General features: G+C 35.7%; 2 protein-coding genes, 2 non-coding genes and 1 pseudogene across 4 annotated transcripts; 4 read left to right on the plus strand and 1 right to left on the minus strand.

The window, feature by feature from the left end:
• The first annotated feature begins 17,400 nt into the window (after window positions 1-17,400).
• Window positions 17,401-26,405, plus strand: LOC115971623 (mitochondrial carnitine/acylcarnitine carrier-like protein). Its single transcript, XM_031091623.1, has 5 exons — window positions 17,401-17,509; window positions 17,629-17,712; window positions 17,814-17,920; window positions 24,949-25,340; window positions 25,632-26,405. The coding sequence occupies exons 4-5, from the start codon at window positions 24,949-24,951 to the stop codon at window positions 26,131-26,133; spliced, it is 894 nt and encodes a 297-aa protein (XP_030947483.1). The 5' UTR covers window positions 17,401-17,509; window positions 17,629-17,712; window positions 17,814-17,920; the 3' UTR covers window positions 26,134-26,405.
• A 1,999-nt stretch (window positions 26,406-28,404) lies between these two features.
• On the plus strand, window positions 28,405-28,788 carry LOC115970127. Its single transcript, XM_031089798.1, has one exon. It carries the CDS (start codon window positions 28,405-28,407, stop codon window positions 28,786-28,788), a length of 384 nt encoding a protein of 127 aa, XP_030945658.1.
• Window positions 28,789-40,468: 11,680 nt separating this feature from the next.
• LOC115972666 lies at window positions 40,469-40,549 on the plus strand. The gene has a single exon (XR_004087527.1). It is a non-coding gene; the product is annotated as a small nucleolar RNA snoR118 (small nucleolar RNA).
• A 3,477-nt stretch (window positions 40,550-44,026) lies between these two features.
• On the plus strand, window positions 44,027-44,118 carry LOC115972664. Its single transcript, XR_004087525.1, has one exon. It is a non-coding gene; the product is annotated as a small nucleolar RNA snoR118 (small nucleolar RNA).
• A 14,507-nt stretch (window positions 44,119-58,625) lies between these two features.
• LOC115970128 overlaps window positions 58,626-72,089 on the minus strand; it is a 14,967-nt pseudogene continuing 1,503 nt past the window's right edge.

Raw genomic sequence — 72,089 nt, forward strand, 5'->3', positions numbered from 1 at the left:
AAATTAAAAAAAAAACTGTTATTAAAAAAAATGAATAAATAAAGTTGAAGAAAGGAAAACTCTGTCTAAGAGACTATCAGGTTCAGGGATCTGCAAGCAAAGAGGGTGGTGGTAGACGCAAGGCACCACATGCTTGGTAGACTATCATCGATTATAGTGAAAGAGCTTCTGAACGGTTAGAAAGTGGTGGTGGTGGTTAGATGTGAAGAGATCTGCATCTCAGGAGGACTTGTTCACCAGAAAATGAAATACATGCGTGAGATTCCTCCGTAAGCCTTCTCACGGTCCCATCAACTTCCGTGCTCCTGCTAAGAATCGATGGCGCACTATTCATTTGTATGCAACTCAATCTCATTCTTTCTTTCTTTAATATATAATATGGGTTTTGATTATTATTACATGAAAAGGTAAGGTTTGAGTTTTCCTTTCTTCAACTTTATTTATTCATTTTTTTTAATAACAGTTTTTTTAATTTCTTTTAATTAAGAAAATTAAATAAAAAAAGAGAGCCAAAATGGTGTTGTTTTGCTCATTTAATGGAGACACTTAATAGATAGTTAACAGAATACCGAATTGACAACAATTGAAAGTTAGAGGACTGAAATGACAAAACTGAAAGTTAGAGGGTCAATTTTAGATTTTTGCCAAATTTTTATCATAAAAATATAAATAATTAGTCAAATTATTTTTTTTAAAAGTAAATGTAATTAGTCATATATTAAAATTCTTACCTAAATTTAATACTACTTATAATATATATTTTTTTAAAATTTTTAATAAGATAGAACGTGTGGTGATTTTTATTGAGTATATGTGATTGATTTTTTTTTTTATTTGTTTATAATTTTGTAGTTCATTAATATTAAATTCTTAGTATTTTGCACTCATTAATTCACTTGACACAAAAATTAAAAAACTTAAGTGGACACATAACACAAACTTAAATGGATAATTATGGTGTGGTTCCTACATAAATTTAGACACATGACACAAAATTGGATTCTAATTTCAAATTCTAATTGAATTTTCTCTATGTTTTACCTATTAATATATATTGTAGGGACACAGTTTTGGAGCCCAAACCCCTATCGTGTGAAGTCTTGATCCAAAAAAGCCCAACACAATGAATTTTGTAGAGTATGGGTTAAAGAACTAAGTTTAGATAAGTTAGATAGAGGCTTGCATGGGATAAAGGTACACATAGACAAGAACAAAAGTCATTATGTTGAAAAATCTCACAGTCCGAGGAGATTCAAAACCTAATTTATGTATACAGACCAGTACATTAGGGTTTCTTTGCATGCCCCAGTCTTCTGCCTTCCTTTTCTCCCTCCCTTCCTTATCTGGGCTTTACACTTGTTGATTATCCAAGCCTCTACTTGAGCACCTGTCCCATCAGACACTTCTTTCAGTCTTTTGTGAGTTGTGGTAGCCAAGGTAACACTGTTCAGGGGTCTTCTCCATATTAATGCGATCAGGAAGGTAGCTGTAATGCATTTAATGTGGTGGTGACAGTCTTTGCTTAGATATTTTGTGTTTTCTTTCTTCTCATGTATTTAGGGGATGCGTTTCAGTGGCTTGGACATACCTCCATTCCGAATTTTCAGTTTCCGAGGAGGAATTCCTCCTTGGACCTTCTTTCTTTGTCTCTCATGATAAGGCTTAGAACATAGATCACCTGAGCCACGTTGCCTCCTCGGATAGGCCCAAGGCTCAACTCGTTATTTTGGGCCATAGCCCCCACAATAACCCCTCAAAACTTCAGTTTTTATATCCATCTGAGGAGAAAAACGGGGTTTTGACTTTTTGAGGGACAAAACCAATTAATTTCCGGTTTGCACATGTGGGGACAGTTGATTTTGACGCGTTGTAAGTTACGAGGCGTTACTTATTAATCCAGGCAGCTTTGTGTCTCCCATATCCAACGGTGAAGCGTAGATCCAACGATTGACATTTCTCCTAGATTTTTGAGTGAGAGCGACCTTCTCTTTCCCCCCTTGCTATATAAAAGCCTATGGAGACTCTTTTTTTCTTTTCTCTTCTACTAACATATAAGAAGTCCAGAGAACTCCAGCGCCCAGATATTCATGAACATTCCAGGCCTTTGAATTTCCGTAGTTATTTCCGTGAGACGTCTTTCCCTGAGGAGATTTCTAAGGGATTCAGAGATTGTTGTAAGGACACCTGTAAGTTCTCCTTCCTCTTCGTACCTCGATTTTCATCTCTGCCTTCCTTCTCGGCCTATCAGATTGTCTAGATGGGTAAATTCAAGTATCTAGTAGATACTCCGGGCGCCATGGAGGCCTTTAGAGCTAGGTACCGCATCCTGTAGGGGATGGTTTTGGAGTATTGTCCTCCGGAACGAGTGCTGATTAATAGGAAAGTGGGTCAGGTTGTCATTCCCATGATCGCTTTTATAGAAGGAGGAATGACGCTTCCCATGCGTAGGATTACTTGGGATTACCTGCTTAACCATAGGTTGACACCACATCAATGCGCTCCCAACCTATTTAGGGTTTTAGGTAGCATAGACGTTTTGAACGAGCAAATGGGCTTAGGCCTTACATGGCACGACGTAGTTCACATATACGAGTGCCACCATCTTCCCAAAGTGGGGTACTACCTTAAATCTCGGCTCGAGGTCGTTAGGCTAATTTCCTGTCTTCCTAAGTCCAATAAGAGTATGAAAAATGACTTCCTAATTGTTTTGGGGGAGTGGAGCGATGGTCTTTATTGTCCAACTCGGGCAGGAGAACCAGGTGCGGTACCTTTAGGATCAATCCCTTGGGAAAGGAGTTTAGCCCTTTTGTCTTACTTCATTTGAAGATTCAAACACCCCTCTTTTTTTTTTTTTTTTTTTTTTTTTAACTACAAATTTTCTTCTCGGCTGTTTTACAGATAAGCGACACGTCGCTCCTCGGCTGAGTCTCACGAACGTTTAAGCCTTGAACTACCTCCTAAGGTCAGAGATCTTCGTTCACGAGGACGGGCAACTGCGTGCTACTCATTTTGATCCTAGGTTATGAACCTTTGTCCCGTGTTTTCACGAATGTCGGCCAGTTTATAAGAGTTGGTAGTCCAAGGTTGGCTAGGATTGACGTGTCGAAGGCAGGATTTTTGGCTCGAAGGGACCTCCCGCCCGTTGTTTTGCCTGTCCTTCAGAACCTTCAACCAGCCGCACTACCTCCTCCACATGAAAATCCTGAAGCCGCAGTGTTTGTTGAGGAGGAGACTGAGTCCCCTCGTCTCTCTTTAGAAGAAGAGATAGACGAATTTTACTTTGAGGAGGATATTCCAAAGGCTCCTTTAATTGAACTTTCAAACGCTGAGAGCAAGCCGGATAGAAATTTCGTGATCGGAGCTCCTCCTATCGTGATTGCCTGTTTGGACGGTTCTTCTGACGAGGAAGTTGACAACATGGGTTCCAAGGGAAAGAGTTTGCGCGAGTTGATGGCTGCTTAAGGTAAAGGGTAAACCTCGAAGGCGCCCACCAAGAGCCAGACCCACTCTGACCTTCCTCCAGCTCCTCCATAGATTCTAGCCGATCTCGGCTTGAAGGCTAATCCCGACTTGAAGAAGAAGAGGCCAGTTGAGTCCCTCGAGGAAGGTGAGGTGGGTCCTCGCTAGGGTGGTAAGCAACAAAAAATGACCCAGGAGCATCAGGACAAAAGGGCTCCATCCGTAGAAAGCCAAGAAGAGATGGTGCGGGTTGAAGTGCATATGCCTCCACGCACTTGGAGCCCTCGGCTTGAAGTGGACGAAGCGGCAATTCCTTATAACGCTTCGGTTCGAGAGTACAACAGGGACCGAACGGGGTATATTGTTGAAGCCTTGGAGCAGCCTGTGCTCCTTCCTAGGGACATAGAGGCTTACAGGCAATTTTCACAACCTGAACTCTTCCTATCCCTGAAGAGGGATCTTACGATGGTAAGGCAATTTATCTTCTCCTTTGTAAGATCATTGGATCATATCATGTTTTAACTTGTCATCTTGTCATCTTGTCATTTTGTCATTTCTTAGGTAGATCACTCAGCAAGTATTTGTGGCTGAGGAGTGGTGCCGCAACAATCGTAAGTTAGTTGATGTCGAAGCCCTCTCTCGTGCCGAGGTGGAGAAGGCTCTGGGAACCCTCAAGCAGAAGCATTATGAGCTATCTGAGAAGCTCAATGAGGCTAAGTTAGGCCGTAAGAGTGTTGAGGCTGGCTTGAAGACTACTGAAAAACAAGCCGAAGATCAACGACAAAAACTGTAAATGACTGAGACCAACCTTTCTACTGAAAAGCAAGCCGTGTTGGATCTCAAGGCCGCGTTGCAGAAAGCCCAAGAAGAGGCCCGGCTTGCCAAGGAAACAGCTTAGCTAGTCAAGGAAGCAGCTGAGGCCGAAAAAAGGGCTGCCTACCAGTTTTGGGCGGAGGAGACTGAGGCAAGACTTTCCGAGGAGCTGCCAGAGGTATGCAGGGACTACTGCAATATTTCATGGGCTCAGGCTCTTAATGCAGTAGGGATCCCTGCAGACTCTGCTTTGAGATTGTCTGAGAATGTCTTCTTCCCTCTGGAGATCCAGGAGATCCCTGCCGATACCACTGAAGCTTTCGAGTAGCCTACGATTGTTCCTGATGCCATCCCCTTAACTGAAATTGTTGAGGGCTCTGGCCTGGTCACCGTCCGAGTCGAGGATGTGGAGGAAGAGAAGGGTAAAGGCAAGGGTAAGGGAAAGAAACCCTCCTCCAAGACAAAGGATCTCGCTAAGGAGATAATGACTGAGGCTGAGGACTATGGAGCAGATCCAAAAGCCAAGGATGTTCCTTCTTCTCAGCCAGAGCAAAAAGAAGATCCTCCTACTGAGGCTTAGCTCCTAGGGTTTTCATTATTATTAATTTTTTTAATTTCGGACGGAAGTTGTATTGCCTTTTGCTCTTTTGTAAAGACTTCTCATTGTATTATTTTTGGTTATCAATTCAAATGCTCTTTTTCTCATTTTTTATCTTTATGATTGATATTGATGGAATTTTATCATATTGTTCCAAGTCAATGTTACTGTTTCTTTAGTTGATGTTTGCAACAACCCTACCAATATAAACAAATGGGAAGAGGCAGGACCATGTAATGAACTTAAAATAATAAATGCTATCATGCAAGACTGTGAACATACCTTAGAATTGCATAGAAGTCCTGAGTTGTTAATTTCCCCTAAGTCTGTGGTCTGAGGAGCCACGCAAGACTTAGGTTCTATTTAAAACTTGTATAGATGCTATAAGTTGTTAATTTCCCCTAAATCTGTGGTCTGAGAAGCCATGTAGGACTTAGGTTATGTTTAAAACTTGCATAGATGCCATAAGTTGTTAATTTCCCCTAAGTCTGTGGTCTGAGGAGCCATGCAGGACTTAAGTTCTGTTTAAAACTTGCATAGATGCCTTAAGTTGTTAATTTCCCCTAAGTTTGTGGTTCGAGGAGTCATGCAGGACTTAGGTTCTGTTTAAAACTTGCATAGATGCCTTAAGTTGTTAATTTCCCTTAAGTCTATGGTCTGAGGAGCCATGCAGGACTTAAGTTCTGTTTAAAACTTGTATAGATGCCATAAGTTGTTAATTTCCCCTAAGTCTGTGGTCCGAGGAGTCATGCAGGACTTAGGTTCTGTTTAAAACTTGTATAGATGCCATAAATTGTTAATTTCTCTTAAGTCTGTGATTCGAGAAGTCATGCAGGACTAAGGTTCTGTTTAAAACTTGTATAGATGGAAGTGAGTCGACAAATGCGCGATGATCATGGGATACAATACAGGCATAGCTATTTTCATTAATAATAATATTTTTTCAAATTATTTACATTCCATGGGTGAGGTACAGTTTTCTCGTTTAGATCTTCCAGATAATAAGCACCTATTTCTGCCACTGAGGTGATGCGATATGGTCCTTCCCAGTTGGGTCCCAGCTTACCCTAAGAAGGGTTCTTGGCACTGCCAAAATTTTTTCTCATCACGAGGTTGCCTGGCCCTAGTGGCCTTAGTTTTACATTAGTATCGTACCCTTACTTTAATTTTTGGTGGTAATAGGCCAATTGGATCATTGCCTTTTCTCTTTTCTCCTCGACTAAGTCTAGACTTCTCCCTAGTAACTCGTTATTATTTCTTGGGATAAAAGTGCTGGATTTCAACGTTGGGAAGCTAGTTTCCAGGGGGAGCACAGCTTCGGCCCCATAAGTCATTGAAAAAGGAGTTTCTCCCGTTGACTGTCACGGCGTGGTTCGGTAGGTCCATAAGACATGTGGTAGTTCTTCCACCCATCTTCCATTTGCATCATCCAGTCTCTTTTTCATCCCGTTCACTATGACCTTATTCACAGCTTCAGCTTGCCTGTTTCCTTGGGGATAGGCTGGAGTGGAATATCAGTTTGTGATTCCAAAGTCGCAGCAATATTTCCTGAAGGTTTTACTATCAAATTGAAGGCCGTTGTCCGAGATGAGGGTGCGAGGAGCTTCAAAGCGCGTAATGATGTTTTTTCAGATGAACTTTTTTGCATCCACGTCCCTGATATTGGCTAAAGGCTCAGCCTCTACCCATTTGGTGAAATAATCAGTACCGACTATTAAGTATCGCTTGTTCCCTGCTGCTTTCGGGAAAGGGCCGACAATATAAAGACCCCACTGAGCGAACGGCCAAGGACTGGAGAGGGGGTTAAGGACTCCCCCCGGCTAGTGGATATTTGGGGCGAATCTCTGGCATTGATCACACTTCTTTGCATATTCTTGGGCCTCTCTCTGCATGTTCGGCCACCAGTAGCCCTGGGTGAATGCTCTATGTGCTAGCGATCTTCCTCCCGTGTGACTCCCACAAATTCCCTCATGCAGTTCTTCAAGCAATGACTCTGATGCCTCTGGGTGTATGCACAATAAGTATGGCCCAGAGTAAGAGCGCTTGTATAGCTTGTGGTCCTCTGACAACCAAAACCAAGGAGCATTCCTCCAAATCTTCTCTGCCTCCAATTTCCCTTCGAGTAATACATCATCTTTGAGGAAGTTCACTATGGGAACCATCCAGTTCGAATTCCTTCTAACTTGATGGACCCGAATTGTATCCCTTTCAATTGTACCTGTCTTGCATAAATCCTCAACAAGGATCATTCGTGGTAGATCCTGTGCGGAAGACATGGCAAGAGTGGCCAACGAATCCGCATGTGTGTTCCATCTTCTAGAGACATGCGTTAAATTAAAAAATTCAAAGTCTAATTGCAGGCATTTGACTTGTTCGAGGTATTCCTGCATTCTCGCATCTCTAGCCTCCAACTCGCCCCTTACCTGGCCTACGACCAGTCTGGAATCCGAGAATGCTTCTATTGCCTTTCCACCCATTTTTTGCACCATGATCATTCCTTGCAGCAAAGCCTCATATTCGGCTTCATTGTTTGTAGCCAAGAACCCAAGTCTTAATGAATTTTCAATGGTAATCCTTTCGGGCGATATTAGAACTAGCCCTACCCTAGATCCTTTTTGGTTTGCTCGCCATCCACATAGACTTTCCATCGCGAGGCTCCTTGTGCAGAAATTGTGCCAACCGATTTTCCATCCATGTTTTCCTCCTCGATTACTGCTTCTACAGTGGGTTCAGCAAATTCAGTGACTAGATCCACGAGGACTTGGCCCTTGACAGAAGTCCTAGGCATGTATTTAATATCGAAAGCCCCTAGAAGCGTACTCCACATGGCGATTCTTCCTGTGTAATCGGCGCTTCGGAGCACCGATCGAAAGGGAAGTTGAGTCAGGACAATAACCGCGTGTGTCTGAAAGTAGTGGGGAAGTTTTCGCGTGGCATGCACTACTGCAAGAATTGCCTTTTCTAGTGGTAAGTAGCGCACTTCAGCTTCATGTAACGATTTACTTACGTAATATACTGGTCGCTGTATCCCATTATTAACTCGTATTAATACCAAGCTTATAGCGTGAGAGGCCACTGCTATGTATGCTAACAAAACCTCGTCGGCCTCAGGGCTAGACATGATGGGTGGCCGTGACAAGTATTCTTTAAGTTGTTGGAAGGCTACGACACAATTCTCAGTCCATTCAAATCCTTTCCACTTATTCATCAAGAGGTAGAAAGGTCGGCATCGGTCCGCAGATCGGAAGATGAACCGATTCAATGCTGCGATCATTCCAGTGAGTTTCTGTACTTCTTTTGGGTTTCGAGGAGCTTGTAGGTTATTAATCGCTTTGATTTGGTCCGGGCTTACCTCTATTCCTCTGTGAGTTACCATATAGCCCAGAAATTTCCCAGACCCGACCCCAAATAAACACTTAGAAGCGTTGAGGCGTAGCTTGTGCTCCCTTAAGATGCCAAAAATGACCTCAAGGTCTTTCACGTGCTCGGACATCACTTTACTTTTTACTACCATATCGTCTATGTAGACTTCAATAGCCTTGCCTAGTTGTGGTTCGAACATTCTGGTCATCGTCCTTTGGTAGGTTGGCCCTACATTCTTTAAACCGAAAGACATCACCTTATAGTGGTAGTTTCCGACGGGTGTCATGAACGCTGTTTTCTCCTGATCTTCTAGAGCCAGTAGTATCTGATGATAACCCTGGAAGGCATCCAGGAAGCTCATTCGGGGGTGGCCTACAGTCGCATCTACCAATCGGTCTATCTAAGGCAACGGGAACAGGTCCTTCGGACATGCCTTGTTTAAGTCTGTGAAGTCTACGCAGACTAGTCACTTCCCCATCTTTTTTCTTACCACCACTGTATTTGCCAACCACTTGGGGTAAAAGACTTCTTTGATAGCCTCTGCCTTTTTTAGCTTCATTCCTAACAGCGTCAGCATGCTCTTTCGAAGGGCGCCGAGGTGGCTACTTCTTTGGAATAGAAGAGGGGTTAACGTTTAGGTAGTGACAAATGAGGCTAAAGTCAACCCCCGAGGCATCGTAGGCGTCCCATGCAAATACATCAACATTCCTTCTCAGAAACCCGATCAGTTCCTATTTTTCTTAAAGAGGTAATTCCGAGCCGACTTGGAAAAATCTTTCTGGATTATTGTCAACGGCAACCCTTTCTAAACTTTCACATTTTATCTCCTCGGCTAGTTCACTAACTTGTGCTGCCAAGGTGGTTGATTGCTATAAGTTCTTCACAGAAGCCGAGGATTCGGCATTGAATCGGCGTGAGATGGCGGCCACCATGCATTGCCTAGCCATGGCTTGATCTTCACCAATCTCTTCCACTTGGCTCCCTGACGGGTATTTTACCTTCTGGTGAAGTGTAGAAGACACGGCTCCTAGGGCGTGGAGCCAAGGTCTGGCTACTATGGCCGTGTAGGGAGAGTAGGCGTCGACCACGATAAAATCCACCTCCATCACCTCTGATCCGGTCTGTATGGGCAATCTGATCTGCCCTTTTGGTATGACAGTCTTCCCTTCGAAACTTATAAGAGGAGAGTCATAAGCCGTTGAGTCCTCAGGCTTTAGGTTCATCCCCCTGTACAGATTAGGGTACATCACTTCCACAACACTGCCCGTATCTACTAGTACCCTCTTCACGTTGAACACTCCAATCCTCAACGTAACTATCAAAGCATCGTTGTGAGGTTGGATAATTCCCACCTTATTCTCGTCCGAGAACCCCAGCACCAGTGAGTTTCCCTTTTTAGATCTTTTGGACTCCCTCTCACCATCCTCGGCGGGGCCATAAACAGCACCTCAGAGGGAAAAGAGCCGATCCTCCCTGGAGTGGCAAAGATGACGTGTATCGTCCCCATGGGAGGTCTCAAAGATACATCTTTTTGAGGCTCTTGAATTGCCTGGCCAAGATGCCCGCTGGAGGGGTGTAAAAGGTGGCGTAATTTTCCTTCTCGGACTAATTGATCTAGGTGATTCCATAGATTCCTGCAATCCTCGATGGTATGCCCTTGGTCTTGATGATAATGACAATACAGGTTCTGGTTGCGCTTTGAGGAGTCTCCGGTCATTTTACTCGGCCATTTGAAGAAAGGCTCATCTTTGACTTTCTCCAGAACCTGTTGCACCGGCTCTCTGAATACGACATTAACCGCTTGCATGTTGGTTTGTCCAGCCTGTCTCGAAAAATCCCTTCTCGGCTGGTTATTGTTATATCATTCCGACCTGTAATCATTACCTTTGGGGGGGGGGGATGATCTTCTCCTTTCCTTTCCCTTGCAACTGGTCCTCTTCTACCCTTTTGTATTTGTCAATCCTATCCATCAGTTGGTGAACACTGGTGACGGGTTTACCAATTAGAGACTTCCTTAAACCGTGCTTGGTGGGGAGACCACTTTTGAACGTGCTGACGGCGACATCATCGTGGTTTTCATCCATCTCGTTATACATCTCCCAATACCTATCCGAATATGCCTTTAAGGTTTCCCCTTCGTGCGTAGACAAGGATAACAACGAACTTAAGGTTCGAGGGACTCTGCTGTTTGTAATAAAGCGAGAGCAAAAAGCTTGAATGGGCTGCTTATAGGAATCTATGGAGTTCGTCTTTAAGCTGTTGAACCATCTCATCGCCATGGGTCTTAGGTTGGACGGAAAAACTTTGCACATCAAAGCCTCATTTTGGGAATGGATAGCCATTCTTTGGTTAAACTGGCTCACATGCTCGACAGGGTCTGCTCGACCGTTGTAGATGGTAAACGTAGGTTGATGGAAACGCCAAGGTAATTAGCCCCTTCTATCCTGTGCGCGAAGGGTGATCTGGAAATCTGATCCAGTGCTTTGTTCATGGCATCATTACCCAAACCCTTGCTAGGTGGGCTTTTATGTCTCCGTTCAGGGCGTGACTACTTTTCGTAGGAAAATGTTTCACTTGGGGGAGTTCTTGACCTCTGCCTGTAACTGACATCCTCTTCCTCGTTAGAAGATGTCTCTGAGTTGGAAGGGGACTGCCTTTGCTGTGCACGGCGTAACTTCTTTTTCAGGTCGTCTATCTCTCGCTGCATGGCCTGATAGTTGTTTCGCCTTTGGGATATGCGACTACCTACTTGGGAGTGGCTTTGGCTCGTCTGAGTAGTATGTACACTTCCCTCTCGATTTCTTCCATTACCTGGATTTGGCTCAGGATCAGGAGGATTATTTTGCCGCTGAGGCCCAATGGGTTCTGTCTGCTGAGGGCCAGCTTGGCGTGGATTTTCTTAGTATGGACCTGATCCTGACATGTTTAACCGTCGTTCTTACAGACACTCAAGTTCTTCCCCACGGACGGCGCCAATTGTAGGGACACAGTTTTGGAGCCTAAACCCCAATCGTGTGAAGTCTTAATCCAAAAAAGCCCAACACAATGAATTTTGTAGAGTATGGGTCAAAGAACTAAGTTTAGATAAGTTAGATAAAGGCTTGCATGGGATAGAGGTACACATAGACAAGAACAAAAACCATTACGTTGAAAAATCTCACAGTCTAAGGAGATTCAAAACCTAATTTATGTATACAAACCAGTACATTAGGGTTTCTTTGCATGCCCCAGTCTTCTGCCTTCCTTTTCTCCCTCCCTTCCTTATGGGGGTTTTTCTACATTATATAGGCTCTTTCCTATCATCTGGGCTTTACACTTGTTGATTATCCAAGCCTTTACTTGAGCACCTATTCCATCAGACACTTCTTTCAGTCCTTTGTGAGTTGTGGTAGCTAAGGTAACACTGTTCAGGGGTCTTCTCCACATTAATGCGGCTAGGAAGGTAGCTGTAGTGCATTTAATGTGGTGGTGATAGCCTTTGCTTAGATATTTTGTGTTTTCTTTCTTCTCATGTATTTAGGGGATGCACTTCAGTGGCCTGGACATACCTCTATTCCGGATTTTCAGTTTCCAAGGAGGAATTCCTCCTCGGACCTTCTTTCTTTGCCTCTCGTGATAAGGCTTAGAACGTGGATCACCTGAGCCACGTTGCCTCCTCGGACAGGCCCAAGGCCCAACTCGTTATTTTGGGCCATAGCCCCCCCACACATACACACACACACACACACACACACACACACACACACACACATATATATATATATAGATTTTAGATATACACATGACTTTACTCTTTCTTCTTCTTTTTTTGTTTATTTGGTTTTTTATGGCTTATTTATATTAGACTCTTCGTTTTTTATACAACATTAACTCACCTATAACAAAAATTTAAGAAAAAAATTTGATAAAACATGTGGCGCAAAATTAAACAACAATTGGAATCTAATTTAGAATCAATTGGTTTTTCTCTCAGCTTTAAGTTTATATATATAAATATATATTTATATATATATATATATATATTTATTTATTTATTTATTTATATTAATCATGGAGGTTTTTAAGTGGAAACAAAAAAAGTACAGTACAATTGAAGTGGGAAAAAAATTATTATTATCATGATCAAATGGGAAAAAAAATTGAAAACAATAAATTTACATGACAATCGGTTGCTCTTATAAAATTCAAGTGGAAAAAAAAAAATACAACTTAAATGGGCCTTATTTATTTACTTTGAGAATAGCAATCGGTTGATTTTAAACTTGCAATATAAGTGAATAAAATTAATAAATTCAATGGTTTAATTGGAAAAAAATTACAAGAATAAATTATTAACTTTCTCTAGTGGAAAAAAAAAAAACTAAAAATAAATATGGAAAGTGTCAAATCTTCAATAAACCTATACGGCAAATGCCCTCTATTCAAACTTTATCACATTAACTATATAACTTACCGGCTACAAATACATTATTACCAAAACATACAAGACCTCCTCGATCTTCTTTCCTAACCTTTTACCTCCCTGTGAGTTCTAATTAGCTCAACTGGTAAAATCTCTAATAGTTGTATAAAAGATTTAGGGTTCAATCCTCACCTACACCAAAAACTGATTGGTGTCTTTGTCTGATGATAAAGAGCTATCATCAAAAGACGCCATAGGTTAAATTCTCTCTCTCCACACAAAAAAAAAAAAAAAAAAAAAAAAAAAAATCTTTCCCCTCCCTTAACACTTCTTTATCATAAATACTTATTTTTTACTTCCTCAACATATTTACATGTTTATATATATATATATATATATATATATATATATTCTCTTTTTATCTTTATTCTAACCAATAAATTTAGAATTTGTGATGGTAATTTTTTACTTATCACTACATATATTTTTTATCTCTCTCTCTCTCTCTCATATTTCTATTTCTCTATAGTCTTGATCTTTGATTTGTTTCAATACTTTGCATTTTATAGATCGCTTTATTTGTATATGAAAATTTGGGTTGAATGATCATTTTGCAACTAAAGGTCTCTCTCTCTCACACAAAATTTGTTGGGTTCTAGTTAATATTATCACTAATTTATCAATCCAAAATAGCAATCACAAACAAGAATACAAATATTTGCATGGAAAAACCCTTTCTCCTTAGAGGGAAAAACCACGGGACAAACTCCGAATCAATTCACTATTTTCAAATCAATTACAATAATTCTCAAGTTTATGCCTAACTTGAGATTCACCAAATACAATAATAAATCTACTAGTGTATATCTCACAGCTAAAGAAAATTCTATTGTTTTTTTTGCTCTCCGCACGTTAATTATTTTTTTCAAAAGCATCAACACTTTTCTTTCTACTTTCTATTTTCTTCTCCACGTATAGCTCTCTCTTAGCTGTCTTCTTTTTCTTTATGTGGCAGACCTCGTTGCTGCTCTCTTTTCTTCTATTTTTTTCTCTTGTGCGGCTTTCGTTTCTCTTCTATATGGCACACTCAAAAATCACGTATAAACCTTGTTTATATAACCTAGCCGCCTCATACTCCTAGTAGCACACAAATCCTAATTCAACTTGAATTAGGAGTACTTGCTACCTATTGGGCATGGGAATAACAATACAATCCCATATGTAGACTTTAACTTTATGTGGGCAGGACCATGGTGCTTGATGCACCCAACAAAATTTATTGGTATTAACTACTATTGTTTAATTCAACCAGCATTTGATAAAGGGGTCAATTTGGACCAAAATATTATTAGTCTCTGTATGAACTTTTATTTATGAAGACGATTATATATATGACAAAATTTAGCTATAAAATTAGTTATAGCCTTAAATTACAACTTTATTTAATATCATATATATGACAAAATTTAGTTACAAAATTAGTTGTAGCCTTAAACTACAACTTTATTTAAAATCTTTTAAGGATATGAATATTGATCAATGGATAAAAGTATCAATTGATCCCAGTGAAATTTTGAGAATACAAAGTGGGGAAGCAATGGAGATTAGTATTTTTGCTGCTGTTCTTTGTGACCAAATTTGGATGAACAGAAATAAAGCAGTGTGGAGTAACCAATCGATAGATTCAGTCAAGCTCTTTAACCAAATAAATAAGGTGTTTATACAACACAAACAAGCTTGGCAATTGACCCTTGAGAAAAAAGAGAATTCCTCCTCATGGAAGCCTCCTCTCCTCTAGGATGGATCAAATGTAACTTTGATGCAATAGTGAAACCTGATAAGGTGGTGTTGAAAGTGGTTTGTAGAGATAGCATTGGTTCCATTGTAGTAGCTCAGACTCAAGAAGAAAACCCAGGTCTGGCAGCTAGATGAGAAGGCTTTGATAGAGTTGTGCTAGAAGGAGATGCTTAAGCTATGAAAAAAGCTATCTTAAACCTATCTGCAACTCCTCATTGGTCCATCAGTGCTATTCTAAAAGAGACTCATGTTATTTTAAATTCTTTTGTATGCTGAAATGCTTGTTTTATTTTTAGGGACTCTAAATTTGTAGCTCATTCCCTAGCCTAATGGTCTTTTTTTGGGACAGATTTGGGACTCTCCCCTTCTGTACACTACAAGAAAAAATGTTTATTGCAACGAAAAAAACCATTGCAATAACATTAGAGTCATTGCAATAGTTGATACAAAATGTTGCAATAAAATTTAAGCTAATTGGTTTATGCAACAAAATTTTTTGTTGCAATAAACTCCAAATATTTTAATAATAACTTGGATGCAATAATATATATATTGTTGCAATATGCAATTTACTATTTCGAATATCTTGTAAGTATAGATTATTACTTCACGAAACTTGTTGTAATAGATTGCAAATAATTAAACAAAATAAATCGGATTAAATTACTGTAATGATATCTTCATTGTAATAGATAATTAATTCATTTTGTCACTGCGATTGACTATGAAATAATTGATACCAAGTTATTGAACGATATATTCATTGCAGTTACGTGTTTGTCATTGCAATAGATTGTAAAAGAATTAATATCAAATTATTGCAATGGTAACTTCAATGCAATAAGCTATTAATTCGAAATTTTCGTTGCAATAGATTGCAAAAACAATTGGTATCAATTTATTGAAACAATTCTTTCATTTTAAGTTATTGCAACAATTTTTCCTAAAATATTAAAGTTTCTATTGTAGCTAAAAATTATAAGTTATTACAACTTATTATTGTTGATGCAATAATTTAACACTTTTAAGTTACTATTGCAACCATTTTAACTTGCAGATGCGATATTTTGTCTAAAACTACTATATACATATTTTGTTGTATTAACACTTGATGTAATAGACATTTTTTGTTGTAGTGGTAGTTTCTGAGTTTGTAGAGGGAGGAGTTGGTTGTGTCCCATCCTTTCTTTTGGTTTTGTTTATTTGGTGTTGGTTGCGTTGTTTTCCTTTCTCTTTTAATGCAATTTCTTATTTAGAAAAAAAAAAATTTAATAAAAAAAATACAAAGCTCTAAACTTTTCATCTAATCATTTTTTTTTTTTTGATAAATCATCTAATCATTTTTATCTTATATTCTGTTTTTGTGTTAAATTATATCTCCCATATCTCCCATTTCTAGATAGATGCCATGAAATCTTACGTGCATTTTCATGTGATTCACTCACTCAGTAATGCGGCTACTGTTCCTGGACAGTAGCCGCAATGCGCAACAACTGAAATTGTAGAGGCTCAACCCACTTCCAAGCTTGCCATTTGCAAATGACCCAAAATCAAAACTGACCACCCCATTGGAGTAAGACCCAGAATTCACTTTAAAACCACCATTAGAGAAAGACCCAGAAACCTGATTAGAAGAAGGGTCAGAAAAAGTCGATCTTTTGAGGGAAAAGTGACCCAAATGGGGCTTGAAATGGAGAGAGAAAGTGGGGATGGGAGTGTTTGTTGGGGAAAGGGAGAAATTGGCAGAAAAGACGAGGGGAGTTGTGTGGAGAGCCAAAGAGGCCAAGCCCAGACTTAAGGGAGAGAGAGAAAGGAGAGGATACAGTAGTGGTGGTAGGAAAATAGGAGAGCTAGAGAGAAGGACCAGAGGGAAAGTTGGTGGAGAGTGAAAAGGAGAGGTCTGAGGACGAGCTGATGGTGGAGGTGGTGGTGGTGGACATGAAAGGTTGGTTGAATATGGTAATGGGTAATTTGGCTTTGAGGATTGGGTTTTGGTTTTGGTTTTAGTTATGGTGGTTGGGGTTCTCTTGAAACTTGAGGGAGAGCTTCATGTCTTGTGGGGCTGTGACGGCTGTTAGTGTTTGTGTGGCATGAGTGAACAGTACCGTCTCAAATATAAAAGTGTACAAACAACAATAATATTATTTTTTTATCAAATGTTTGGTGTTGGTTGCGTTGTTTTCCTTTCTCTTTTAATGCAATTTCTTATTCAGAAAAAAAAATAATAATAATAAAAAAAAAATACAAAGCTTTAACCTTTTCATCTAGTCATTTTTTTTTTTTAATTATAAACCATCTAATCATTTTTATCTTATATTCTGTTTTTGTGTTAAATTATTTATTTTATTGGCGTGGTGTGGACTGTGAAGTGTCGAAATTGGACTTTTTATCAAAGTAACCTCCACTACTTGGCATTCTAATTCAAATTGAACTTTTTTTCCGGAACAATACAACCATTTTTCACAACCTTCCATAAAGAATCTATCCTAAATTTGGACTCTATTCTACTTCTACCACATCAAAATAGTACGTGCCTTTTGGTTTGCCAGATGAGATGATGAGTGGGATCAGACTCAGATTACCAACCTCATTGACAGCTCGAGTGGGAAATCTCTTGGTCCACACTCACTCAAACTCACTCTTACTTCATACTGTATACTCCTGGCTTCCAAGAATATTCCTTCAATCTACTACATTATAGTTTTATAGTTAAAATAACCATTCATATGTATTTTTAATCATGAATGACGAAACCTTTTAAATAAGTTATATAATTTATTTAAAAATATTTCATAGATGGTTTTATAATAGGCAAACCCCTACCAGCCAATTTATAAAATAAAAAAAAACCAAAAAAAAACGCAAACCCTTCACTGAAAACTACTTTTTAAAATCAGAACCAAACAGGCTATAAAACACTAGTTCCATTTCCAATAGATAGATAGAGAGAGAGAGAGAGAGAGAGAGAGAGAGAGAGAGAGGGGGGGGGGGAGACACACACGTCCAAGACCAACCAGCAACCACATCTCTCTCACTCTCTCATTTCTTCCTTTGTGTTAAATCTACGCTTAGAGTTGGTTGGTTGGCTTTCATTTTTTTGTCGTATCCAACCTCTTCGCTTGTGGCTCTCACTTCTCATACGAAGTACCAAGAAGATTCCTTAATTCCCTCTCATTTGTTGTTTGCCTTTTCACAGATTCTCTTATTCTTGGGCAACCCATTTCAGAGTTCCATCCAAATCCTCCTTTTCGGGATCCAATTCATTCTTTTCATTTCATGGGTATGAATATATGGCTCACTCTTTCTTTGTATATTATATATAGTATTATATTTCTATACGTGGATCTAACACTTTTCTTTTTCTTTTTTTCTTTTAATCAGATTCTGCTGTCTGAGATTGGAGGCCAACATTCTTGCTCTTATTGGGCGTCCAATAATTTTCGCTCTTATTTCTTTGGATTCTTTCGGTGACTCTGAACTCCTCTCCAGTATGTTTCCTACTTTTGTTCAATTGCTTTGCATCCTTTATTTTGTCTTGGGTTCTGTTCTTTTAAGAGTCATATATAAAAATGCATTTGTGAATTTCTTTTAGTTGTTAAGATAAACATTTAGAATTAATGTCAAAAAAAAAAAAAAAAACCCAATACAATAGTTCAATAGTTGCATGTTGTGTGTTTCATTGTAGATTGATTTGGAAACATTTAGTGTACCCAGTTCCGATTCTATGACAATGGCACGTTTTATGTGTTGAAGCTGAAATTTCAGTATGTTTAGTGTAAATTTAGAAATGGTTTTCAAAAGGAGCTGTGGAATTCAGTTCAATGTGTGTGAAAATTATTGGGGTGTAGTTAATAGCACATAATTTTCACTGTACATATTTGATTTGATACTTGGAAAACAATTATAATTAAGCATCCACTAATGTCACTGTAATGGTGTGTGAAAGGAAATGAAGATTCTCTTTTGATCTTTCTAGAGCAATTTAAAAATACTAGAGCATCTCAAGCATCAACATTTCCACTTATGTAAATCTCATTTTATTATTAAATGTCCTGTTTTGAACTCTTCCTTGTAGAGACTTCTAAACCGATATTTTCTCTAAGCTTAGAAAACTATCCCTGACTTTCTGTGCATATAGGATTTGATTTAATCTGAGATCAGAAGTAAATTCCCTGATTCCCTGAGGCTTAGTTGCCCAGGCATCCTCAAAACTTTGAAGTTCAAAGAAGTTTTTTGCATGCTTTAATCTATTATGATAGTTTACAAAAATAACAATAAAAGGATTACAAAAAAAATAAAAATAAAAATTATTTACTATCTGCAGTGAATGAAAATTATCTTGTAGAGGTTCTCGTGTCCAACAACTCAGCTAAATTCAAAAACTTTTGGTTTCATAACATTTGTCCTTGATGGCGAGAGATGATGGATTGTAGCTCAATTTCTTAGAAGAGATGTCTGTATTAACTTTTCCATCAACTAAACCTTTAAGGGTGGAGATGTATGTCAAACATGCATATGTAAGTGCAATTACGTGGTAATAAAATGTTTTCATTTTGTTTTGAGGGGGGAAACTGGAAAATTGAAATGGTGTTGCTTGTGCCGTTGCGATGAAGAAACAGTGGATCATCTTTTACTTCATTGCAAGTTCACATGCGCCTTATGGAGTGAAGTGTTTTTGATGTTTGGTCTACAGTGGGTGATGCCAAGGACGGTTATTTCTCTTCTTTTTGCATTGGAGAATTATTTGGGGTTACACTCTTCTTCGGTCTGGAATATGGTTCCAGCCTGTTTAATGTGGCTAATTTGGAGGGAACGAAATACCTGCACTTTTGAGGACATTGAGAAATCTATGGATTTTTTGAAGTCTTTGCTAGTTAGGACATTGTTTGGGTGGTCTTGTACTTGGCGTTTTACACAATGTATTTCCATTTTTGATTTCATGCATTCTATCTCTGTTTGATTTGTTTGTATTTGTTTCTAGTACATTTTGTTCATCATCATGAACATGACGTACTTTTTTTAATGAAGATATCAGAAAAAAATTTGGTCCTTTGGAAATAGAAATAGAGAGAGAGAGAGAGAGAGAGAGCATGATAATTATAAACTGCTTGAGTAAATTAGAACTAAAGATTGTGTCATTATTAACTTCAGGTTGGAAGGATAGAAGCTGGGTAGATGAGCACACCTTTTCATTTATTCCGTAAGCCAATCAAATTACGTTTTTTCTTACATAGATGAATGAATAGGTATAAGGAGTAGCTTGTTTCTGTCAAGAAATGGAGGGAAGGAATGGTGCTACGTATTGCAGTAAAGAAAAGAGTTGGTAGGTTAATGAAGAAATAGCAATTCCTTCAGGATCCTTCTATTTGGTAAGCACCAATGGTCGTGTCTCATGTGTAGAACCTCAGCACCATGTTAGATAATGAGAGACTTGGGGCAGAGCATTACTAAAATTTTTGATACTAAAATTGAAACACTCAACTTTGTAATTCGTATTCCAAGTACCCTCTCATATCTCTTCCTGGCTAAAATGTTTCTTTACTCATGTATATATCAGAAGTAAAAATGATAGATTCCCTTTTACTATCTTTCTACTCCCACCACCTTAATATTAATGGGAAAGATCCTTATCTTCCTGCCCATGCATCACATGGACTTACACTTGTAGCTAGCATAAGACCAAGATATTGAACTAATGTACTGATTTTCCATGTGCAAGTTAGAAAAAGGATTTCACCCATTGATTCTCTGGCTGTTCAGAAGCAAGAGACTAGAGAAGCATTATTTTGTTAGATTATCATTGTTATTTTTATACTAAAACGGTAACATTAGACATCTTATGTGATTAGGGAAAACTATTATACGCGTCTCACCTATTATTACTTCTCCATTCTCTCTCATTTTCAACTCTCTTTGGGCAGATGAAGAAATGTGGGGCCTATTTTGAAAGAACCCTCCTCTTCCTTTGCAATCCCTCCATTTTTTTTCCCTTAACAGACATTGAAGAAATACAATCTGTCAATCCACCCTTTCATCATTTCCTCTCTCCCCCCCCAAACAAAAAAAAAAAAAAGAAAAGGAAAAAAATGTCCCTAAATAAACTTGTTCATGTCTACCCTACTTTTGATTGGTTTATAACTTTATTATATATTCTTGATAAAAGCCCTTATTAGCAACTATAGCACTTTATTTGAAACTCCTAAGTTTCTTTCCATAAAGGCATAAAGACTCACTTGCTTCAGGTGTTAATGTAAACATTGTATGTAAGCAAAGTTTTCAGAGGCTTTTTGTAACTACTATGACACAACATGAACCTTAACCTTAACCAAGCTTATAAGCAATCTAGGTTGAATCTTTTAGTTGCATAGAGTAGTTAATGAGCTCAATTGTGCTTGCTAGATAGTTGGGCTCATGTTATATAAACTTCTCAGGCAACAAAATCATCTACTATACTCATTCTTCATTTTGCTTTAGATTGATTTGGAACTTTAAAAAAAAAAAAAAAGTCTTTTGAGTAATATTTAGCTGACTCACGTAGTTGAAAATGATTTGGTTGTGTTGAATGTAGCTAGCTCTCTGGCCAATGATCTATTGATTGTGTTGTGATTATGTGTTAGCCCTACCAGTGAGAGATTGTGGTTAAATTATGAGGTTCTTTGGATTTTCATGTCATTTTTCTTTTTCCTTGATAGGTAAGTAGTTCAATTTTATGACATGACATGGATTTTCATGTCATTTTTCTGTATGATTCCATCAAACAACTCAAATTTTCAATTCAATGTCATTTTTAGAAATAGTTCTAGGAGCAGTGACATAAATTTTTTAGGTTTATGTGCATGTAGATGTGAAAATCCTGTAATATAATATCAAACACCATAAGAAAATTTAATGTGGTTCAGCTAACTCTATGCCTACATACACAAGTACCGTCAACCAAACCCCAATATTTGGAAATAATGCTCAATCCTCTTAAACACAGGCTAAAGACTCACCAATGTTAAACCTCAATGCAGCCAAAGATACCCTCACATTAATGTACTAGACTACTAGATAAAACTGTTTTTCAAATCTCTCACACATGGAAAAAGCTACACTACCACTTATTTCTTTTTCTTCTCAATTGGATTAGTTCTCTCAATGGTAATTATTTCACCTCTTTATTATTCTTCTAATTAATGTAGGATTTTAAGATTAAAATTCTTTTTTTTTTTTTAATTTCAAATTCCAAAACCAACAAAGAGATCTTGAGACTTATTTCTAATCCCCTCATGGTGGACTTAACCAAATTTCCACCTCTAGTCATGAGGAGGTGTCTTCACTTCTGTACTTTGGGTTACCTCCTTTGCACCCTTCTTATTTGTAGAGATCAGGGAAGTCAAGGGCAAGCCAAGCACTCAAGCAAGGTGAGGTGCCACTACAGCCCTTTGAAGCCTTGGGGTGAGGCACCTTTAGTGGGGTGCTCGTCTTTAGAACCTAGGCAAGTGCTTGAGTGCCTTAAACAGATTGTAATGCTTTTGAGGGGAGAACCTTAATGAATTTAGCAAGTGCATTAACAGGTTCTAACGAATTTGAGGGGAAAACTTAATGGATTCAGCAAAAAAAGAAGGCAGTTTCATAATTGGCAAAGAAGGGTAGATCTATGCTTTAATTCTAATTAGTAGGTGTCTCTTTCTTTTGCTTTCTTCTCTCTTTCTCTAACCTCTCTTTCTTTTCACATGAATTTAGATTAAAAAAAAAAGGTTCTGTTGTATAATCTTTTGACTTTGCTCTCTTTTTTACTTTTGAAAATTTTTATAAAAGATTGTTGAATAGTTTATTCTTAGATTAGTTAATAGAGCCTCATTCCAATTGAAAAATTCAAATCATGCCTAATAAGCATTAATTGCTTATTACTTGGGTTCATTATATGTATGATAACTATATTTAAAGCGGTACCTTGCTTCACTTGGGTGAGCCCCTTTTTGGTGTCTCACACTTCAGGCAATAGAAGATTTGTTGCGTTAAAGTCGCCTTCCACCTTTAACTACAGGGTTAGAGATGCTCCACCATGTTCTCAACAAGAGTTGTGATCAATTGATATCAAGAAATACTTGAAATTCTCGATCAAACTTTGCTCTGCACCATATTAGTTACATTTTTCATAAATCCTACTCACTTATAAGAAAAAAATTCATAAATCTTACTCTTTTCCATTCATTATCTTCTTTCCTTTATGATGCTTTAACCAAATGATTCTCTTAGTGTTTTACTCCATTCAATTGAATTTTAAGTATCTCACCAATTAACTCATACAAATTTTTAAGTTCACTTTACTTTGATTACCACCAAAGCACATTTACTAGCTTTCATAACTTCACCTCTTGTAAAATATCCATAATCTATGGAATCAAGTCAATCAAAGAAGTCAAATTCCTTCCAAATTTCACCTCTTTTATAATATCTATCCAATGAATCTAATCAGTCAAAAGAAAATAATATCCTTCCAAATTCTAGTATATCATGTATGAGCCCCTCTTCAATGCAGAGCCAACCCAACTGTTTCTTTGAATACAATTAATCTCTAAGCGACTTTGACATATATATCTTCTCTAGCATTTCCCACCATTATTTGGGAGGATGCTCATTTAAGGCATTGTACTCTACCTTTAGAGCAAGAGTCAAAAAGAGATAGTCTTCAATGCCTTCATCTCTAACTCCTTATTCATTATCGGACATTGTGGCCTGCTTCTTCATTTCTTGTATAGTTCCCCGACCAAACTTTGTTGCACCCAAACATCTTTGATAGTTTTTTTTTTTTTTTTTTTTTTTTTTTTAAAAAAAATTTTTATAAATAGGTAAAAATTTATTGATAACGAAACAAAAGTAGCCAGGTACACTGGACGTGTACGTCTGGTACAACAAAGTAGCCATCTTTGATGGTGCTTTGGCTAAAACTCAAATTATTATTCCCATCAAATAGTTGCACCTCTAACTTTGTGTTTGTCATGTAGGATCCTTAACCAACAACATTGATAAAAATTTATTTTGAGATACTCATAAATAGAATACTAAGACCACAAGATGCAACGTAAAGTGGTTCAAGTAACTCTATGCCTACATTCATGGGTAAAGCCAACTAAAATCTACTATTATCGGCATAGATTACTACACTCACAAGTAATCCAATTTTAATATTTTTTTTAGTTGTCCCAGAACCCCCGAAAGTGTTGTGGATTGTAAGAAACTTCAGTTCAACTCTTGCTGTTGATTCTTCTTGATGTTGGGAGGCACAAGCTAGTAACTTTTATGTAGTTTCTGCTGATAATATTAAATAACGATCCATTTTGTGAAGCTTGTATTGCCAATTGGATTCTTTTTCTTTTTATAAATAACGTAAGATATTTTATTAAAAACAAAAAAGCCAAGTGCACTAGAAATGTACTATAGTGGCAACAATCAAAAAACCAAATTACAATGATCACTGGAACAGAGAGGGACAAATAAGAACATGATGGCAAAACTAGATTCCATTCATGGAGAGTACGGAAGAAGAAAGACTTTATATCCAAGATAGACTGTTCACAATTCTCAAAGCATCTAGCATTCCACTCCCACCATAAGCACCAAAACAAACGTTGCGGCACAAATCTCCAAAAATCTATATTTTGATATCTACCGAACTTGCCCTTCCAGGAAGCTAACAGCTCAATAACTTTATATGGCATAGCCCGATGGATACCAAACAAACAAAATACCATTGACCATAGCTAATATGCTATAGGACAATGAAGAAAAATGTGATCCACTTATTCCCCACACCTTTTGCACATATAGCACCAATCTAGCACTACAATATGCCTCTTCTAAAGATTATTTGTAGTTAAAATATTACCGAAAGTGGCAGTCCAACAAAAGGGCGCTACTCTAGAAGGAACCTTCGATTGCCTCATCATTTTCCAGGGAAAAGAAAGGACAGAAGAAGGGGATAAAGAGTGATAAAAACCTCGAACCTCAAAACCTTTCTCTGCTGGCTTCCAACACCTCACACATCCTTGGAATAGCATATCCAAAAACAGGGGCAACGCTTCTAACTCCCAATCCTGCACTGGACAACGGAACTGGATGTCCCAATGAATCCTCCCATTAGAGAAACGCATAACCTCCGACACGGAATACTTCCTTGCCTGACTAATACTATACAATTTTGGATTCCTTTTCTGTTCTCTAAGTACCCAGTTTTGTTTTCTTGACTGCTTCATTTTTAGTATTATTGCTTAAAGTGTTCATCTGGTAATATATATTTTTGATGTGTGGTCATATTTATGTTTTATTTTTCAAATGGATGCTTGTGTAAGATTGCTGTTATGTTTTCTGCTACAAGCCTAAAGCTCTAATTAGATCTATTCTTAGCGTTGTTTATTTCAATAATAACCCTCTCTCTCTCTCACTCATGGGATAAAGATAAATAATTTTTTTTTATTGATGATATTATCTTGAGTCCATTCAAAGATGTTTCTTATAACATTGAAATTCGCAGATGGGGGATGTAGCAAAGGACTTAGCTGCTGGCACTGTTGGAGGAGCAGCCCAATTGATTTGTGGTCACCCCTTTGACACCATTAAGGTCAAGCTCCAGAGCCAGCCTGCTCCGCTCCCAGGCCAACCTCTCAAGTATGCGGGTGCAATGGATGCTGTCAGGCAAACATTAGCTGCTGAAGGCCCTAGAGGTTTGTACAAAGGTATGGGGGCTCCATTGGCCACTGTGGCTGCCTTCAACGCCGTCCTCTTCTCAGTGAGGGGACAAATGGAGGCATTGTTGCGGTCTGAACCTGGTGCCCCCCTTACAGTTAACCAGCAAATAGTCTGTGGGGCAGGGGCTGGAGTTGCCGTTTCCATCTTAGCATGCCCCACTGAATTGATCAAGTGCAGGTCAGTATTTTAGTCATTTACTTTGCCTGTCCTTGTAATATATGATCTAATTTTGAAGTCCTGAGAACTTAGATATCTTTTCGAATCAAGCCACTTTATCTGATTTATTGAAATATGATTCAACAGTTAAGTATTGCAAAATCTCAACTTTTGAGCAAATCATGATCTTTTTTTCATAAATTGTACATAATTTTTCTGATCTTGTTTATGATACTCTTTAAATTCTATGGGAAACTCTTCAAACCTTCAAGTTTACCTGCTAACTGCTTTGGATTTACTACTAAAAAACAGGTTGCAAGCCCAGAGTGCATTGGCAGGTTCTGGTTCAGCTGGCGTTGCAGTGAAGTATGGAGGACCAATGGATGTGGCCAGGCATGTTCTTAGATCAGAAGGGGGTGTAAAGGGTCTCTTCAAGGGATTGGTTCCCACTATGGCACGTGAGGTTCCAGGAAATGCCGCAATGTTTGGTGTCTATGAAGCCTTGAAGCAGTACCTTGCAGGTGGCCAAGACACATCAAAATTGGGAAGAGGCTCTTTGATGTTGGCTGGAGGCTTAGCTGGAGGTGCCTTCTGGATCTCAGTCTACCCTACTGATGTTGTCAAGAGTGTAATTCAGGTAGATGATTACAAAAATCCCAAGTACTCAGGTTCCATTCATGCTTTGAGAAAGATCCTGGCCTCAGAGGGAGTAAAAGGCCTGTATAAGGGCTTTGGACCTGCCATGGCCCGAAGTGTGCCTGCAAATGCTGCATGCTTCTTGGCATATGAGGTGACAAGATCAAGTTTGGGTTAATTGGTTCTTTGGTGCCACTGGTTGATGATTTGCTTGAAAGTTTATTGTTTGATCTTGCCTATCTCAAAGCAATCATCAAACCATTGAATGGAGCTGTTTAAAATATTTTTCTGCAATAGTGGCAAGCTCTTACTGTTCTGTAATTTTTGATTTGGTTGCTGGAAGAAACATTGTTTCACCAGTTCATATATAAAGGCACCAGGTGCTGAACATTTATTTTCAGATTCTCTCTCGAGTGACCATTTATGTGATAAATATATACTTGAATTGAACCTCGATTTTACTGCATATCAATGGGCACGTTGGATGCAGTCCAAATCAATTTTTTGCCAAAGAAGTGGGAAAATGATGAAGGTTTCTGTTTAGAGTATGTTTGGAAAGGAGGGAGATAGAGGAAGAAGAGAAGAGTAGAAGGGAAGGTAGTAAAAATATACGACTTTCTTTACCACCTTTCCATCTCATCTCCTCTCCTCTCCTCATATTCCATCTCCCTCTATACAATATTTAGGTAGAGCCAATTTGGTGATAGTTAGCTGGTATGGCGACAATTATTTATGTGAAGAAATGTGTCCAAAGAAGCTCAGGTTGATACCAGATGACCTCTTGGCCATCGAGAAGGTCAAGGAGTTTCTTGAGCGGACAATCTTACGGTTGTGGATGAAGGAGTGGCTAGCATACTCTCATTGGTACTATGGTAGTTCAAAATAACTACGCATCGCGCTGGACTTAGTTCTAACAAATGACAAATTTACTTGCTTGTCATTGATACTACAGTAATTCAAAATAAACTATGCATCGCCCTAGACTTAGTTATAATACATATTTTAAATTTAAATTAACATATTTATATATAAGAAATAAAATATAAAGGAAATGTTACTTGGATTGTCGATATATTTCTGCGTGTGAAGCATGTTGGAGAATTTACCAATTCGACATACATTATCGAACTTCAGCAGTTGAATGATTATCATTTCATCTCCAAGATGAACATACCGTCACTTTTACAGACAATCAACGAGCTAGAAACGTTATAAACAGGTATGACATTGGAAGAGCTATTATTGCTCAAATTTTATATTATATATAATTTAATATAAAACAAAGCTATAAATTTTTGAGATATTTATAAAACAAAAAACTTTAGTTAAATCTATATTCATTACATTTTTGAGATCATACAAATTTATGATTCCATTTAATAATATCTTTCTTTTACACAGGGAAGGCATAGACAGAATAGTGTTTACTGAGTTGATGCAAATGAATTTAGTAAATGAAGAAGCACGATCACTGACTTATGCTGAATTCCCAACAAAATTTGTATGGAGCAAGCAGTAAAAACAATGGAGACCAAGAAAATCAGGTAAAACTATAGGACGAATTACTTATGCACCTCCAACTTCTGGAGAAAGATATTACTTGAGAATGCTGCTGAACATTGTTAGAGGACCTCAAAATTTCGAACAGATACGGACAATTGATAACGTAATGCACCCCACATTCAAATCGGCATGCTATGCTCTTGGTCTATTAGATGGAGATAAAGAGTGGAAAGATGCAATAAAAGAGGCAGAACAATGGGCAACAACAGCTCAACTTAGACAATTATTCGTCACTCTTCTGCTATTTTGTGAAGTCTCAAATCCATTACAGCTTTGGACAAACAACTGGAAAGCTTTGTCAGATGATATCCTTCATCGACAAAGGCATTTATTTCAACATCCAGATCTACAACTAACACAAGAACAGATTCAAAATTATGCATTACCTGAAATTGAAAAGCTCCTAATACAAAATGGAAAATCTTTGAGAGATTTCGACACTCTACCATTGCCAAACATGGAACTGTTAAATCAGTTAACCAATAGCTTGATTAGAGAAGAAACTGGACATAACGAAGAAGAGTTACGCAAAGAGCATGAAAAATTATTTGCAGGACTTAACTCAGATCAACAGGCTATTTACAATGCTGTGATGGATTCAGTATTAAAAAAAAGGGGGGGACTATTTTTTATTTATGGACATGGAGGAACTGGAAAGACCTATCTCTACAAAACAATTATTGCCAGTCTACGTTCAAAGAAACATATAGTTTTGGTTGTTGCATCTTCAGGAATATCCGCACTCTTACTACGAGGACGTACAGCTCACTCAAGATTTTGAATACCCATAAACCCTCTAGAGAATGCAACATGTGACATCAAACATGGTACACAACTTGCAGAGCTAATATCTTTGACAAGCTTAATAATATGGGATGAAGCACCTATGGATCATAGATACGCATTTGAAGCGGTAGATAGATCACTAAAAGATATTTTATCGATCAACGATTTGAGCTTAACTAATACTCCATTTGGTGGAAAGACTATACTTCTTGGAGGAGATTTCAGGCAAATATTGCCTGTTGTTCCGAAGGGAAAAAGACAAGATATTGTATTGGGATCCATCAATATATCACATTTATGGGATAATTGTCAAGTTTTTCTTCTTACAAAAAACATGAGAGCAAATGAAGATTTGACTACCACTGCATCAAGAAATAAAATCTTAGAATTTAAAAAATGGGTGCTTGATATTGGAGATGGGACTGTACCAGCAATTGCCAAAGATGGAGAAATTGAGGAGACATGGATCAAAATTCCAGATTAGTTTCCAATTGAACCTGAACAAGATCTCATAGAAAAAATAGTTACCAGCACTTACCCATTATTTGAAGAAATGCAAGGAAATACTGAATATTTGAAGGAAAGGGCAATTCTCACACCAAAAAAATGAAACTGTCAATGAAATAAATCAATACATGCTGCAATTTGTGCCAGGTGAGAAGAATCATTATCTCAGCTCAGACTCTATTTGCAAAGCATCATCAAATATCCCTGATCAAGATAATCTTTATCCAATTGAATTCTTGAATACAATTGACTCTCCAGGAATACCAAATCATAAGATAGAACTAAAAGAGGGAGTACCTATAATGCTTTTAAGAAATGTAAATCAAAAGCTTGGCATGTGCAATGGAACAAGGCTGATTGTGACACATTTAGGAACTTGGATAATAGAAGCAAAAATTATTACAAGTTCAAACATTGGAGCAAAGGTTCTTAGTCCTCGAATAGTTCTACCTCCTACAGAATCAAAATGGCCATTCATCCTAAAAAGAAGACAGTTTCCTTTAAAGATTTGTTATGCTATGACAATAAACAAAAGTCAAGGACAAACTCTAAACAATGTTGGTCTCCACTTGCCAAGTCCAGTGTTCAGCCATGGCCAGCTGTATGTTGCTTTGTCTCGAGTAACAACACCCGAAGGACTAAAGATTTTAATCAAGAATAATGACAAACAAGAACAAGGATACACTAAAAATATAGTGTACAAAGGGTGTTCAACAATCTCCCAAAAATACAAAATACTCATTAGAACACAATTGGTATGTTACAAAATAATAATTGTTTTTTAGTTGTTATCATTTTATATTTGATAGTTATTATGCCAATACATTTTATTACTTTTTTTTATTATTATAATAGTTAGTTGTTTCGTTATTTCTTACTATTATCAATTCTTCAAAATACCTGCTAAGAGTATCATAATTTGTGCTTCATGGTTTGGTAAAATTCAATTTCCAAAAAACTCTCAACTAAGCAAGATACATGTATTAATCTCAGTTTACTACAACTTCTTCAATACCCAAACAAAGATAAATAAAAAACCAACATTAAAATTTCTTTCTTTTTCCCCCTAATCATTCCAACAACACCAAACAAAGTAGTTTAGATAACAAATATTCCTTTTTTTATTATAATAATTATTTATTTGGTTAATGTTTATCAAATAAAATATATATTATATAAGTTTATGATAAAACCGTGCAACGCACGAGTCTTTAACTAGTTTAATGATAAAAGCACAATCATTAGTGACATCTGGCAGCCAACTTTTTTTTTTGGAGAAATTCAAATGAATTAATTAATTTTTACTGTGGAATTATGTCATTATGTATCTAAATCATGTTAAATATGGAAACGACAATTCGTAGAAGAAGCATACAGAACACATGACAGAATATAAAATAAGGCTTTTGTAACCAACAATAATATAGTAAGGTTTTTAACTATGTATCAAACATAACTAATAAACCATAGTTAACTTATGCTATTGTATGTATGAGCATAGTCATAATAGTGAGCCTACATAGAAAACTGTAATACACCAAAAAAAAAAAAAAAAAAAAAAAAAAAAAAAAAAAAAAAAAAAAAAACTGAGCATCCTCGTCCCATCATCTGGATGTCACACTCAATCGTCTCCAATTGACATGACGCCTCGACAAATGGGGCTTCAGCCAAGTGGCGTGCAATACACATTTAGTGGTACACGTGCTTACATGGTTGAAGACTTGCTAATTGATCTCCATCAACAAAGTTGCAAAGACAAATACAACATATCTCCATGTTATAGGGAACATAGGACACATCGTGAAAAATGATTGTGCGAACCCCCACACCAACCCTAGTACGTCGATATCGATGTGACACATATATCATCAATGTAACAAGCATAAGAATGCAAGCAGAGATGACAAATGTGGCATCGAAATACTTACGCCAAACACCAAATATGCGAGGATCACGCTCGAAAGGATGTGCAATAATGACATCATCCCTGACATCATCCATGACAGAATCTCTGCAAAAAGAATATTAATATTTCATTCAGACTTGTGTACATGATATGAGACAATTTCATTAATTAAGGACCAGCCTAACATCAACATTAAACTTAATTGTAAACGGCCTACACTGTTTTTGGTATGGTATTAACTCCCTAGCTACACACACAAAGTCCCAAGTCAATTAGGGGCACATTCATTTATGGGTCATGCTAACGAGTGTCCTTGGAGTATTGGTTAACAATCCAGTTAAAAAAAGTTTTTTATAGGAAAAGAAAAGAAAAACAATTAATATTTTAACAGCTTTTTTCATTTCCATAAAAGTGATGTCAAAACTTTCCTAAAATGGATTGTTAACCAATATCCTAAAGGCACTCGTTAGCATTTCCTTCATTTATATATTCCAAGGGCAACAAAATATGTGGTTTGGAATAAATTCAAATTGAAACTAGCCTACTACTTGATGGCTTTAACGAGTATTCATGTGTACAAAGAAAACTTTGTAGAATTGACTCATTGACTACACTACTACTATTTATTTTTCTTTTTTTGAAATCTCAAGGGGCTAGGCCCCTTTGGGCCCTAACGTGGGTTCATCCCTAACTATAGGTATAGAGTTTTTGTAATATAGATTTTTAAATCAATTTTTTTTAATCATTTTAAGCAATTAGAAAATTATAGTAAATAGTACTCTAAAGTTCTTGATTAGTAAAACTTGAATCTTATGTTGTAATAGCAGAAGCTCAATTATCAAATTGTTGTAGAAAAATGCTGCCGAATTGCACTCGCATACAAGATTGATTGTGAAAATATTATGTGCTTTAGAAAGATCTCAAAAAAATGAATAATAAGAATGGATTTAACTTGAAAGAAAATATACATTATAATTTGTTTGACCTCTTCATGAACAAGAGATTCTAAAAAAAGAAGGTTACAAAACATAGGTTACTTCTAGGTGTGTTTCCCAATTGATCTTATTCTCTTAAATCAGTCCATATTTTTGAAACTACATGATATTAGTTGGGTCTAATTGAGTACCTAGTTAAGACCCAATTAATATTTATGTTAATGGAGTTTAATTGGTTCAATACTCATTTGAACCAATTAATAATTGGGTAGGTTTGGATGGATAAATTAGTTTGGATTGATTTTGCTACCATAACTAGGACACAAGATAAATAATGTTTCAAAATTTACATGAAGGGAATTAACAATTTAAGGAAGTATATGTTTCAAAACTATAGGTTTGTTTTTGTTGAAGTCTGGTCTAGTCCTTTTCTCAATTCTATTACAACAAAAAATTGTTGCAATAAGTTATAGCAAGAATATATTGCATTGCAATAAATATTTTTAATAATAATAAAAACGTTTTATTGCAACAAAACACTATTGCAACGAAAATTTTGTTGTGATAACCTATTGCCACAGAGTTTATTACAATAGTGGGCAACAAAATTTTTTCACTACAGTAGGTATTTATTGCAACAATTTTGAGTTGATTGCAACAAAAAATTTCATTGCAATAGGGATTTTTACTATGACACAACATGAACCTTAACCTTAACCAAGCTTGTAAGCAATCTAGGTTGAATCTTTTTAGTTGCATAGAATAGTTAATGAGCTCAATTGTGCTTGCTAGATAGTTGGGCTCATGTTATATAAACTTCTCAGGCAACAAAATCATCTACTATACTCATTCTTCATTTTGCTTTAGATTGATTTGGAACTTAAAAATGAAGATTCTCTTTTGATCTTTCTAGAGCAATTTAAAAATACTAGAGCATCTCAAGCATCAACATTTCCACTTATGTAAATCTCATTTTATTATTAAATGTCCTGTTTTGAACTCTTCCTTTTAGAGACTTCTAAACCGATATTTTCTCTAAGCTTAGAAAACTATCCCTGACTTTCTATGCATATAGGATTTGATTTAATCTGAGATCAGAAGTAAATTCCCTGATTTCCTGAGGCTTAGTTGCCCAGGCATCCTCAAAACTTTGAAGTTCAAAGAAGTTTTTTGCATGCTTTAATCTATTATGATAGTTTGGGATATGATAGTTTGAGAAAATAACAATAAAAGGATTACAAAAAAAATAAAAATAAAAATTATTTACTATCTGTAGTGAATGAAAATTATCTTGTAGAGGTTCTCGTGTCCAACAACTCAGCTAAATTCAAAAACTGTTGGTTTCACAACATTTGTCCTTGATGGCGAGAGATGATGGATTGTAGCTCAATTTCTTAGAAGAGATGTCCGTATTAACTTTTCCATCAACTAAACCTTTAAGGGTGGAGATGTATGTCAAACATGCATATGTAAGTGCAATTACGTGGTAATAAAATGTTTTCATTTTGTTTTGAGGGGGGAAACTGGAAAGTTGAAATGGTGTTGTTTGTGCCGTTGCGATGAAGAAACAGTGGATCATCTTTTACTTCATTGCAAGTTCACATGCGCCTTATGGAGTGAAGTGTTTTTGATGTTTGGTCTGTAGTGGGTGATGCCAAGGATGGTTATTTCTCTTCTTTTTGCATGGGAGAATTATTTGGGGTTACACTCTTCTTCGATTTGGAATATGGTTCCAGCCTGTTTAATGTGGCTAATTTGGAGGGAACGAAATACCTGCACTTTTGAGGACATTGAGAAATCTATGGATTTTTTGAAGTCTTTGCTAGTTGGGACATTGTTTGGGTGGTCTCGTACTTGGCGTTTTACACAATGTATTTCCATTTTTGATTTCATGCATTCTATCTCTGTTTGATTTGTTTGTATTTGTTTCTAGTACATTCTGTACATTATCATGAACATGACGTACTTTTTTTAATGAAGATATCAGAAAAAAAAGTTGGTCCTTTGGAAATAGAAATAGAGAGAGAGAGAGAGAGAGAGAGAGAGAGAGAGAGAGAGAGAGAGAGAGTGATAATTATAAACTGCTTGAGTAAATTAGAACTAAAGATTGTGTCATTATTAACTTCAGGTTGGAAGGATAGAAGCTGGGTAGATGAGCACACCTTTTCATTTATTCTGTAAGCCAATCAAATTACGTTTTTTCTTACATAGATGAATGAATAGGTATAAGGAGTAGCTTGTCTTTGTCAAGAAATGGAGGGAAGGAACGGTGCTACGTATTGCAATAAAGAAAAGAGTTGGTAGGTTAATGAAGAAATAGCAATTCCTTCAGCATCCTTCTATTTGGTAAGCACCAATGGTTGTGTCTCATGTGTAGAACCTCAGCACCATGTTAGATAATGAGAGACTTGGGGCAGAGCATTACTAAAATTTTTGATACTAAAATTGAAACACTCAACTTTGTAATTCGTATTCCAAGTACCCTCTCATATCTCTTCCTGGCTAAAATGTTTCTTTACTCATATATATATCAGAAGTAAAAATGATAGAGACCCTTTTACTATCTTTCTACTTCCACCACCTTAATATTAATGGGAAAGATCCGTATCTTCCTGCCCATGCATCACATGGACTTACACTTGTAGCTAGCATAAGACCAAGATATTGAACTAATGTACTGATTTTCCATGTGCAAGTTAGAAAAAGGATTTCACCCATTGATTCTCTGGTTGTTCAGAAGCAGGAGACAAGAGAAGCATTATTTTGTTAGATTATCATTGTTATTTTTATACTAAAATGGTAACATTAGACATCTTATGGGATTAGGGGAAAACTATTATAAGCATCTCACCTGTTATTACTTCTCCATTCTCTCTCATTTTCAACCCTTTTTGGGCAGATGAAGAAATGTGGGGCCTATTTTGAAAGAACCCTCCTCTTCCTTTGCAATTCCTCCATTTTTTTTCCCTTAACAGACATTGAAGAAATACAATCTGTCAATCCACCCTTTCATTTTCTCTCTCCCCCCACCCCCACCAAAAAAAAAAAAAAAAAAAAAAGAAAAGGAAAAAAAGTGTCCCTAAATAAACTTGTTCATGTCTACCCTAATTTTGATTGGTTTATTATATATTCTTGATAAAGCCCTTATTAGCAACTATAGCACTTTATTTGAAACTCCTAAGTTTCTTTCCATAAAGGTATAAAGACTTGCTTCAGGTGTTAATGTAAACATTGTATGTAAGCAAAGTTTTCAGAGGCTTTTTGTAACTACTATGACACAACATGAACCTTAACCTTAACCTTAACCAAGCTTGTAAGCAATCTAGGTTGAATCTTTTAGTTGCATAGAGTAGTTAATGAGCTCAATTGTGCTTGCTAGATAGTTGGGCTCATGTTATATAAACTTCTCAGGCAACAAAATCATCTACTATACTCATTCTTCATTTTGCTTTAGAGTCTTTTGAGTAATATTTAGCTGACTCACGTAGTTGAAAATGATTTGGTTGTGTTGAATGTAGCTAGCTCTCTGGCCAATGATCTATTGATTGTGTTGTGATTATGTGTTAGCCCTACCAGTGAGAGATTGTGGTTAAATTATGAGGTTCTTTGGATTTTCATGTCATTTTTCTTTTTCCTTGATAGGTAAGTAGTTCAATTTTATGACATGATATGGATTTTCATGTCATTTTTCTGTATGATTCCATCAAACAACTCAAATTTTCAATTCAATGTCATTTTTAGAAATAGTTCTAGGAGCAGTGACATAAATTTTTTAGGTTCATGTGCATGTAGATGTGAAAATCCTGTAAGATAATACCAAACACCATAAGACAAAAAATTTAATGTGGTTCAACTAACTTTATGCCTACATACACAAGTACTGTCAACCAAACCCCAATATTTGGAAATAATGCCCAATCCTCTTAAACACAGACTAAAGACTCACCAATGTTAAACTTCAATGCAGCCAAAGATACCCTCGCCCCACCCTGCATGACGGGGAAAATTTTCTTGCCCCGTCCCCGTCCCTAGGGGCCCCGCGAAACCTCGCCCCACCCCGTAAAACTCTACTACTTTTGTTAATTTGTTCTACAACTAGTACAATTTTTTTAATGAAACCTATTTCATTAATAAAAATATACTTGGAATTACAACTAAATTTATCCCATCAAATTAAATCAATTTTTAGAAATAATTGAATAATAAATCAAAGTGTTTAACAAAACAATCATAAAAAATAAAAAAATCTCATAGTATAACATATGACAAAATAAAGGTAAAGAACCACATTGGGAAGAATAAAATAAGCTAATATTGATATATTTATTTAAATAGTAGGGTTTTAAGGTATGAAAAATTTGCAATTTACAATTATAACCCTTAATTATGCGGGGCAAGGCGGGGATGAGAATGGGCGAGGCAGGGTGGGTTTAAAAAGTCTAAATTCATCCCCGTCCCGCCCCGTGGTGTGGGGCTAAAATCTTGCCCCATCCCCGTCCCACCACTTTTGTGGGGCGAAGCAGGAAGGGGCGGGGAAAAATTGCCATCCCTACTCTTACTTCCTACATCCCACAAGTACTTATACTTGTGAAGGGTATACGATGGTCCTTCTCTAGTATTTTAGTATTGTTGGTACTTGCTATATTACCAGATTCCATTAATTTTAGAATACATGTCTCATCAAGTAGGATGGTATTTATAATTTTTCCTTATAATTATTAAAGATATAAAACATGTAATCCATATTAATTTTTATGACAAAATGCTTAAATTTTGACTAAATTATATTACTCCTTTTGGCATTATAATTATTTATTGAGAAAAGTTGTGTCATTGTATACAATTTATAAATAAAAAAATCAAAATCAAAAAATATTTTAATTCAAAGGGGCTTGATGTTGGTTTGCAAAGATCAATCATACTGTTGACATTGATGGAGGGCCGATTGTTACTTGCAATTATTCTAATAAAACAATAACACTTTATTTATAAGGAAAAGTTAACAAATGTTCTAAAAGTATTGGTTTGCAAACACAATTATTTTTTGTTGCAATTTTTTATATTTCTCATGAAAATGGTATTAAAATTTTTATAAAATGATCAATTAACAAATGCGCACCCATTAATTAGACCTAATCTTTCAATGGCAGAACTAGGAATTTCTTCACCCGGGGGGGGGGGGTGGAACCTAAATATACAAAAGGCAAGACTTAGGTACAATATCTAGATGCTGTTCCTTAGGTTCACATCTTCAAATTTTGCCATGTGTCTTTTTTCTCATGGAATGAAAATATATTTTTTAGTTAAGTCACCACATGACAAAATTTTAAGAAGGGAATCTAAGGGAACAGTACCTAAGGTACTGTATATAAGTTTTGTCTATGTACAAAGGGCATGACTTAGGTATAGTATTTAAGTGTTGTTCCTTAAATTCACATTTTAAGATTCTGCCATGTGTCTTTTTTCTCATGGGATAAAAATATATTTTTTAGTTTAGTCGTTACATGGCAAAATCTTAAAAGAGAATCTAAATCAAAATATTATTACATAAATGAGCTCTTTTATGGTAATAAAATCTATATTCTTAGACTTTTATATTTAAGCATTTTAATGAGTTAAACATCTAAAATTTCAATATTTGGGATGAAGAATTGAGCAATAATAACTTTGAATCTTGAATTTTTTTTTTTTTGGTTCTTTTATTAAAAATCAATTAAGGATGACATCTTTATAAATTACTTACATTTTAAAACCTGGATATTAAAATTTTTAAAACTATCTATATACCCGATTAAATATATTAAATACTAGACAAATAACTCAACCACTATATATTATCACTTCCAGCAACACAACAAACTACTATAATCAATATATAAATGTAAAACCAACAATATCAAGGCACTGCTGTCGACAAATATAAAAATAGGAAAAATTACACTTTACTACCCTAAACTATACACTAGATTACACTTTGTACCCTAAACGATGCACTAGATTACACTTTGCACCCTAAATTATCCGACTGCACACTTTGCACCCTAAACTATTACACTTATCACAATTTGCACCCTGGTGTTATTTTTGCTATTATATTTAATAGAATCTTGTTGCATATGACAAGCACATGCTTCTTACTTAGGTGGAACAAGGTTAAAAGACTGAAACACCCTTCTTCAAATCAATCAAAACAAAACTCAAAAATTTCCACATCTCCCTCTGTCTCACTTGGTGCCGTCCTTTTCCCAATTAAAAACTTTGACATGGTGTTTTTTTCCTAAATTTTTCATAAAATTATGCTATTTGGCAAAAAAAAAAAAAAAAAATGCCGGATTTTCAGAATCAGCATTTTTTTTTTTTTGTTGGATATATAGGTAATTTGTAAATTTATTTTTATAGAAATCAGAAAATTTTGGATTTATTTTTCTTGTAGTTGGAGCTTGGATAGTCCGTAGGCCTAGGAATGGGCCTTTTTTTTTTTTTAGGTTCTTTGTTCTAGTTCAATTTTTTTATGGATCTCCTATCAATTTTTATTTATTTTTATTTTTATTTTTATGGATCAGCTAATTTTATTTGGGTTGTTCGTACCAGTTCACCTCTTTTACTGTGTTTTTAATTTTTTTTTGCTGGAATAAATCATGAATTTAAAGGATTATCTTAAGGTCTAAATTCTAAATTTTGTTGTTCAAAAAAACTTTCTAAAATTTGAGAGCGGTTCAATAAGGAAAATTTTGTCTAATTTATAAATTTGCTTCTATATTTAATAGGAAATTTTAAAAGTCAGGGGCCACCTTAGATTTGCCTCTACATTTTTTATAGTAATATTTTTGTATCGATAACACTAATTGACTATATGCAATTTTGTAGAAGCCCCCAATGATAGAAATTGGAAGGGCAAAGGAGCTCAAACTTGCCAAAAAGAGGATTGTAGACTTTAAAAGTAAGGAAGTGGAATTCTGTCACTAGAACGGACCACAGAAATAGAGGTGATCTAGACTAGGCCCAAATCCCTTCTCTAGGGTATGAATTCCGAAAGAAGTTCTCAGCGCAATGCAAGACTCATAGGTGAGGTAGCCATATATGTTACATTTCAATAACAAACCTTTATATTTAAGAGCTTATTAAGATGGTTCGAAGGGCACCAAAAAATATTTTAAAAAATGTCATGCTAAAAGGCAGCTTTTTTAATTTGTTAACAATCCACTTCCTGTATAAAGAAAAATGTAACTAATGACTATGGAGAGACAGTGAATTCTTATACAAGCCTTATACGAAACTCCTCCTTCACAAGATCATCAAGTTGCCTCATAACCTACAAAGGATGTCCTTCTACTGAGTTGGGCCTCTACCAATTTATCATCAATGAGACTTGAGAGTGACAATGTTCCTCTTAAAGTTATGGCATATGATATTTGGTGGGTTCTTCATGCTACTCGGAATATATAATATTAGGCAGTTTGCTAAAAGATTAAGAGATTTCAGTTCTTATTGTAGTAGGAAATAGCAGAGTCATGTTGCTTATACTTTGGCAAAGGAGGTGTTAATTGTAACTCCCAGATTTGTGTAGAAGATTGTCCTAACTTCCTTTTGCCTTGTCTGTTACATGATATGAATGAATTTAATGCTTTTGTTTAATTTAAAAAAAAAAAAAAATTGGGCAAGAGGATTTGAGTATGGTTCTTTTTACTAGAGTTGAAATAATATTACTAAAAACACAAATAACTAACTAAATAAATAAATTTGTAGTTTCATTTTGAGTTTGTCTAAAGCCATAACAAATTTCACAATGGTTGAAGTGGTGACTTGTAATTAAATTATAATAGATATGAATATATGATGTTAAAGATGATTTGATCTAGACAAAAATATTACTTTAGTCTCTACATTTTAGGGTCATAGTCAATTTAGACCATTCATTTTGGTCATTGTTATTTTTAAATTGCAACAAATCTGATCGTACATATATTGCAACTAACGGAAAATACATATATGGCAAACGATTTATACAGTTGGCATACTTAAGATTTATGTGTCTAATATAATAATAATAATAATAATATAGAGACCAAATTGATTGTAAGTTAAAAATTGATTGTGAACTTAAAATCTAGAGACTAAATTGACTATAATATGAAAATAACATGGAACAAATTAACTACTACAAAAATGTAAAGACAAAATTAACTGTAACTTTAACATGTAATAACCAAATAATATTCTTAACCTTTGATTTAGAAGTTATATTATAAATGCTAGTGCCACAAGCCCACAATGCTAGAGCCAGCCCATGTGAACACAATATCAGTGGGCTTTCTTATTTTGTAACAGACCAAGGAAGGCCCAAATCTTCAAACAAAGCCTATTCGGGAAAGCAAGGTTTTTTTTGGGTAAAATTATCCACTATAAAATCCAGGAATGGAAACCTAATTTTACTTTCTCTCTTCAGTCATCACCTTGCTTTCATTTCCTCTGTCTCTGTGTTATAATTATTGTTTGGTAGAATAGTCCTAAATTTTTTGCCCAATGATGTACACCAAAATTTTATTGAGCGGTTAGGCATGGTTTTTCAATTCATTATCAGCTCTTTACTCAACACCACCTTTCACTACCACCCCAACCACCTTCTTTTAATCATATATATATACACACAAATTTTATTTTCTATGGTGGTGGTTTGTAAAGGCTTTTGATGAATGCCCATTGCCTTAAAAAAAACAACCGTGGATGATCATTCAAAGCTATGAGATCTGAGGGCTTTTTTTATTTATTTATTTTCATATTCATGCATTTCTTATATTTGGGTTTTTGTTTTTGTTGTGAATGATGATAAATGCACTGGGCTCTGAGCAGTTTTTATTTATTGATGGAAATGCAGACTAGAAAGCTGTTTCTGATACTCCATAATTTTTTTATTTTTTATTTTTTATTTTTTTTATTTTAATTATATGTATTGTTGGGTCAAAATTTGGTGCTTTGAAAATACCCACATGTACCCAAGTAATTTATCTCTATCTCTATTTGTCCAATGATTAAAAACGCAGTTGATTTTCTTCATCAGCCCTTACTATGTTTTCTCTGTTTTCATCATTATTATTATGAGATATGGCTATAGCCAAGAATATGAGATATGGGGGATTTATCTCAGTAGTACGCTTGTCCTGTTTTATTAGAAATCTAATGTTTGAATTCTTGAACTGCTAGATGGTGGTTAGAAGTACACTATTTGACTCAATCAATTCTAAGTTATAAGTTTGTAAAACCTTTATTACTCCCTTGTTCTTCAATTCCTTTGGTTGTAAGTAGTGGTGTTGTTTACTAATCATGTTACAATTAGGTTTTTTTTTTTTTTTGTCAAATGGTGAAATTATTTCATACTTGCTTGCTTATTGTTGTATCTTTTAAACTGTGACTGTGGCATGTTATAATAGTAAACAAAGAATTTTGACAATAAACTTTGGTCACAGTCACACACCTGTCTTAAGATTGACATTAGTTTTAGGCATTTTGGTTCCTTTTCTAAAATGCATGTGGCTCTTCCTTGGCTATGGTTATAGTAGGTAATTTCTGATTCCTTTTCAATTTCTACTATTTTGCTAGATATTTTAGACTACCTTTTTTTCTCTCCTAGTATTCTTCAATTGATGAGTTCACTTATTTGATTTCTTTAACCCTTAATTACATTGAAAGAGCATTGAAGCCGTTTCATCTGCCCAATGATGAATTCAAATTGTACTGTGACAGTTATTTTGATTTTCATTTTGAACCCCCATCGATGCATCCAGTGAGCCCACCAGCATGTGTTCTAGGCTACTAGTCGCTGTTGGCAGTTGGCTGCTGGTTGTGGTTGTGGTTGTGGTGGTGGTGGTGGTTGTTGTTGTTGTTGTTTATGTTTTTGTTTTTGTTTTTGTTTTAAAATGTGGGAAGGCTCTTAATGAAAATCATAAGCTTCATTGTTCACGAATACATGATCTGAGGGCTGCAGCAGCTTCTTCCCCCGTAACCAACTTTTTTCCTCCTTAAAATTGATGTATTTTTGTCTTTTTAAATTTCTTATTTACTCCATTTAGCATTAAAAATTTAAACTGGTGTTTTGCATTGAGGTCTTTGATGGTGATGGTTAATTGGAGTCTTAGGCATGGTCATATTATCTTTGTTCAATGGGTTTTTATTTTGACAAGGTTCTATGTTAAGTGTATCTTTGTTCAGTGGGTTTTCTAACTCAAAAGTTTTAGTCAAGATTCTTTAATAAGTCTCCATGTGAATTTTGTCTCTGGCTCTCATATCATTATGTATTCTATAAACTTGGGAAATATTATTTGTCAGACTTTAAGTGGACCATTTGATTATGCTTCTCCATTTCCCGATTCTTTCATGTACAGGTTAAATATTAAATTACATTAGGCAATGCGAGTTTAATTTTTTAGACCATATTTACTTGATTGCAGATTTGAGTAGCCTTGGATTTTTCATTAACAAAATGCTTGAATTATGTGTTCTTTTCATTGTATTGTTACCAAATTATCTTAATGTGCTGAGTTAAATAAGTATGTATATTTTTGTTTTTTCCCTTTAATGCTTGATTCTTGTCAGTTTGTTTTGCTTTTTTTGCAACTTAATAATTTTGATTTCCTAAACTAGTTATTTGGATGGTTTGACTATACTATCCTTTTTATTTTCGTCAGTTTTTGGCATGCTACATTTCTATACTGCACCATGATGGACTTCTGAACTATATTCATCAGTTGCATGGTTTCAATTTATTGATAGCCTTTCCGCACCACCACCCTGTCTTCTCCGTTATGTAGTTGCATGTATGAGGGTATGTATTTGTGTATCCTTGGTGGTGTGCGGAGTCTTTTGATGATTGGCATTTGCATTCCGTGTTTGATTTTGTCAGAGCTATGAGGTCTGAGCTCTTTCACAGAGAGCATACATGTTTATGAGGGTCAACTGTATCTAGACCTGGTCTAATGTCAGACACTGTTAAGTTGTATCCTTTTTTGTTGCATAAATTCTTGTTCCAAAAGGAAGCAGTTGTCTTGATTACTCAATTTGACCCATGCATCTGCAGTTGGTGGGATGTTTGAGATCCAAAAGCACTGATTAGGGCCTTTGGTAAGGTTATGGACTTATGGTATCAATTACCTCTTTTACTGTATATTATATTGCTTTTATTTATTACTTAGGTGACTGAATATTTCGGCTGAAGGTGAAAATATTGTATATCACTGTAGTTTTCGTTAGATGTTAAGATTTAATTATGTGCTGAATGGTTTATGCACTGGGCTCTGAGAGATATATTGCTTCTTTAGATGGAATTAGACCTAGAAAACTCTATATCTGAACCTACCTGAAACAATTGCTGTATCATGTTTTGATTGTTGGAATTTGGGATATAGATGATCTTCTGTCTTTGGTGACGAATATCCTAAATCCACGTCCATTCCTCTCTCGTTTGCCTCTTGAGATTTTTAGTTCTCTCTCGTTTTTTTTTAATAATCTATGTTTGGTTGCTAGGAAAACGAAGGAAAATTATCCCTTTTTGTGGGATTTATAGGATTTTTTTATCTGGGCCTTGTTTTGTTGTAAAGTTGTGATTTTTTTTTTTTTTTTTTTTTTCATTTCCATGATTGTAATTTGTACTAAATACAGTGAAATTGTTGAATAGGTTATTTGTTTTGGCTCGTATTATAGATTGGGCTGTGTGTTTTTGTTTAGTTTTTGCCTATGCAAAAAAAAAAAAACTTGTGTGGGCCTTAGCAACCTATTTAGGAAATTAGGAAGGTCCATGTGAATTCAATTTTAGTGGTCTTTCTTATTTTTTAAGAGACCAAGGAAAACCTAAATCTTCAAGCAAAACCCATTTTCAGAAAGGTAGGTTTCTTTTTGGGTAAAATTGTCCACTATAAATTCTAGGGACCATCTTGACTGTCCACACATGGAACCCTAATTTTAGCTTCTCTCTTCAGTTTTCACCTTGCTTTCCTCTGTGTCTTTGTTTTAATTATTGTTTGGTCAAATAGTCCTTCATTTTGCCCAATGATGTACAAATCAAATTAATTGAGCGGTTTGGCATGGTTTTTATTCATTATCAGCCCTTTACTCACCACCACTTTCATTACCACCACAACCACCATCTACTCTTCATTTAACATACATACATACATATATATATATATATATACACACACACACACAATTTTGTTTTTCTTTGGTGGTGGTTTGTAAAGGCTTTTGATGAATGCCCATTGCCTTAAAAAACTGTGGATGATCATTTCAAAGCTATGAGATCTGAGGGCTTTTCTTTATTTTCCTTTACATGCATTTATTATATTATATTATGTGTTTTGATTTGGGCTTTTGTTGTTGTTGTTGTGAATGATGATAAATGCACTGGGCTCTGAGCAGTTTTAATTTATCACTGCATTATTGATGGAAATGCAGCCTAGAAAGCTGTTTCTGATACTCAGAATTTTTTATATGTATATATAGTTGAGCACATTGTAAAATTTGCAAGATTTCTTGTTATTTGAATTATTCTATGTAATGTTGGGTCATAATATATTTTTTAAAAAGTGAAATTCTTTCATATTTGCTTGCGTATTGTTGTTTCTTTTAAACTGTGGAATGTTATAATAGTAAACAAATAATTGACTATAAATTTTGGTCACACCTGCCTTAAGATCGACATTAATTTTTTGCATTTTGGTTCCTTTTCTAAAATGCATGTGGCCCTTGCTTGGCTATGGTTATAGTTGGTAATTCCTGATTCCTTTTCTATTTCTACTAGTTTGCTAGATATTTTTAGACTATTTTTTTTTCTTCACTTATTTGATTTCTTTAACCCTAAATTGCATTGAAAGAGAGTTGAAGACTTTTTCATCTGCCCAATGATGAATTTAAATTGCATTGTGACAGTTATTTTGATTTTCATTTTGAAGCCCCATTGGCTCATCCAGTGAGCCCACCAGCTTGTGTTCTAGACTACTAGTTGCTGCTGGCTGTTGGCTGCTGGTTGTGGTTGTGGTGGTGGTGTTGGTGGTGGTGATGATGATGGTTGTTGTTTTTGTTGTTGTTATTGTTGTTTTTATTTTTCTTGTTTCAAAATGTGGGAAGGCTCTTAATGAAAATCATAAGCTTCACTGTTCTTGAATACATGATCTGAGGGCTGCAGCAGCTTCTTCCCCGTAACCAACCCTTTTCCTCCTTTAAATTGGTGTATTTTTGTCTTTTTAAATTTTTTGTTGCATAAATTCTTGTTCCAAATGGAAGCAGTTGTCTTGATTACTCAATTTGACCCATGCATGTGCAGTTGGTTGGATGTTTCAGATCCAAAAGCACTGATTAGGGTCTTTGGCAAGGTTATGGTCTCAATTACCTCTTTTACTGTATATTACGTCTATTTGGGATCCGCTTATTTTGTTGAAACTAAAAACTTTTTGCTGAAAATAATGTTGATAAAGGTAAAAGTTAGCTGAAATAGTACAGTGAGACCCATGGATAGTACCAAAAAGTGCAGTTGGGCCTATGAATAGTAGTAAAAATAAGCTGAATAGTAAAATAAGTTGGCAAAAATAATTTTTGCCAAACACACACATTATATAGCTTTTATTTATCACATATGTGACCGAATATTTTGGCTGAATGGTTTATGCACTAGGCTGTGAGAGGTACATTGCTTCTTTAGATGGAGTTAGATCTAGAAAGCTCTATATCTGGATCTACCTGAAACAATTGCTGTATCATGTTTTGATTGTTGGTATACGGGATATAGATGATCTTCTGTCTTTTGACTAACATACTTAAATTGTGGAGAGATTTTTTATTATTATTTTTAAATGATGTTGCTTTGTCTAAGTTATGCCTTCTGTATGATTGAAGTCTTTGAGCTTCACAGTATTTACATCTGCCCAATGATGAAAAATAGTCCTGTTGAGCGGTGCTTTTGTTTTCTCATTTTTAGCCTCCATCTCTACTGCCACACTCACCATCATCAATACGCTGCTGTTGCTGTTGCTGCATCTTCTTCTCCTTCTTCTTCTTCTTCTTCTTTATTATTATTATTATTATTATTATTATTATTATTATTATTTTATTGGTTTTGGTAGATGTGGTAGTGGTTGGTATTCTTATTGCCATAAAAGATGTTGAATGGCTTCTAAAGAGAATCATAAGTTTCACTGTCGGTGAATCATTATAGCTATGAGATCTGAGGGCTGAAGCTTAGTTAATTTTTTTCCCTTGAAGCATTTTCTTTTACAAGTTTTGGTTCCAGAAGTGTTATATATATTATGCGGATATCTTTCAGTCTTACTTTACTTTATTCTCTTACACTTGTTTTATATAAACTTTCAGATTATGATTGCTAAATATGTAGTAAAAGTTATGGTTACAATTTGTATGTTTGCATAGCTGCTACTCCTTGAGTACTTTCAGTTGATCTTAGGTTTGTGAAGTAGCCTTGGATATGGTGCTGTAGGTTTATCATTAAATATGATATCACCCACCATCCATTTTGCCCGATGATGTACAACTCAGAAGTATTGAACGATTGCATTGTTTTCATCCATGGTTGCACTTATTGCACCACCAAATGGACTGTGTGTTTGTGTGCGGGCGCGCGTGTGCTTCTATTTGTGTTTACTATTTGGTGGTGTGAAAAGGCCTATGGTGAAGCCAGTGGCATTAATCGGAGATGATCTGATTTAAGCTATGAGATCTAAGGACCTTGCTTTTAGCATTTTCCTTTTGGGTGGTTTCGAGTCATTTCTCTGTAATCTGTAAACCTTGGATGATGTGTTTTGAGATAGAGATCTGCGGTCTTTTCTTTTCTTTTTTAATTGAATTTATTTTCTAAATGTTATTTTATGTGCGTTGGGTGTGTTTCACAGTGATTTGCTTTGGAAAATGAAACAAGGATTGGTGAGAAATATTTAGTTGAACTTTACGGTTTTCTCTCTTGTTTTTTGTTTATTGATTTTCATTCTCTAGTTTGTTTTCATTTTTTGATTTTGTATTGACTTTACTAAAGCATGGTCTTGTTTTTTTTTTTGATAAACACATGGTCTTGTTAAATACACAAAGGATGATGTTGAATAGCGAGTTTATAGTTTGCTGAGGTGGTCTCTCGTCATATCTGTTCTTTTAGTCCAGAATCAGTGGAGCATGTTTTTTTCTTATGTCAAATCAAGCTACTAGTGTGGACAAAACCCTCTTCCGCCTGCTTAATTTCTTCATGCCTGGTTCAGGCTCCATCGGTGATTAGGTTAAATACCTGCTGTACTTGTACCTAATAATTTAGTGGTCACTCAGAGATTTACTTTTAGTTGTGGCTATTCTACGTGACCAAACATGGGTGCTACAATCTAGTTTTTGACAATGAATGAATCCTTGTAAGCTGGTCCTCTCCATCAACAGGGTTTTTCCTACTCCACAAACATGCTTGGTCTTCCTTGGTTCCAAGTTCTCGTAAATCTGTGCATTGAACCTTTACCCCCACAGGGTTGATTGAAGTTATTTTTTGGTGCTGCAGTTTGTATTGATTGTATTTCTATTCTTGGTGTGCGGTCAAAGTAAGAAACTCATGGGGAAGCTCTTGTGGGCTGAAGTAAAAGTTGTGTCGTTTGCAATCTTTGAAGAGAAGAATCCTTGGATCTGATGTCATTTTTGCGGGACATTCCCGGAATCTAATCACTTGTTTGAGAGACTTATGTACCCCCAACTGGACTAATAATATCTAGGCCTAGCTGATGCCTCTTTAAATTTTTTGGATTTCTCTTCTCTTTTGTGCGCATGGAAGCAAATATGGATCGTCACTTGTTAGCCTGTTGGGCACAATTGTACATGAAGGGGCCTTATCTGGGTCATCCTAAATGGTTCGGGCTCCAAGGCTTCTTTTCTCAATAAATGAAATTATTAGTTGTAAAAAAGTGTTATGCTTCCCTTATTGATTTGACATATACCTCCTGGATTAAAATGTTGATTATTTGACTTGTGTATGTGTGGAACGTAATGAGATAACTGAATTGTTTAATGGCTATGTATCATTTTGTTAATGTCATCGATGACAACTTTTTCCTCCCCTCGACTCTCACCTTCCAACATATGAATAAAAGCTTGAAGATATACTGATAAATGGAAAACAACAAAAGAAACTAGAGATCGATCGTACACAACTTCTCCTGAATTTTTAAACCGATGGAAAATTGGTTTTTAGTAAAACAGCATTAGGATCGTAATTATGATCTTGGTATACCTCAAAAGATCCCCTAACTATTTACAATGCATCATACTAAAAATCTAATAGTTTGGAAGGCCAAAGAAAGAGGGACAGCAATGTGTTCATGGCAACTAGACTTGATTGGAGAAGGAAACGCAAGCGAGAGAGAAAGTGACAAAGGGTCTTCATCACCATCTTTATTGTTTTTGTTTGTCTCTAGCTCAGAATGCTTTTCCTGGTTTATTTTATTGTCCATCGTTAATTTGTTTTCGGGTACTTGCCCCTCTGTGGAAGATCTAGACATATCATATTCCCCACATTTTCTGAAATTATCCCCGGAAAAGGTAGTTGGACTGACACCATTTCTACCAAATGGAAATCTATCTGTAGAATTCTTTGTGCCTCTAGAACCACCATGTTCATACACCACACTCGAACTACTCTTCATCCTCTTGAATTCACGTTCTTGGTCCACAATATGTTCACAACTTTCCTGAAAACACGGTTTGAGATTCATATCCTGCTTCCTAGTATCTCTTTCTTGTCTCTGCTAGAAGAAAAAGCTTCATCAGTACTATACTGATATTCTAAGGTAATCAGCACGTTTATCTATTATTTAAAACCGGAAGAACAAATTAAATTGCACATTTGCCATGATTTTACGGTAAGGAACATAACATATTAGCCTTTGAATAAAAGTTAACTGACATTTTGGTAAAAACAAATTGGAGGTACTTAAGTTAAAACCAAATCAAGATGAGAAATAGATAAATCGATAATTGAAGAAGCATATATATTCCAATCAATCAAGCATCAAATCTTCACTTGGCATTATGTACAAGTTATATGCTACACTACATACAATGAATTCCTCAAATTCAGTAATTAATCCTTTCTTTTTAAACAAAAACAACCAAGTGGTTCTAAAAATATAAAATGTAGAGTGGAGTAGTACTTCTATAAACCAAGTCACTAAACAGAAGAAGAAATTTAAAAAATTTCATTTAAACATTGGGTATTTACTGAATGTAGTATATTTATGTGCGTGTGTGTGTGATTACCATTTGGGAACTCTGTATGTCTTGTAAACAACTAAGCCTTCTTCCACGAAATACACCCCATAAAAACAACAGTTTATTCCAACCTGCCAAGGACAAACAGGGTAATTTAAAGACGTGAATGAAAATGTGGAAGTGGATCCCTATATAACATTTGTCATTTATATGGAAGAAAATTAAGCTAAGTACAACTTACGCTGAGAATTTTCAGGAAGATAATTAGATGAAAAAATTAATAGATCAACTTCGTCCAAATTTCCTTTGAGAGCCATGTCATTTTAATCATGCATTTAAGCAATCTCTTGTAGTTTCTTCCATAGCTGCATAAAAGAATTTGGAAATATGTATTGAATGTCAGCATGAGAGGGAGCACTTTTATTCACAAAAGCAAATGCCAAAACAAACCTTTCTAAGTCTTTTGCAAAAAAGTAGAGTGCAATATTATCTTCTGTGGCATGATTTTGAGAGAACTGAGTTGGCCAAGCACTTAAGCGAGGTACTTCCTCCAATATAATTTTTTGAGGAAGCTTGAGAACTACTTCAAGAACTTTAGGTGAAGCATTAGTTGATAAGTGTGCTTGCATCCCATTACAAGAACTTGGAAGTTTTTCACTTCTCTGCATTTCAAATTCCCCTCTGCATGAAATGTTAGAAATTTTTCCATGAGACATTTTTATCAAGGCACAGAAGTGACTTCGAGTTTTATTTAAAAAAAAAAAGAAAAAAAAACACACACACACACACAGCAATGAACTTTCAGAAAAGAGCAAAAGACCATACTGCCAGATGCAATGAATCTTGGGAACAGCAGAAACTTAAGAAGGAATGTGTAAGGTTGAATTTAATCAACCATTTTATTGGCTTTATTCCGTGCCAATTTTGCTTGTATTTTAGCATTTAGTAACCCTGTATTTAGGTGGGTTTGTTGTAAGGGTAGTGAGTGAGATAGAGTGTTGATTGCTCAAGAGTGTGCAAGAAAACAGAGACTCGCGACTTGTTCTCGTGGGTGGCTCGCGGCTTCAAGCCGCTAGACGCAGCACACGTGCCAAGCGTGCCAGAAGGTGAACAGTCATGCTAACTGGAGCACTACAGGACAAAACAGGACAACTGGCCATACGGTTATCTCACGACTGGATCTCGCGACTCAGTCAAGTCGCGAGCCACCCTTGTTTTGTAAAACCTGACGTTTGACATTCCTCACTCACTCCAGTATAAATACCCCTTATACCCACAAATGAAAGAGAGATTCTAGAGAGAATTTTGAGAGAAAAACCCTAAAGAAAAACAAGATTGATTCACCTACAATCTATACATTAGAGTCTCTTCAAATTCCTCAATTCTCTTCCTCTCCATTGTCAAATCCTTGAGAGGCTTTTTACCAAAACCTTGTTCTCACCATATTCATCATTGTGAGAAGGCTGTTTGGTTTTCTGGGAAGCAGTTAGGAAGGAACCAATCTACATTGGTTGATGCTACAGTCTAGTAGCGGAATCCGGGAAGCTAGAAAAGAAAAAGGTTCGGCGCAACCTCGTTGGAGTAAGAAGCTTGGAGGGCTTAGGTGCACTAGGTAGATTAGGCTTGGAGGGTCTATTGCTGTCCATGTATCCCAACTACATTTTCTAATGGATTGTTTACCACTTGGAGGGCGGCGGAGAGGTTTTACGCCGAGGGCTTCGGTTTCCTCTTCGATAACACATTGCGTGTTGTCTTTGTGAGATAAGTCATTATTTAAGACACTCAAAGAAAAGGTTGGTGACTATGTGACCTTTGGTGATGGAAGTCATGCTCAAGTCCTAGGCAAAGGAACTATTGAGATACCTGGATTACCGCTGTTGAAAGATGTGTTATACATAAAAGGGCTGAAGGCAAATCTGCTGGGCATCACTCAAATTTGTGATGATGATTTCTTGGTACAATTCTCTAAGAAGGGATGCTTGATCATCAATGAAGAAGGGATTCAAGTTTTGGAGGGAAATCAGACTACAGATAACTGTTATGGAATAGTTCCCACGGCACCCATTTTGTGTTGAAGTGCTCGTGTGGATATGTTGGAACTTTGACATCACAGATTTGGGCATGCTAATTTCAAACAAGTAGCTAAAGTGTCCAAACTTGAAGCAGTTGAGGGACTTCCTAAGTTTGGAAAGGTGAAGAAGACTGTTTGTGGTGCATGCCAAATGGGAAAGCAAATAAAGGCAAGTCATCACAAGGTGAATGTGATTGCTACTTCTCGGTGTTTGGAGTTACTTCATGTTGATCTAATGGGGCCTACCAGTACTGAAAGTCTAGGAGGAAAGAGATACATTATGGTCATTGTGGATGATTACTCAAGATACACTTGGGTTGAATTCCTTAGAGAAAAATCAGAAGTATGTGAGAGGTTGGAGATTTTGAGCAAGAAACTACAAAACGAGAAAGGGGTCCCTATTGCCAAAATTAGAAGTGATCATGGGAGGGAATTTGAGAATGCAAGATTCGAGTATTTCTGTGAAAAGAATGGAATCAAAAGAGAATTTTTAGCCCCCAAAACTCCACAACAAAATGGAGTGGTAGAGAGGAAAAATCGGGTGATTCAGGAAATGGCAAGAGTCATGTTGCTTAACAAGCAAATACCTTAAAATTTTTGGGGAGAAGCTGTCAACACCTCGTGTCACATTGGCAATAGAATATTTTTCCGAGTAGGAACAAAGAAGACTGCCTATGAGATTTGGAATGGAAAGAAGCCTAGAGTGAAGTATTTCCGGGTGTTTGGAAGCAAATGTTATATCCTAAATGATCGGGAGAATCTTGGGAAGTTTGATGCGAGAAGTGATGAGGGTATTTTTCTTGGGTACTCTACTACGAGTCGGGCGTATAGAGTTTTTAACAAGAGAACTAAGACAGTGATGGAGTCCATCAATGTCAAGATTGATGATGCCTTATCTAAGGTGGAGATGATTGATGATGGAGAAGGGCCGAGCACCAAAGAACCTGATGTTGAGGTCGAAGCTCTTGATATAGAAGGTGAAGAACCTACACCAGAAGAAGAATCGACTCCCATCAACCCAAGAATGGAAACGAGATCGATGTCTAGAACATCAAGTCCTCTTACTCCTCCAAAAGTCCATCCTCTTATCTCTTGAAGTGATGAAGTCTCTACATCAAAGAAGCCATCTTCAAGAGTAATTAAGAACCATCCGGAAAGCAACATCATAGGGTCTTTAGATGAAGGTCTTCGCCTCAGAAAAGGAAACATCCTGTTAGCCAATCATGTGACATATCACTGCTATCTTGCGCAATTTGAACCAAAAAGGGTAGAAGAGGCCCTTCAAGATGAGAATTGGGTTGAGTTAATGCATGAAGAGCTGAATCAGTTTGTGAGGAATGATGTGTGGGAACTTGCTCCAAGGCCTGAAAATGTTCATGTCATAGGCACAAAATGGATTTTCAAAAACAAAACTGATGAAGATGGAGAGATAATTCGAAACAAATCTTGGTTAGTAGCTCAAGGATACACTCAAGTAGAAGGAGTAGACTTTGATGAATCCTTCGCTCCTGTGGTAAGACTTGAATCCATTCGAATTCTCATGTCCATTGCATGCACTATGAACTTCAAACTCTATCAAATGGATGTAAAGTGTGCATTTCTGAATGGATATCTAAATGAAGAAGTGTATGTTGAGCAACCAAAAGGATTTGAGGATCCTCACTTTCCAGATCATGTATTGAGATTGAAGAAAGCCCTTTATGGCTTAAAACAAGCGCCTAGAGCCTGGTATGATTGGCTTACACATTACCTTCTAGATAGAGGATTCAAAAGGGGATATGCCGACCGAACTCTGTTTGTCAAAAATGATGAAGATTATCTCCTTGTGGCACAAGTTTATGTTGATGACATAGTGTTTGGGGCAACTATTGAAGATTGTGCTATTGAATTTTCTGAGGAGATGAAGAAGGAATTTGAGATGAGCATGGTGGGGGAACTCACATTTTTCTTGGGTCTTCAAGTCAAACAACAGAAGGAGGGTATATTTGTTTCACAAAAGAAGTATGCTAGAAACATTGTCAAGAAGTTTGGACTAGACTCCAAAAAACATGCCTCCACTCCCATGAGCTCATCCACTAAACTGAATGTTGATTCTTCTAGAGTAGAAGTAAGTCCTACCTTATATAGGAGTATCATTGGGAGTTTATTCTATCTTATAGCCAGTAGACCGGACATTGCATTCAGTGTTGGTTTTTGTGCCAGATACCAAGCTAATCCGAAGGAATCTCACCTGACTGCTGTTAAGCGAATCATTCGATATGTTAATGGAACTTCAAACTATGGTCTGTGGTATTCAAAAGACTCAAATGCTTGTCTTGCCGGGTATTCAGATGCTGACTGGGCTGGTAGTGTAGACGATCGGAAAAGTACTTCAGGCGGCTGCTTCTACCTTGGTAACAATCTTGTCTCGTAGATGAGCAAGAAACAAAATTTCGTGTCTCTATCTACTGCTGAAGCAGAATACATCGCCGCTGGAAGTTGCTGCACTCAGCTTCTTTGGATGAAGAAATTACTTTATGATTATGGAATTCCTCAAGAGACGATGTGTTTCTTCTGTGACAACACCAGTGCCATCAATCTTTCCAAGAATCCTGTCTAGCATTCAAAATCTAAACACATAGAGATACGTTACCATTTCATTCGTGATCTGGTAGAGGAAAGAGTTGTATGTCTTGAGTTCATACACACCGACAATCAAAAGGCGAACATCTTCACCAAGCCTCTCGATGGTCCACGGTTTGAATCATTCCGCAAGACCATTGGTATTGGTACAATTCCTTGACTTTCTTGTGTGATGTGTGCTTCACATATTTATAATATGATAAGTTTGTTTGTGTTGGGGCACACACTACTTTGTTAGCTCTTTGTGTAGCATGATTATTGATTGTTTGTCTATTTGTGCATACTGTTGCTTCTTTTTATTTTTGATCAATCTTTTTCTTCTTTTATGTCAAAAATCTAAAAATCACATAAAAATTAGAAAATCAAAAAGTTTGATTGACATTGTTGAGCTTTTGTCTCAAAACTTGTTTTGCCTTATACCTTTGTGTTAATGGTTTTGTGCATTTTCGAGCATTACTTGTTTCTTTGCACTCATATCACTGTGGGAGAAATCTTGAAATCTATGTGATTGTTGTAAATAGATCTTCAAACTTGTCATGAATGATTAGTGAATGGTTATGATGATCTTGAGACATGCATAGACTTGTGTCTATATATCTTCCTACTCTTTATTTTTGTTCTTGCTAAAAAGAGTTCACAAAATGTAAATCTCCAAATGAAAAGAGATATTGAGCTGTAAAAGCCTGTCGCACATACTAGTATTCGACTAGGAAAAAGGGAAAGCGACCAATATTTAAAGTGAATGTTTATTCAAAAAGCCAAAGGCTATCTCATCAAGGTGAAATATCTATTATCACTCTCACAATGAGAGGTGATTGTTTTGAAAGGATAAAAAAAAAAAAAAAACAAATGCTATGACTAAAAGTGGAGTCAAATGTAAAGCTCCAAGTTATGTTATCAAGTTTTGTGGGAGGTCATATATACATATTTCTATAATTGAGATGGATCACATGATCTAGTGCTAATTGTGTATGCATTGGTTGAATTGATCATTGAAGCTTCACATTAGACTAAGAACTATCTCATTGTTGATATCCACACACAACACACAAGTCTACGTTCAATAAATGCCATATTCATTTGTGTGATTGTACTTGATGAAATGTTTTTTCACATGCTCAATCTTTGTTGATTCAAGCATAAAAAGATTTTTGAGTGTTTTAGGTGTTTTTGGAAAGTATTTTGATCTTTAAATCTGAAAATTTCAAAAGTTCCTTTTTGCCCTGTTTTGGCGACTCAGTCGCGGGTAAGTTAAGTCGCGGGACTCAGTCGCGTGTTCGCAGGTCTATTTTGGCGACTTGTTCACGAGTGGAAGGTCCAGTCGCGAGGGTTACTCAGAGATTTTCGCGGCTTAGATCGCGACTCTCTCGCGGGTAGACCTTCCAGTCGCGAAAAACACTTAGAAATTTTTTTTTCAAAATTCTGTCTTTGAGTGTTTTGGCGGCTTGACCTGGCGACTTGGTGGCGACTCACTTCAGTTGCGAAAAACGTGTGTTTGGCAAAAATAGGGGCAGTTTTTAAATCTTTTTCAGTTTTCCCTCGAACTTTTGAGACTGTTCATCTTCTTTCTCAATTGTCTCCTTCCCAAACACTCCGTCTACCCATTTTCAAACTTCATTGGTGCTTCATTTCAGCTCAAAATCTTCAACTAACAGGTATGGGTTTTCTTTCTTGAACTCTATTTTACTTGATTTTGTGTTTTTCCCTCTGGATTATTAGCATTTGTTTATGTTTTTGAGATGGGTTTTTGGTTCGGCAGTTACTCTTTGTCCATGCTTAGCTTGTGGAAGCTATTGATTCAGTTTGAGCTTTATTAAGTTGTTATTTTTGTTCTTCATCATGTGCTTAGGTAGGGTTTGTTATTTATTGGTTTCTCATCATGTCTGATCCGTTGTTGATGTGTTGATTCAAAATGTTCCTGTATTGGCTTGTGTTTTACTATGCTGATTGTGTAGTTTTAATCTGGCCCACTCTACTGTGTAGCTACATTTGGGCCATTTTTGTCCCTCATTGCTATTTTCTGGTCATTTTCATTTAGCTATTAGGGTTTCTTCATTATCCCTAAATTACCACTAACCCACTGCTAATAATGTCTGTTGGATTGTGTTCTGTCATTTCCTCTATTCATGATTCAGACTAGACATGTCACCATTCAAAAAAGCAGCTGTGAAAGGAGGCAGTTCCAAAGGGAAGGAACACGTCATTGATGTTGATGACTACTCACCTAAAACAAAAGAGACTCATTCTTCATCAAAGAAATTCGATCCCAACAAGTTCAGATCCTATGCAGCCTATCAGTCTCATGAGAATTATTTCCGAAATGCTACACCATTACTAGAAAGAACTGTGGATCAATCATCACTTCATGACACTGACATTCTGAAATGGTTTGCTCACAAGGATTGGAATTACCTTCTCTTTGATCTGGATGACGCGTATGAAGATTTGGTAAAGGAATTTTATGCCAACGCAATTGTGGAAGAAGATGAACTTAAGTGCTGGGTTAGGAAAAAGAGTTTTTCAGTCTCTCCTGCATATTTGGCAGAGATCCTTCACATCAACAGACCAATGTTTCGACACTCACCGGTTTATGATGATCTTTGTCCTGATGAGGAGCTTCTCAAGGAAAGTCTTGGACAAGACTTGGATTTCTCACCCAATGGAAACTCCATCAGTGTTTCCTCTCTTCCTCCAAAACTGAGAGTGCTTACAATTGTGATGTTTCACAATTTGTACCCTTTATCAAGCACTGGGTATATGAATCTCGGACGTGCTTTGTTTCTTTATGATCTAATTTCTGATGTAGAAATTGACATCTGTGCTCATATCTTTCATGTTCTGCGCAAAACGGTTCTACGAACTGAGTCCCGAATGTGCATTCCTTTCTGCTGTCTCATTTCAAGGATCTTGAAGCTCAAGGGAATTTATCCAACGGCAGATGAATCTCCTCTCTCGAAACCGAGTCCAATCAACATGCGTACATTCAACGCAAGCATTGGACATAGTCGGAAGAAAGCCAAACTGGAAACTTCCGCATCTCACAGTGGCTGTCATTTCAGCACTCTCTCCCTTGATGAAAAACTTGATCACATTGTATCCTCTGTACACGAGTTGAATACAAAGATGTCTGGACTCACATCTACTCTACACCATCACAGCACTCGATGGGATATGAAATTTACCTCACTTCAAACTCAATTGGATCAAATTCAGAGAAGGCTAGAAGAGAATGTATAGCCTATTCCATGACAAAAAGGGGGAGTGATAGGCTGATCAGAGGGGGAGGATATTACCTAAGGGGGAGTGTTTCTACATTCTTCTTCAGTTTAAGTTGTTATATTTTCTTCAGTTTAAATTGTTATATTGTGTTTTGTACCTAGTTTGTACCCATGTTGCTTATGTAAGCTTTTAGGGTTATGTTTTTATGCATATTCTGTAGGCTTTATGGTTTGTACCTTGCTTAATGCAGCTTTTTATGCTTTGTTTAAATCAGTACTTCTATCTAAATGTCTTGCATTTTGTTTTAAGTACTGTCACTCTTGTACCCTTGTAGGATTGTTCCTAAATGCATATACTTAGTGTATTATGCATTGGTTGAGTGTTAGGCATACAAGTATCTTGCTTTGTTCTTGTTAACTTGTATGTTCAAGTGTTCATTCCAAGTGTGAATGAGCACTGTGATCACTACCTTGTGGTGATCACTTGGTTGATCAAGCCATGATTTGAAACTTCACTTCATCTTTGCTTGATCACCTTAAGCTTGTTTCATATGCATTTCATGCTTTTCTGCATACAATGATCATGGTGTATTGTTGTGTTTCAGGAGTTTCATGATCTTATGATTCAAGTGCTTCACAGCTTCTAGAGTTAGGTGTGAGTGAGTTTTGTTCAACTGTTCCCAACTCACATGTTAAGTCTAGAGTCTGTTTTAGGGTTTTGTCACGGAATAGCCAAAGGGGGAGATTGTAAGGTTGAATTTAATCAACCATTTTATTAGCTTTATTCCGTACCAATTTTGCTTGTATTTCAACATTTAGTAACCCTGTATTTAGGTGGGTTTGTTGTAAGGGTAGTGAGTGAGATAGAATGTTGATTGCTCAAGAGTGTACAAGAAAACAGAGACTCGCGGCTTGTTCTCGCGGGTGGCTCGCACCTTCAAGCCGCCAAACGCAGCACACGTGCCAAGCGTGCCAGAAGGTGAACAATCATGCTAGCTGGAGCACTATAGGACAAAACAGGACAACTGGCCATACGGTTATCTTACGACTGGATCTCGCGACTCAGTCAAGTCACGAGGTCAAGCCGCGAGCTACCCCTGTTTTGTAAAACCTGACGTTTCATATTCCTCACTCACTCCAGTATAAATACCCCTTATACCCACAAATGAAAGAGAGCTTCTAGAGAGAATTTTGAGAGAGAAACCCTAAAGAAAAACAAGATTGATTTACCTACAATCTATACATTAGAGTCTCTTCAAATTCCTCAACTCTCTTCCTCTCTATTATCAAATCCTTGAGAGGCTTTTTACCAAAACCTTGTTCTCACCATATTCATCACTGTGAGAGGGCTGTTTGGTTTTCTCGGAAGCAGTTAGGAAGAAACCAATCTACATTGGTTGATGCTACGGTCTAGTAGCGGAATTCGGGAAGCTAGAAAAGAAAAAGGTTCGGCGCAACCTCGTTGGAGTAAGAAACTTGGAGGGCTTAGGTGCACTGAGTAGATTAGGCTTGGAGGGTCTATTGCTGTCCATATATCCCAACTATATTTTCTAGTGGATTGTTTACTGCTTGGAGGGCGGCGAAGAGGTTTTACGCCAAGGGCTTCGGTTTTCTCTTCTATAACACATCGCGTGTTGTCTTTGTGTTTGCATCTTCCTTCCCTTTTATCTTTACCTTTTATTATCTGCTATAGATTGTGATTTTAATTTGGCTTAGATAGTTTATCCAATTCTATATTATAGCTTGTGTTCATTTTCCGCACACTAGTTGTTTGACATAAAACTTGAATTAGTTAATTTGTAAATTGGGGGTCTAAACGTTCAAGGGTGTTTATACACATATTTGAACTTTCAGAATGACTGTTGTAAATGAGGTAAAGTTTCTCAAATAAGGCCTTTCATTGGAAGGAAATGTGGTATTTGAATTATTCGTTTTTATTGAACATGCTGCTTCTGTGGAATGCTCAATATGCCGGCTCACATCATCAAATTCACCTCGATTTTTTAAGCCTTTTTTAGCAAGATGACTAAATCCATTCAATGAATTGTTTGATTGTTCATGACCCTCAACTACCTCAATATCATGATATTTGGATCCTGATGAAAAGGTTTCACCACGCGATACAATTTCATTTCCACTCATTGATGCAGAAACACCAGAATTAGCAACTGGTGAACTAACTTTAGATTGTAACACAGATGTATACTTCCCTTGAGTTGAGTTCCATTTTGCATGGTTTAATTTCTTCAAATCCTCAACAAGAGAAAAATTGGAAGCTAGTGGTTTAACCTTCGCATCAGTAGCATTTGAGCTAAATGACATAGATTTTCTCATCATTCTGGAACATTCTATTCTCTTATCCTCAGCAGCAGTATTGCTGGAAAATTTTTTCTTTTGGACAACAATGTCTTTTGAAAGTTGACCTTTCACTTTTGAGTCCATAATGTTGAACGATTTTGACTTAAGAAGAGAACCTGTGAGGTCAAAATTTTTAAATTAAGTGAACTAAATCTCAAACAAACATTATAATGAACAAGTCAACACATGATTAACTTATCCCACTGCAACCAACTTTGTTATTTTCAGGAATATAATTTGAAGATTGGTTATCTAAAGAATTAACTTGATGGTCTGGCTTCATTTTCGACTTACCCGAGTTCTTAAATGAAGAGTTACCACGAAGTGGACCTCGTCTGAAGGTTCTTGATGCCCCGGATAATTTCACATTTGTTTCAAGAGTCCTTTTTGTCGCTGTTACAGCTTCTATATTGCTTGCAGGTTTCTTAGCAGAGAAGAGAGAAGAAGAATTTACTTTCTTTGTTTGGAATTCCTTGACACCTGATTTTTCTACATTCAATTTTAAACCATCCTTACATCTTAAAGTGCTAGAATTTCCAGAGCTTTCCATACTTTTTTGCATGAATGATACTTTTGATGTTCTAGCTGCTTTTTGATCTTTATGTTGATCTCCTTTTTCAATTTTCTCCTCAAGCATGCACTCTTCGCACAACCAATTGCCTTCAGGAACTTTATCCAGCACAACACACATGCAATAGCTGTTTCCCAAAGGCAGACAATGATGGAACACTCATGCAGGAAGTTTTCTTTTAAAATTTATTAAAAATATGCGTGTGTGTTAGAGAGAGAGAGAGAGAGAGAGAGAGAGAGAGAGAGTCAAAGATTCAGAAGATTAGTCATTTACATGTGCTCTGCCCCATCACTGCATTTGCTACAAATAGCAAGCAAATCCTCACGTGACACGTCCTGCATCTCCACAGATATCACAAACTCTCATCTGTTCAATTGCAAAAGGAAATTAGTCTGTCAATGTTTTTCTTATAGACAATATATAAAAGAACTACAGAGATCCTAGTATCCTACATCCATGAAGAAGGAAAATGACGATGGACAAGTAAGCAGACAGACATATAGATTTACATGCAATGGCGCACGTATGACTTAAGTCAAAACTATAGCTTGGCTTCATCCAAAAGCAAGTCAAAATATAATATTTTAAAATTTTAATTTTATTCATGCAAATATGTGTAAAAGTTTTGAATATATTTAATGGTGCAGTACCAGAAGTCATAATTTTGTTTATGATGGTTTTATCAAATTCTGTAAGTAACAAAAAATATCCAACCTTCACTATCAAATTTGGTGTGATACCAACATGTTGAGTATGTCCAATAAGTTCACATGTATCAATTTAAGTCTACTATATATACACTAATTTTATTAGTGTCAGATCTTGGTGCGATAGCAAGTGCTCTCCTCCAACGCGATGTGTTGCAGGCGAGTTCAGGAATCAACCTTTCCAAAATTTGTAGGTAAAGTTGCTTATCAATCAAATCTCCTATTTGCAGGTAAAGTTGCTTATCAATCAAATCTCCTAGACCAGAAAAGGTAATATATAGCCTTGTGTATTGGGAGCTTCATGTAACCTAATTTCATCTAGCCAGCATAGCAGTTGATAGCAGTGGTGGAAACAGTGATCACTGTATAACCTATTTAAAATTAGTTAAAGTATTTCAAAATAGGAGGAAGAACAAAAGGCATGTTCATCACAGTGGTTGGGAGGGTTATAATTGCGGAGAATGGACTGGAGGCTGTCGCTCTAAATGGAATTTAATGGGAAAAATGCTCATGGAAGATGGCCCGTTCTAGATCTATGGCCTCGGTGAAAGCATTGAAAGAGCTAAATAACCTAAATTTGATCAATGGACAAGTCTTTCGAATTTGTGAAGTGGTATGAAAATGATCTTAAATACATTGCTAACTTAAGCTATTCATTCCAAACAGCACCTAGAAATTCGATTATTGAAACATAATACTAGACTGTAAAACCTCCATCAAAGAGAAAAAAACAATCAATGAATTTTTAGGTGAGGTAAAATTTGGGTTCAATATCTTAGATTTATTACATTAGGTTCCCCAATTATATTCCAACATATAATTGCATTATATATATATATATTTTTTTTTTTGAGAAAGTTGCATTGAATTTGATTGTCCTTGTAAATAATAATACTGTTTGTGTTTAATTTATCGGTCAATGCAATAAGGTTTTTGAATATAATTGGGGAACCTAATGTAGTGCACCTAAGTCAGTGTACCATTAAACCTAAGATACTAAGATACTGTACGTAACTTTGTCCTGTTTGGTGATATAGAAAATACAATAGTAATAACTTATTTTATAATACCAAAAAAGAAATTAAAACCAATCATATTCTACAACTGCTTATATGATTGACTCCAATTAACTCAATCATATTCTACAACTGCTTATATGATTGACTCCAATTAACTCAATATAACCTTATGGCCATGCTCATTATATAAGCCACACAAATTCACCTTTGCAAATTAACTCTATATAGGGAAATATTTTCAACTAAATCATTGATAATAAGGTCTATCCTCCTACCTCAAATTTCACTCTTTCTTACTAGTGCATTACTTGATTTTCATAACCTATGAAAAGGCTGTCTTAGATGACATCCTCATTGCCAAGTCTAACTCCTAAAAAATGCATACCTTTGTGATTCTGCTTTCCATCTATTACCATCAACCATAAAGTGATCTCAAAAAAAAAAAAAAATAAATAAATAAATAAATAAAAATAAAGTGATATTAAAAATAGCATAATGATAACAAAGTTAACATGTTGAACAATATATTTGTCACTAGCTATAAATATCATAAAATTAATGCTTATATTACTAACCATACCTTATAATCCTTACTACCTTCAAAGAGCTATTGAAATATTAATGACATTAAAATTGGAAATTATTAACATTCAGATAACTTGCAGAGTATAAGATAGTATAGTAATTTTCCATGTTAGTGTTGCAATCTAAGCAATCTTATGCTAGTGTGCAGTTTAAGGAAAGTCTTGCAACAGAAAACAACCTCTATATTTTCTTCATTATGCCGGCCTTCATTTTAAAGAAAGTTATGGAACAAAAGACAGTGTCTATATCTCTTCATAGGTGATCAACTAAAGTTTGTGGCACAGTGCCACAAAGGCGACCTTAGGAACCCACATGAAAGCCACCAACCAATTAAGCAGTATTGCAAGCAGTACAGTTATATTCTACTCTCTCTCTCTCTCTCTCTCTCTCTCGTGTATTTTTTTGGGTTGGGGGGGGGGGGGGGGGAGGGGAGTGGTAAGGTTAGGTGTTGACAATGTCTCGACACCACATCTAACTCAGAAAGCAACAGCAAAATTGAATAAAGATACAGTTTTTAGGTTCATGGAAACTTCTTTTTAATCGTTTGAGTTTTTAACAGCCAAATAGAAACTTAATAAACATTTCGAATTAGATTTCATGATATCTCAATTAGGTAGATAAGCAGTCCACTAAATTACATACTTCATACTCCAATGTCATTGATTTATCATTATAGCCAGCAAGCTGGGATTGCGAAGGATGCTTTCATTTATGGGGTTCCTCAACCAACTCACTAGAATTCCCAACCCGGACCTTTTGATTTGAACATGATCCAACTTCAATTACTGGGTTTCCACTATTCATTTCAGTATCATCTTTCACAGATACGACATGGATATTCACATCTTGCAATTGACCACCAACCCTGAATGTTGTCACTTTTTTTAATGATGATTCCACTTGTTCCTCAGAGCAATTAGAAGGCTTTCCCTGAAAATAAACACATAAATTTCAAATCCATTATCATGAAAAAATTGATTCGCCAAATAATGAAGAATCTAAAAGACACACCTTTAGCGAGCTGACACCGCCAAAGAAATCTCTTATGGAAGAAATTTCTGATTGATCTAATCTGCTTGAAAAATCCGCTACTGCCTATGAAGATTCTCTGTTTGGCCTCCAAGGATGATAAGTGGTCACTTTGTCAAAATGACTACTACCCCGATAATGAAAAGAAAATTGATCATTAATAGCCTTTCTATCTGCAGGAGAACCATCAATTAAAGCTGAAGTACATGATAAATTCTTCATGTCACTAGCACTAGTTTTTGTGTCGTCTGATCTACTGATGCACGATATGTTATCCCTAAGGCCCTCTAATTCTTTCTGCTTCTGTAGATGATTTGAGTATGTTTAAGGATAAACTATTTGTGGTTTAGGAAAACCATATTTGTGGTTTACAAGCATCTCACTGTTTTTTGAAACGTCCATAGACCTTAAAGCAGCTTTACTTTTTATGTTTTCAGAGAATGAATCATGACTCGAACATGCTCTAAAAATGTTACTCATCTCACTGCTCGCGTGCTGTTCACAGTTGCATCCACAACTTGATGAAGGAGATAAGAGTTCAGCATCACTAATATAGCTCCCAGGCGCTACCTTTTCCTTACATGTGGTTTCATCTGAAAACTCATTGGCCTTTGTGTCCATTAGTGATGCCATTTGTTCAAGATGCATACAGGATGAGCATGGGGTAGTGGACACGTTGCATTTACTGCATCCATCCCCCTTTTGAAATCTACTTTTTGGGTAGTTACATGTCCTGGATTCTTCTCCCATTTGAAATGTACAGCTTGAGAAATGTCTATCAAATTGTTTTCCATTGACAGATGATCACTGATATGAATGCTACAGAAAATTAAAACCACAAAAGGAAAATTTGTATATATATACAAAATTGTTTACTTATGGCCGATGCCCAATGTTGTATTTATATGAGCATAAGGGTTATCTGATACGAATGCATGGTGCCATATTTTGCAATTTTGGACACATATATAAGGCAGGAAAACAATGCAGTATTTTAATAAAGAGAAAGGAAAGATACAATATAATCAAAGAAAACATCTAAAAATTAAATAATTTAGTAGACTATATAGGGTATATCTTAACCATGTATTATTAATTAATCAGGTCATCTACATAGGAAAATATCTTTGCAAGCTTGATTATGTAATGTTATTTCCTTGAAACCTTAAAAAGTTCAAAGTGATGAACTCAATCACTCAACAGAAGAAGTGTACTAATGGACTCACTCCACCCAATTCATCTCTCTTTGTCTTTCTCATCATGCGTGGTGATGGGGGTTTGGTGGCTTTAATGGCCGGTGATGGTTAGCAGTAGTTGATGGGTGAAGCTTCAGGTGGGTTTGGAGCAGCCATTGGCAGCATGATATGGCTTGGTTTGGTGGTTAATGTAGGTTACTAACGGTATCATGGACTCCTTGGTGTAGGTTGACAGGCAGAGTTTGATAGGGGTAGGGTTGGCACTGGGAATTATACCCACCTAGTCGCAGACCCGCGCATTGCGCGAGATAATATTTTTTTACAGTAATCTTATTAAATATATTTGGGGTAATAAGTAATAACACTCTCCCATTTTGCTTGTATTAATAACAAAATATTTTAAATTTATTTAAGAATCTGTTTATAAATGTTTAACCATGGTTAGTAAAGACATTACTCATAACTTTAGAATTAAAATACAAATTTATAAAATACCAAAACATTTGAAATGAAAAATCTCTCCATAACTCATTGGGAAAAGAAAAGGGGGGAAAAAAGCAAAAAAAAAAATTCTAAATATTTTGAAATACACTTTAATTTAAAATTTTAAAATAAGATAATTTAATTTTAAAATTAAGGATAATTTTTGAACCTACCTTAAGTATAGGCAGGTTAGCACACAATATTTTAATATTAATTTAACAAAGTTTGGTCAAACAAATGTAATTGGTGAAAATATTTTTTCCTTTCAAGTTTGGAGTAGAGTATCATTTCTTCAAACCTCAATGAAGGGGAATGTAATTACCCCTATATTCTTGTTGTTGTTGTTGTTATTGTTGTTGTTGTTGTTTTTAATAATTGATTTTTCATTTTCTTTTAAGTTAATAAAAACCTTACATATACCTTTTTATTTATTTATAGAATATATTTTTTTTTAACCTTTACATATCTTTTTTTTAATGTGAATCTTTACATATACCTTAAGTAAACTCTATATATTCCACTTCTTTAGATGTGTAAAATCATAAACTACTACTTCATAATGATAGTAGCTAATTAGTTTTATCACTTTTTTTTCATAATTTCAGTTATAACGTTTTTTTTCTATTATCATATATTTACTGGCTAATGATTTTCATAACAGAGGTATTAAATGAGATGTAATATCATTTATTAGATTTTTAAATGTAATTGTGTATGAAGATTATACATACACACACACACACACACACACACACATACATACATACATACATATATATATATATATATATAAAGTTAAATGAAATGTCAAAAAAGGGATTTAAAAATTTTCTAACTTTATTTCTTATTTAATTTCTATTATTACATGAGAACATCTCCTTTTAGTTATGAATTAGAGTTTGATTAGTTTTAAGTTTAAATATATTGCTATGATTGTGTTTAATTATTGATTATTGATTTAATTTTTTAAGTGAATATAACAGTTGATTTTATTGCACTGTAAAGTTTTTAATGTTCCCCATAGGCAACCTACTGTTTTCCAAAATTTGATAAAGATTTTATTGCATTAAATATGTATTGTAGTTTTTTTTTTTTTTCCATTTAATTTTGCTACCCTTAAGTTAGTATATTCATAACTATTAGTTTCTTTATATTATATTTGGTTTGATTTCCTCATTATTATTATTATTTTTTAATTTAGTGTTTGTTTCCCAATTGGCATTTGTTTAGTATTATATTTTTTCTTTGATGTATTGGGTTTGAGAAAGAGTGTGTCCCTAGTATTACTCCACTTTATGAGGACACTTTTATTTATTGAATTTAAGTAAAATTTTAATTTTTTTTAAATAAAAAGGAGAGAAAAATATAAATAATTTAATGATATAGAAGATGTGGGAGATGAATAGTGATATTAAGGTAGAAGGTAGTTGGGAGATGAAAAGATAAAGGAATGGAAAAAGCTTGGACAAAGTGTAAATGTAAAAATAAAAAATAAAATAAAATAAAAAAAGTAAAAATAATATATAACAATAAATACCAATAAAGAGAACAATTGCATAAAAGATTTTTGTTCTTTCTTATAACTCTAATTAAGATTAATGGTTTTACTTATCAAAAAAAAAAAAAATTTAAGATTGATGCTTTTTTTTTTTAATATGTGTTTTAGTATTGTGTTTTTTTAATTTCCCATCAGAAAGTCTTTTCTTTCCCTTTTATAATTTTGATTGAATTTTGCTTTGGATTAATACTTAGTTGTTTTTGGAAATAGAAATTTGAATATGCCTACCAATTATTTGACTAATAAATTATTATAAAATTTATTTTTTTATTTCTTTAGTTTTATTTTAATTTTGGTTAAGTTAACATTGTAATTTTGTGATAATTTTTTATTATCATGATAATTTCCTTATTCCTTAAGAGATGAGTTGTATATTAAGCAAATGTAACACACTACAACAAAGTTAGAAGAATAGGGTTCACCTTAAAAAAATATTAATGAAATGCACAAAAAAAAATATTAAAATGATATATTTGTAGAGATAAAAAGATTAAATAAAATAAGTGTAAAAATATTTTTTTTGGGGGGAAAAAAAGACAATGCTTGAAATAATTGTTACTTTTTATATATTACACTTCATTGCATAATATTTATATTTTCACGCATCATGCGAGTCTGCGGCTAGTTTCCTATAAAAACTAAATGATTCTACAAGTCTTCTATTGGGAATAAATTCTAATCTTAGGTTGCTAAATGCAAATGTAGTAGAAACATGGTAAGAGAGAATAATGGGTTGTGCTCATGTTTAGTGTAATAAGCATGTGATATGATTGTGGGCTTCCTTAATAATAGGATCTTTTGTTACTTTTAGAGCAAACAAAATGACGACGCCCTTATTCCCACCCAAAATGTTTTCCTATAATGACAAGCTTTATCTTTTAACCTCTAAGAAATGCAATGCAATGGCCAAAGGATATGCCCCTTTAATATATTGTCTCTAATCAAATAAACAAAGGCTTCTGTCCCCTTTAGGTACAGGTTTATATGGAATTCAATTGTTTTTAATTTTTTTTTCTCTATAAGAAAGAATCATCAACCTTAACTAACCAAAAAAAAAAAACCATCAACATTAATTAGATTTATAAGAAAGAACAAAAGTAGGATAACATTTAACAATTAAAGAGAGAAAAAAAAAAGAAAATTTAAAAAACAAATCTAAATGGCATTAACCAATGTGGAGTTTTAAAGAACTCTAGGTTTACCTAGAATATAATAGAGAAAATAAAAATGAGACTAATACTAATACTAGGAAACATATATAGAGAAATAGAAATAAGGATGCTAATTAAAGAATATTGGCAATACCATCAATCTCGTTTGAAGCTTAATCATAACTCCACTAATTTGCTAACTTTCAATTTTTGGCTGGTATATATTCAAGTGTTCTCCAATGTTGTAAAATTCCTTATTGTCTGGTTTTAGTTGAATTCTGGCAAACTACCTGATTAAATTAAGTGAGAAAATGAGCATAATGATTCTAGCATAGACAAGAAAAAAAAAAAAAAAGAAGAAGAAGAAGAAGAAGAAGAAGAAGAAGAAGAAGAAGAGAGAGAGAGAGAGAGAGAATTCCCAAAGATTAGTAATTTGGCATAAATAGAAGAATGTATAAAAAATTCATCGAAAAATTGAGAGCGAATGAGAGAGAGAGAGAGAACCTTTTTTTTGAATTCCAACAAACTACCCGATTAAATTAAGTGAGAAAATGAGCATAATGATTCTAGTGTAGAAAAAAAAAATAAAATAAAAGAAAGGATTCCTAAAGATTAGTAATTTGGCATAAATAGAAGAATGTATAAAAAATTCATCAAAAAATTGAGAGAGAGAGAGAGAGATAGAACCTTTTTTTTGTGAAAGAAAATCATGCATAGAATGGAATAGATAGTTACAAATTTATAGTAAGAGAGTATGAATAAGAAGAGACAAAATAAAGGAAGATGAAGAAAAAGAAGAATAATAATATTTATGTAGAGGGTAGTGAGGAGATGAAAAGAAAAAGAAAAATATTTATGTAGAGAGTAGTGGGGAGATGAAAAGGTAAGGGTGGAGAAATGTTGGAAAAAGTGTAAATATTAAAATAAAATATAAAATTAAATGTTAAAAAAAATTATAGGAAAATTAGAAAAAAAATGATAATGGGGTGGTCGCTGACGTGGCTCAACTGGAGCATAGCAACAATAAATATTACGCTTCAGCTTTTAGATATATATAGATTTGTGCGTTGGGGCAAGATCAGGGCACCCATGCCTCGGCCCCTTCTTACCCCATTTCCATCCTTATAAGAGGACAGTCTAAAAAACTATTGAAAATATGCAAAAATTAGGCTCAATTCCCTTGATTTCAAGTTGTCTTTTTATTTATATTTTTGTGTGTTTGTGTGTTATATGATCTAGTGCTTTGCATGTAAGGAAAATAGCAAATAAAAAAGCACCATGTAATAGACCTGTACAGACAATTGAAATATTTGCCAGATGACAGAAAATGAATAAAGGAGCATAGTACTAGGAAATCATCAAAGCATTTTGCAAGATATTAGAGACCAGTTAGAATATGACACGTTTATGACATGCATGTGTGAGCTAATACTATGTAGCTGCTATAACTGATTCACAAACTGTAAAGACTTGGTGTGTGTGTGATGTGTCGTGGACTGTTTTATCGTTGTATACATGGCAAGCAAGGACGGTGGTAGTACACATATGGAATGTTTCATAAGCTTCTTCTTCTTCTTCTTTTTCCTTTTTCTTTTTTAAATTTTGCATCTATAATATTTTCACAACACTTGCATAATAAATCCTAGATGTAAATTGTTACTAGTTCTAATTTGAACCAAACTAAAACTATTTTTAAAAATGTTATATCCATAACATTTTCACAACACTTTCACACTAAATTCTAAATGATAGATTGTTATTGGTTTGTGGGTAAAAAAATAATTTTAATTTTGAATTCAAATTATAAACTTGTAAGCAATAACAACTTACTATCTAGGATTTGTTGTGAAAGTGTTATAAAAATGTTGTGGACATAACACTTCTCTTTTTTTTTTGCCCACTAGTAACAATCTGATACTTTAGATTTGTTATGAAAATATTGTAGACATACATTTTCTCTTTTATATATAAAACTACGGAAAAAAATATTTTCACAAGTTGTGTTGTAACTTATGTCAATCTCTCATAGATAAAAAAGAAAAGAAAAAAAAAAATTAGACTTTGGAACCCACCACAACTAAAAACAATGGTATTGTAAAAAATGATATAACATTTTGTTGTATCTTTAGACTTCCTCTATTTTTACAATATTTGCATAATAAAGTATTGGGGTTAAGTTGTTCTTAGATAAAAAAAAAAAGTGGCCCAAACAAGGATCAATAACAACTTATCATCTAAGTTTTATTATTTTAAAATTATTATGAAACTACAGTGATTTGAGCACTACTCTTTGTTGTGTTATCACTCTCATGAAATAGTGTTATGGAAGTGTGTCACAAACCTCCAGTTTTTTTTTTTTTTTTTTTTGGGTCATGCTAATGAGTGCCCTTAGGACAATGGCTAATAATCCATTTTAGGAAATTTTTAACACCATTTTTATGGGAAATGAAAAAAAAAAACTATCATAACATTAATTGTTTTTTTTTCATAAAAACTTTCTTGGTGAAAATACCATTTTGGTCCCTATATTTTAGAGTTACGGTCAATTTGGTCCTTACATTTTGATAGCAATCAATTTGGTCTCTGTTATTTTTAACTTGTAGTCAATTTGGTCCTTACCGTTAATTCACTAATGGAAAATGCATATGTGGCAAACCGTTTACATTGTTGGCATGATTAATTTTAAAATATTAAATGAGATGCTGACATGTCAAAATTTAAGTGGCCACATCAGCGTTTAGATGTTAAAAAAAAAGTCACATCAACTTTAAAAAAAAATTCTTTTCTTTACCAAAAAAATTATTTTCTTTATTTTAATTTTTTTTGCAATTTCTTTAACCAATTAGAATTTTTTTTTTTTTTTGAGAAACAAATTGAATCGACTATTATTAATATGTAAGGTTAGCCGACGTCGGCTAAGAGTACAGGTAAAATGTGGGATGGAACCTCCTCCATCCAAACTACTAAACCGCTAACATGTCTAGCATGTCTAGCAAGGCTATGTGCTACAGAATTCCTATTTCTTCTAACATGAGAAATTCTAAAACTGAGAAAATATTCTGCACGCAATTTTATCTCCTCAATGAGGTTACCATAGGAGGCTAGGGACTGCTCCTCCGCTTGAATTGCTTTGTTGATGATCTCCGAATCACCCTCTAAGATTACCGTGCTAAGGTTGAGCTCCCTAACAAACATGATGGCTCTTCTTGCAGCTGCTGCCTCCACGTCTGCCACTGTCTGAGGAAGAGGAATGTTCTCTGCTAGTGAGGCAAGAACCTCTCCCACGCTGTCACGGACCACAACTCCCAAACCTGCACTGCTTGAATCTCGAAACACTGCTCCGTCATAGTTAATCTTCAGGAATGGGCTTCGTGGGGGAGACCAGTTCATTGCTGTGTGGCGATTTGTCATCTCAGTAGCTGTCTTCGCTGGTTGCACCCGACTGTAATCTTGCAACTGCTGTCGAGCACCGGCAGCTATATGACCGAGCGGAGTTACTGCTAACTCTAATTTGGTTTCTTCGATGCCATAACATCCAAACCACCGTGGCAAACAATTCCAAGTCAAGCCCGGCCTCATGAACATGCATTATAAGTTTTTGGAAGTCATCCCAATGTCCTGTGTTCCTGAAGTTCCAACGCATATCCGATTCCCAGACTTCGTTCAAACAGGGGCACAACCACAAGGCATGAAGCACGTCCTCAATATGTGTTTTGCAGTGATCACAGACCTCTTCCTGAAGCACCTGCCGTTTGACCAAGTTGGTTTTAACTGGGATGGCATTTCTTGCAGCCCTCCACAAAAAGTTTCGGACTTTTGGTGGTACCGAGAGGCTCCAAATGATCTTCCAAAGCTTCTGTGGTGGGGCAGGATTTGTATTAAGAGGGTCTGAATTCTCCTTCTCCTTTGAAAGTAAATGATAACCTGACTTAACCGTGTAGATTCCAGATTGTGTATGAGGCCATACCATTTTGTCTCTAGCTGAAACGTCACCAAGCGAGATGCCCCGAATGAGTTGGACCTCTTCTGGCTTGAATAAAGCATGCAGCAAATCCTCATCCCAGTTTTGTGTTTGGGCATTAATCAAGGAATTAACCTTAATTTCTGGAAAGTCAATCCCCATCGGATTACTCACCCTTGGTGTAGAGATAGATGGCAGCCAAGCATCACTCCAAATGCTGATGTCCTTGCCATTTCCCACTCTCCATCTCCCTCCTTTTTTCAACACTTCCTTGCCTTTCAATATGCTGCGCCAAGCATAGGACCCTTTGGCTGAATCCGAGGCTTCCAATATAGAGCAATTTGGGAAGAACTTAGCTTTGAAAACCCGGTAGAAAAGTGAGTTTTCGTTGTGAAGGAGCTGCCAAGCCTGTTTTGCTAGGAGAGCATCATTGAACAAAGCCAAGTCTTTGAAGCCCATACCCCCCTCCTTTTTCGATTTACACATAGTGCTCCACTTTACCCAATGGATCTTGCGTCTATCTCCTCTTTGGCCCCACCAAAATTTTCTAATAAGACCCTCAATTTCATTGCATAATCCCACCGGAAGTTTGAAGCAAGACATGGTATAGGTGGGAATGGCTTGAACAACGGCTTTTATGAGCACTTCCCTCCCGGCTTGAGATAACAATTTTTCC

Source organism: Quercus lobata, chromosome 12, assembly GCF_001633185.2.
Source record: "Quercus lobata isolate SW786 chromosome 12, ValleyOak3.0 Primary Assembly, whole genome shotgun sequence".
Classification (NCBI taxonomy): domain Eukaryota; kingdom Viridiplantae; phylum Streptophyta; class Magnoliopsida; order Fagales; family Fagaceae; genus Quercus; species Quercus lobata.

What these genes read in the sequence shown, in the direction of transcription:
- LOC115971623 (XM_031091623.1), top strand. Translation starts at nt 24,949, where the DNA reads ATGGGGGATGTAGCAAAGGACTTAGCTGCTGGCACTGTTGGAGGAGCA. An exon ending in ACTGAATTGATCAAGTGCAG is followed by an intron (nt 25,341 to 25,631) that starts GTCAGTATTTTA and finishes ACTAAAAAACAG; the next exon opens with GTTGCAAGCCCAGAGTGCAT.
- LOC115970127 (XM_031089798.1), top strand. Translation starts at nt 28,405, where the DNA reads ATGGATCATAGATACGCATTTGAAGCGGTAGATAGATCACTAAAAGAT.